This window comes from Lytechinus pictus, chromosome 5, assembly GCF_037042905.1.
Source record: "Lytechinus pictus isolate F3 Inbred chromosome 5, Lp3.0, whole genome shotgun sequence".
In the NCBI taxonomy this organism is placed as follows: Eukaryota; Metazoa; Echinodermata; class Echinoidea; order Temnopleuroida; family Toxopneustidae; genus Lytechinus; species Lytechinus pictus.
The window spans coordinates 15,987,914-16,051,245 of record NC_087249.1 but is presented as its reverse complement, the minus strand read 5'-3'; the positions used below and the strand labels follow the sequence as shown (position 1 = coordinate 16,051,245).

At 36.1% G+C, this 63,332-nt stretch overlaps 1 protein-coding gene and 1 pseudogene across 3 annotated transcripts; one reads left to right on the top strand and one right to left on the bottom strand.

Annotated features, from left to right (window-relative positions):
• Positions 1-20,640: 20,640 nt before the first annotated feature.
• On the top strand, positions 20,641-43,733 carry LOC129262362 (ephrin type-A receptor 4-A-like; annotated as a pseudogene).
• An 878-nt stretch (positions 43,734-44,611) lies between these two features.
• LOC129262363 (uncharacterized) lies at positions 44,612-52,190 on the bottom strand. 3 transcript variants are annotated; one of them, XR_010293659.1, is made up of 5 exons: positions 51,912-52,178; positions 51,042-51,259; positions 48,077-48,272; positions 45,408-47,302; positions 44,612-45,063 (listed from the first exon to the last, which is right to left on the bottom strand). XR_010293659.1 is itself a non-coding variant. In XM_054900473.2 (4 exons), exons 1-4 carry the CDS (start codon positions 52,152-52,154, stop codon positions 47,117-47,119), a joined length of 843 nt encoding a protein of 280 aa, XP_054756448.1. In that variant the 5' UTR covers positions 52,155-52,190; the 3' UTR covers positions 44,612-47,116. The 3 variants fall into 3 exon arrangements, 1 of the variants encoding a protein (XP_054756448.1); XR_010293660.1 differs by having other exon boundaries at positions 44,612-45,047; positions 45,863-47,302; XM_054900473.2 differs by having other exon boundaries at positions 44,612-47,302; positions 51,912-52,190.
• Positions 52,191-63,332: the final 11,142 nt, after the last annotated feature.

Below are 63,332 nucleotides of genomic sequence, written 5' to 3'. Positions count from 1 at the left end.
GCATGGCAATCAACAGGGAAATATTATATATATATATATTACATGGAAATCTCATCAATATTTATGCGGACTATTTTTCATGAAAGAACTGGGAAGCAAAAAACAAGCGATGGCGTCATATGATTAGTTTATGGCATTTATCCAACAGATTAATGTGATAAAAGTGAAAACAGTTTGACAGCCTTACTAATGCTTCAGGAACACCGAACGAAACCGAGTTCAAACCGGCCGATGATATGTTATCGGTAATAATGTAATCATAGCTTTGGTAAAACTGTGCCCAGTTTCATAAATATTTGTCATGAAAATAAATTCACCATTTCTTTAATAACTTTGCTATCAGCCAATCAAATTGAATTATTTCAGTAGCTTTAAACTGTTATTGCAAATTTATTATTATAAGTAGTTTTATGAAACAGGCCACTGAGTCGGTATCGCCGGTGTGACTGTCATTTATGCTGACAAGTCTTAGCGCAGTCGATACACAATGCCATAATTATTTTGCGCCTTCACGGGACTTGAATCCATGCCTGTATGATTACTTGTATTAAGTTACTGTCGAGATGTCTGAGAATATTGAGTAGCTTGCATGGTGTTAACCTGAGATGTTTCCTTTAACCAGGCACCGTGGAACAGTTTTGGAAGGAAAGGGGGGGGGGGGGCTGACCATGCAAAAATCACAGTCAGATGGATATTTTTACGTTTTTGTACATAGTTATGGAAAAAAGTGGCCCCAGTTAACATAATTATGCAGGGTTTTTCGCCGACAATATTATGGATTCTCAACGATTCTAAAATGTTTAAACATGTTTTTTCGTAGACAAGAGAGGGCATCGGAGAGGGCTTAACTCAAAACTGCATCCATGGAGACAAACAGGAGAGATTCGGGCTTAAATTCACCCCGTGTAGTTAAATGTAGCTAATAATAACCATCATAAACAAAATGTAAAAGAAAAATCAAATCCCTCGACGTATTTTTTTTCATCAACGGAGAGAAATTACTATTAACAGTAGGAAAAACTCGCTACTTTATGTTCCTTCGGAAATTTAAAATCAAACCTAAATAAATTCAGTCATATCAGAATGGTAACAGACGAAAGCTACCAATATGGTGAAAATGTGATTTGATCGGTTTGATATTAAGACAAACATGTCCTCTTTATTTAATCAAGAAAAACAAAATAAAGAATACCTCCCCACCTGATCCCCTAAACGTTAGTATGTAATGATGTACAAGTATTTAAACGGCAACTGATGCAATTGGCCGGAGGTGAGGTTGCCGATAGACATGGTCCAAAATGTTTTTTTTTAAACAAACGTACTTTCCCCTTCTTTATGTAAGCAAAACTTTTATCACATGTTTGTATGGCTATGTTTGCCGTCTAAACCTCTTTTATTTCTCATCAGAAAATCATAAAAAAAGAGACACTACAAAAACTGCGGTGTTCATTTAATACCAGTCCGGAATATTTATATGACCACACCAGAGAAGTGTTACAACAACACCGGTGTGAAATTAAATTAATGCTGTTTTACCACTAATTGGTGCTGTATAAACACCTATCTTTAATTAGTCTAAAACCAAACCGGTGTTGTTTTAACACTTCACTGGTGTGGTCACAAATAGATCCCGGACTGGTATTAAAAAAAAATGCTGCCTTCTTCTGATCGACAAAAGCTATGCCAAACAGTCTTCTTATTTGTGAAAGTTACCGGTCATTAATATTCCTTTTTTAAATTAAATGCTTTATCTTCACCGTGTTCAGTTCTCGTACAGTTACCCTTATATGATGTTATCCTCTGATTGTTTTTCGTTGCTAATTATTACAAAAGGAATGGCGAGTATTATCATAAATTAATTTTTTCATTGTCCTACAAAAATATTTGCAGAATTCATTTTAGCTAATTGTTTGTCAAGGGTCAACGGACTTCATCTACGTCATCAAATCAAGTCACGTTGGAAATGATAAAAAAATACTGACTTGACTTATTTGCTGTGGTGCAAACAAAGTATATTAAATTCAGGTTGCAGGGTGGCCATCTCTTTACAAAGGTACTGTATTGAGACCGCATCCTGAAGTGTTGAACCTCTGTTAGATCGTATGGTCATCATCGCTGTTTGTATTTGGCGGTACTTGACTCAAAAGCCATTGATGTTATATACCCATCAAGCCTTTGTCTTGTCATCTCGTGGTAGACTTTTTGTCTCGATTAATAATTGTATTGAAAATAATTTGATAATTTATTATTTCTGCTTTGACTAAGATTTACATTGTCGTCTACATGAACAACAACAGCAAAAAAAAAAGAAAAACGGACGAAATATATTGACGCCATCTAAAGAGTTCTGCTTATATTCTACAATATAGATTCTTGAATTTGAGAATGATAATTGCTGGAACCTTTTAAAATATGTTCAGGCTGCTCGGCCTGGTTTATGATTGATGGAGGTCCAAATGACAATGGTATTGGATGTAAAAATAAATCAAACGACGAGATATATTGGCGAAAACTACTCAAAGTTCATGCAGCTCTTCTGATTGACGGTGTTGTAACTTCAGAAATCATTTAAGATCACGACTCCAAACGAAAATAGTTTTATAACTTCAGATCGGAACACGGACTGTAAGGAAATAAACGATGGTTAGTATTTCTAAATCGCCAGGATGATTTGATCACATTTTTTTAATTACAGAACACCGAGTAAGTTTCATACATGCTTTCATTTGGTGATTTTGGCATTATTACTGTAACAATTGAAACGGCAGGTTGTTTTGAAATATCCTTTATTAATTATGTCAGGGCGTCGCTGGAAAATAGAAAGAGAAAAACAAAGTAGGCTGAAAATAGAAGAGATGAGGAAAAGAGAGAACGAGAAAAAAAAAGGATTTTGAAGCTTAGTATACATGTTTCAATTGAAACATATTCTTCAATCGATCACCATAAAGTCGCTAGAAGTAGCGATGCTCAGATTATGGCAATACCTTTACAAAATTACTCAAAATTTAGTCGTAAAAAATACTGATAAAGTTACTGAAATTGTTCATTCTGGCATTCTTTTCAACATATGGCTAAAGAAGGCTATCCAGTCCTTGCATAAAGAATTACAAAATAAAAATGGCAATAATAATGAAAAGTACATCCACGCGGGTCTAATTGTCCTCTGTGTGCATGGTGTGTAGGCTCATTTGACGGATTGCTCACGTTTCCACGCATTCTTCATCCAATAAGTTTTGGTTGCCCGGCAATTCGACCAACTGACCATTGCGATATACTTATGAGAAGAGGTGTCTTCTTTAGCGAGAAGGGCGTTTACAAGCAAATATATAGCATTGTGATGCCTTGGTGTTTCCATGACTTTCACATGTTTCCCCAACCCGTTAAAGTTTCTTCAGACCATGTTTTTACCTAATTAGGAATGACTCGATAACCCATTCAAAACGAATATGTCGAAGATTACTTTAATGCTTTTATTCCAAACGTTCGTGATCGCTGTTATTAATGGTAAGTAAATCAGTTAATGACATATAATTTTCTGTCAGTAATCGACTTCTTTCGGTAATCGACTTTTTTATAAAAGAAGAAAAATACTTATGTTGTGTCATATTCCGGAGTGATTCATGAGTCACAGTTATAATCAACTGCTAGCACTGATTTATTATATCATAATCCGACTGAATAATTACCATTATATCTAAACATGGTACTTCTGTTATGATGCATTACAGCAGGTTTCATAACCATGGAATTTTTATTAATTGGCTAACATACCACAAAACTGCTGAAGTAAAAAACAATATCAATCATAAATTGCATGTGTTAATGACCAGTCTTTATCCAGACTTTCGCAATATATTCTGTACTAATGGGACTACACTGCAAAATCGCCGGTGTTAATTCAACACCGGCCTGGTATTTATATCGGTTCAGACCAGAGAGGTGTTGAAGAAATACCGTTTGGCGTTAGACTAACACCAATTTGGCATTTAAGCAACACCAATAAGTGTTAAACCAATATCGGTTTGATTCTTAATTAGTGTTGTTTCAACACCTCTCTGGTGTGGAGTGATACCAGGCTGGTGTTAAATTAGCACCTGCGTTCTTACAGTGTATAGAGAAATAAATGAAATAATCTTTATGCTTCCCTTTTAGCATGAACATATATTTTGCCGTGATGGAAGTTTCATGCTATTCTAAACAACGGAATTCAGATGATAAGAGTTAGATTTTCCTCCTTGGAAAATGGAATTATTGTTGGGATTTCTCATACACATCATTGTAACCGTAATCACAACAAATGGTAAGACCGTGTCTATCAATTTCATGATAAGTGCAGAAAATGTGCATGTCTTGGGGAAAGGGATGTTGAACCAATCATGCGGATTTGCTCTATATAAGATCCATTCCGGTTGATTCCTAAAGTATAATCATGAAGCTATAGCTCCATGGTATAATCTAACGAGTTGTAACTTTACTATACACTTTTAAAATCATGTTAGCAATTTCTATTCGTTTTCCTGAATAGAAAATTTACTATTAATTTTCGGATGCATTTAGTTAATATTCACCCTTTGGTGATTTTTGTAACTGCCCAATTACCCAAGTATATGATTTTTCATAAACTATCCACGGCTACGTTGATGAATATTAATTAATGATAATGTACGATGTTTCTGAAATATCAGAGATAACTATAACGAGTATTTGAGATAATAAGTGGTTGCCTGCTTCTTCGCCAATGGAAGGGATCACTCTGTAATCATGGTATTGTCAACGCATACTTGTAATATTTTGTCCAGATCGATAAACTGACATACTAATCGATTATATGATTAAATGATTAAATGATTCTATATACCTTAGGATTGGACAACTTGCCAAGCTTTGCTTGTGATTTCGAAGGGAGCGACTGTGGATTCACTGGATACATGCCGACAGATTTCAACTGGGTCTGGGGTAACGCTTTGACGGGCATTGGCCCCGATGTAGACAACACACTACGAACAAGTAAAGGTACATCGAATATATCACAAAGCAAAATATGAGAGAAAGATGAGGAGAAAGAAAATAATTAAGAGAAAGGGCGTCAAGAAGAGACAGAGAGATATATATATATATATAGAGAGAGAGAGAAACATAAATGATGTGTGTGTGTGTGTGTGTGAGTGAGAGATATATAGATAGAGATAGAGAGGGTAAGCGAAAGCGGAAGGCTGAGAGAAAGAGAAGGAGAGAGGGGGAGAGAGGGGTGGGAGGGTTGGGGTGAAAGGAAGGGGAAAAACAAACAATTGATTATAATGTAGAGAAATGGAAAGGGAAACATATTAAATACTTTAAGATGCTCAAGATCTTGCTGCATAAAATTATACCAAAACAAACACCCCTCAGAACACTCAACGCTAATATATTGGTATCGCTCAATTATTTTATATTGGTTGTTATCAATATTAATGAAGAGGCAAATCGGATATGATGCTTTTTTTGTCTTTTATCTTACAACTGTCAACAAATCATTATACAAATGCATATGGCATGACTTAATTATACATATTTAATAGTATTATTATTATTATTGCTATTATTACTATTATCATTGTTATAAGTAATGTAATTTTCCTTTTTTATTAATATTATCATGATTATTAATATCATCACCAATACTAATATCATCATTATCGTCGTCAGTAATAGTTTTTGTTAGATAAGAGATATATAATATACATGTGTATATAATATAAAGTAAGTCCATCTTCAAAATAATGCATGTCTTGATGAACATAGAATTCTCTCAATTATACTTCTAAAGGTCATTATCTATCCGTGAATACCAAAGCATCATCGACATCCTCACTTGCACGGATCGGTTCTCCGTTTTTTGCCCCGATCACGGATGTCATGTGCCTTGAGGTGTTCGTCTACTCATCGTCGTGGTCGACATTCGCACTGACGGGGTTCGCCATCGCCCCGGAATTCAAATCCTTCATGGAACTGGGTAGACTGTCGGCTGGACGAGATGGCATGTGGAAGAAATGCACGCTTGAGATACCGCCTCAGGAATTGATGTTTCAGGTATGATTGCAGTTGCGAGATTTTGGAGACAGGAAATCTTTCAATTTCAGCTTTTGCTGATGGCCCCCTTCGTTATTAGCTGTTATGGTTGTCACTTCTAGATATACATATAGAAGCCCTATAATATGAAGAAAATGAACAGAAGGCAAAAATTAATACAGAGGTATGCTTAATTTTGTATATGTGTTAACGTATGCCTATTCTTTACAACTCGTTATTTTTTGATGAATTATGTCAACGTTTATATTAAAATATTGTTTGATAGAGCAAATATAAATGGAGCTGATATGAGCTGAATTGATATATATTCGAATAATGTAATGCCGCGATTGTGAAAGAAAAAAATATATACTCCCATCGCCACATACTTTAAAGGGGAAGTGAAGTGACCAGTGACCTATAGTCTTCCGTTGACTTTATGTTATAAATAACTAGTCTAAAAATACCTTTTGAGATAACTATTAATAAAAATATTCAATAAATCGGCATTAAATTTTATTGTTGGAGAGAAACTAAAATGATTAAAGTTTTAGAGGAAAAGCACGTGTCTTGCTACTTGGTAACATAAGTATTGCGATATAAATGGAGGTTGAGAAGTGAATAAATGGTCCAATATCGATAACAAGCAGACAAGACTGCATTGCTAAAGAAGTTGCATATTGGGTATTAATGGACCTGGCAAGATATGGGTAGAGGAGGTTATGAGGTGGGGCTATTAAGGCTGTAGGTTTGTATGCCCTTTAAAAATGATACATACTCTTAGAATTTGATACATAAGACGATTCAATTTGAATATCTTTTAGTCAGATGAAAAATAATGAATGTAAAAGGAAAACAGATGATAGTCATATATATTTTTTTTTTGATACAGCTTGTTTTCGTAACCCGGAAATCAGGCACTTCAGACGGTCTCATTCTAGCAATAGATGACATACTGATCACGACAGGGCCCTGTCCCGCTCTCGGTATGCTCCATTTCATAATAATAAATAATATAGGATTTGTATAGCGCACGTATCCACCTTGCTAGGTGCTCAAGGCGCTTCTATTTTACCCCGGCTAAGCTCGTCTACCGATTCTGGTGCGCACAGCTTTTTGAGGAATTACTTCCTGCCGGTACCCATTTACCTCACCTGGGTCGAGTGCAGCACATTGTGGATAAATTCTTGCTGAAGGGAAACACGCCATGGCAAGGATTCGAACTCACGATCCTCTGTTTGAAAGGCGAGAGTCAGAACGACTAGACCACGACGCCCCCACAATTTATTTTTATTTTTCTAACTTTTGTTTTGATATCATAAATAATGATCCCTTTAGGCTATTGTCGGTATATGTCTGACGGTGACCATCAGATTTACAATTATAATTAAATCAGAAGCTGGAAAGAGAATTTTGATTATGAATTCCAAATCACTAACTACATTTAAAGATGGGATTGGAAAGAAAATATATTGATTATTGTTGTCAATTGGGTATGAACGAATATGTGCATAATCTAAACGATTAATTGTAGATTATTTTCAAAAATTTGTGCGGTTCCACCTTTCGGTTGCCATGCAGAATTTCTATGAAAACATTTTGTTATCTTCTTTCAACAATAGACGACCTGGATTGCACTTTTGAGGATGAAAACATATGTGGTTTCACTCGTGACCTAACGGCTGACTTTGATTTCATCAGACAGAACTCTGGTACTCCTACTCGGTATACAGGCCCAACGATGGACCATACCCTTAACAATGAAAACGGTATGTCGATTAGAATGACATCTTTTTGTAATAAATAATGATGAAAATTATGATGAGATATTGCAATGCTGATGAAGATGATGACAATGATTGAAATGATAACACTCCATGCTACCTTTGCTTGCAATGTCTCTGTCTTTATCCAATGGGCTGATTCTCCGGCTGGTAATAATGTTAATAATGTTTTAAAAATCAATTTGTGATATGTACTCCATGCCGAATAGTATATTGATCGTTTGCCCGTGTCTCTCTCGCTTTAGGTTATTACATGCGAATCGAAGCCAACAAAATACTTCTGGGGAACACGGCACGGCTCATCTCTCCTGCCTTCAAGAGTTCCCGCTCTTTCCAAAATCCATCCTGCCTCATATTTTGGAACCATATGTACGGCAAACACATGGGAAAAATGAATGTGTATGCAATGACCACGGATACTATCCCGTCAATGAACACGATGTCCTCGGCGACTTTGATTTGGATTTCGAATGGGGATCAGGGTGATGGATGGAAATTGTCAGAAGTAGCCATTGATATAAGTGAAGATTTTGTGGTGAGTATTGGTGATTATTATTATTTATTTGATCAAATAATGATACAACCATAAATTGTAAAAAGGTAAATGGTAGAAAAATTATTAGGGCCTGTTAATTGTCAGTTAATTCGAAAAAAAAAATGCATACAATATAGAAACAAAGAAATAACAATAAAAATGAAGAGTAATTGGTCAGGACCTACTTGATAAACCCTGAATAAGTTTCGTTAAGGTTTGTTTTTGTTAGAACAGTATTTTATTCGTACAAAGGTGTGATGATGGTTATTATTTTCAATTTGGGAATATCAAGTGCCCTCTCTCGGCATTCGATCATCCACACTAAGAGTGTCTGAAGTTATACTGATTCATAAATGCCTACTGATTTAAAAAGAAATTGGGGACTGTCGAACATTTTTGTTTTCAGTTGAGGAGGGAGCAGGGTGGGGGAGGGTTGTACCAAAAGCAAATCTAGAGAGATTTTAACAAAAATGCACGATTATTTCATACACAATATGTACTAACTTGTTCGCATTATATAATCAAGTGATAAAACCCATAACACGTCGTAAGTTCGAATTGTCTCTCAAAACTCATATATTTTAGCAAATGTGTACTAATTAGTTTAATTGTATGAGCCTGCACCCATCAATATGTGTTAAGAGAATACATAGCGCAATATAAATGTTGTGTATCCTCATCAAGTTAACAAACAAATTAGTAACCCTAAAATTATTTAGAAAGCTGAAGTTTTTCGGCTTCATTTAGACCTAAAACAAATAAATTTCCAATTATAATAGATCTCGCTAATTCAATCCCGAGTCTGGTCCTATCAAAAGGAAGATGAACAGACGCGATTGTTTTAATTCATATTCTCTAAAATAGATAATTTTCGAGGCTATTCGAGGTGACGGGAACAAAGGAGACATGGCTATTGATGATGTACAGTTGATACACTCTGCTGATTGTCCAGAACCTGGTGAGAAATATGTAATCTTTTATTATTTAGTACAGAAAATATGAATCATTTATCGCATTCCTTGTTCATAACATGTTACATTACGTAAACATAGTGGAATCATTGACATTTCATTTTTCTTTAATTATTTAATTTCTGGTAGCTGGACAAACGGGTCGCTTAACATGACGTGTATTGCGATCAAATTACCCAATCTAATGTTTATCCCCCCCAAAAAAAAATAAGAAGAAGAAAAACTGAATTTTGAAATTAACTTGCATACCCCATCCTAAAAAAATGTAACACCAAATAAAACAAAAACGAAGTTGAATTTAATCGTCAAGCATTGTCATTAAGATGTTATCTTGTTTGAACATTTGCATATACCCAGAACTCACGACCCAATCTGATAAAGAATGGATTACACTTTATTCGACCCCAGTCACTCAAGAAATCAATACTGCGAAGACAAATCCTGCCATTTCAATAGTGATCATGGATAGAACGTCAGAAGCGCTCCAATCAACGACACAACCGGACAGCACTTATGCAAACCTTTCTCCTCAATCTCCGACGACAGAATCGGAGGTCCTCAGATCAGTTAGTCCGTCGGCAATACAGGACGGTACAACTTTTCAAGAAACAACTACATCATATTTTCCCAGCACCACAGGTTCAGACTATTTTCGGTCGGAATCTGTTACTGACGTGACGCATGAAGGATCTACGTCTAGAGAACTATCGACGGTACCAACTGTTCTCAATACAAATCTTGCAACAACCAATCCAATGCAGAAAACAACAAAAATCCTGCCTGAACAAACATCTCCAATGGAACATACGTCTTCCTCTTCCAAATCGAAGATCAGTTCGTCAGCCTCGAATCAGATGACAACATCCTCTAGCAGTTCCAAGCACACCACTGGTACCGAATTTGCTTCTACAGTATACCCGACCAAGCTTCAGACTTTCTTCAGTCGAGTCCGCAGCCCTGAAACGGTGAATCCTACAACTTTTCATGGCGATACAACTCCTTCTAAAGTGTCGAAAATAAAAACTGTACACTCACCAGCGTCACATACCTCAACTGCGTCTGCAATAAGTTCCACTTCTGTTTCTAGAATATCAATAAACACTGATCGTCAATCGATGGGCCCAACAAATGTGCAGGAACCTACTACTCTTAGAGAGGCGAAATCCTCTTTTTCAATGATCACCACTGCAGAGACAATGGTATCAACAGATTTCACTTCGATTGTTTATTATTCTACTCCTGAAGCTCACACAAATTCGTCAACAGCAACTATAAATAATAGTCTTAGTATATCTCTACAAGATGACATATCTCCAAAAAGGACACCGGTTTTGTCCACGCTAATGGAAGCGACCACCACGCAAAATTCAGAACACCCATTAAGTGTTTCTCAAGAGACTCATTTTCCTCCGATTGAAAGTTCTACTTTAATGCAAATCAAGTCAGTTATACCTACAACCAATATACCCTTATCTAGGAAACAAACGAATGTATACGATTTAATGACTTCGATAGCATCAAGAACTGGGGCAACTGAGCCAACAGGGCCATCGGGTTCCTCAAATCTGACAGGTACATATTCTTCTTCTGTGCATAGTTCTGACGCAGAAACTGCAATATCGAATAGCAGCATTCTTGGATCAGCAAGTCCGACTATTCCTAATGAAACGGAGATTCACATTGATCACACGACGTCAACTGCCATGACTACAGTAACTGAAGATCACTCGTCTGAGAAAATGCAGCCAACATTTTCGAATGAGAGTAAGTCTGCATACTCTACCAGACCAACTAATATCACAATCAGCGACAAAATGTCGACTTCCAATCATCCATTTGATTCATACACATCAGCTACTAAAACAACAGATAACCAATCAATCACGGATCATTATGTTGTATCCCATAATATATCAGTATCTACCGTTCAGACCACAACGCTTCTTGCATATCTTTCTAAAACTGAAGAAAACACTATATCATCAACAAATCCTGTAGTTTCAAGGCGTCAGTCATCTGCCTCACCAAAAGAAGAATCATCACACGAACCAGCGAATGTAAGTGGTTCTTTCTTCGAGAAAAATCCAGAGGCAGTTATATCAATTGGGGTTATTCTCGGTTTGCTTTGCATTGGAGCCACAGTAGCAGTAATTTTTCGATTTTGGAAAGCAGACGTCACCGGTCTATCTTTAAAGTACAGAGGCCACAACCGTGTAGGTGCTGTTGAAGCAAGTGGACAGACATTAATTGAACCTTCAAAAATAGATAAGATGTCAGATTTACCATCTATTGAGTCTGTTGAAATGGAAAACATTTACTTTACCTGAATTCTATCTGGAATTGTAAAGATTCGATTACCTTTACTTCGGTTGTTTTTCTTCATTACACGTACTATGATGACGATGCAAATGCTTATCTAACAGCGGTAACAATAATGTCCGGCTTACCTCGAGCTCATGGTTATCAACCACTTTGTATTGGTGCTATGAATATAATGGACATGTCTTTTATTTAAACTACCGACAATGGACAAACTGTTAAGGGATTAAAAATTGCGAAGTTAAAGTAACTCAAACCTACCATAGGAAGTCACCACGGTCACGCAACGAATTCCGATAATGACATCGCGAAGGCCCATATACCCATCCGGACAACTGCGAAATGTTGTCTGCAGACGCCACTCACTGTGCTTGAATATCAAGATCAAGGTACATTAAAATCCAGTGAGCCATATTTCATTGCTTTATGCAGGCCAGAAGGCTTGAGTGGCTCCATCACAGGTGTCACTTCGCAAATTGACAGGAACTGTAGAGCCGTTAATGAGAAGCAATGCCATAGAACATAACAAACTTCGAGCCATAAGCAGATGACGCTCAGCCAGTTAGATGAGGAAGCCACCATCTCCCATAATAGAGGTATCACAGGCCTAATTCATTTCCAATAGACTAGTGTGTTAAAGTGACACTTTAAAAAAATTAATAACAAAATAAGGAGGAAATTCGAGGGTTGAATGTTTACTACCAGTGGATATAGGATATATGTCTGACATTCCATATCTGACCAGAAAAGGGTACCTCGACCGGCTCATTTTAAAAATAAATCGGCATTTATGAAGACCACACCTGACAGGATCAAATTCATCATTTGAGAGAGTAAAATGACCCTAGTTCTTCAGTAAAAAATATTTCCAAAGCAGTGATATATCTTTCCAATTTGGAAAAAGGAAGTTCAGTAGGTACCCTCTCGAGAATCAGTGTAGATTGTCAATCATATTCATTAATTTTTGTCAATCAGCAATGTCAAATTTAAAAGTTTAGAATGCGTTGGCTCGAATGAATACATTTTGCCTGCCAGTTGTAGTAAGGCCCGTGTAACCTAGAGGAATCCTGGATGAGAAAAGCCGCCTCTTACGTTAACCTTTGCGAAGGCAAGTGGGACCGTTGGGTCCCCTCGGACAAATACCAACTGGTTTACAGTTGGCAGATAGTACATTGGGCAGTATGGTCACCATCGAATTCGCAGCAGTAAGCTTTATGGATAGAGTCGAGGAAACCTCTAAAGCTCTCTTTAACTCTTCCACCAAATCTGCAACCATCCTGGTCATTATGTGAGGGCATAGTGTTCGTGTTCAACAGTTTAACTAGTAATTTCGCGAAGCGAAGAAGCTGCAAATATTTATCACATTATGCGATGAAATATTTTTGCTTATATTTTGTAGAGTTGTGATTTACGAAATCCTAATTGATAACATAATATAACGATAACACGATTATTAATCCTTTGGTATGGTATTTTAAGGACAAAATGAATAAAACGATAGTCTCCATAGACAATTATTAACAGAATATATATTTCAATTACTATAATTTTTTATGCGTCCCAAGGTCCTATTATTTAAGGTTATATTTGCTTATGCAACAATTACCGCATACTTTGGGAAAGTAACAGACTATACAGTGCGTCCCAGAAAAAACGAAACCGAGATTTAGCGATGATTTATCATAACTTAATCATAAATAAAATAGACAAATGACCTACCAATGTAAAGCTTAGAATTTCCTCTTTCATCTGGTATTACTTAGATTATTCCTCTTTCACGCATGATTGAGCAAAAACAATTCGAAGAAAGGATGCCAAAAACTTATTTGGCGGGGGTATCTGGATTTCAAAAAGAAAATCACATGACTAAAAAGTTCAATATCTTCTCTTTTCTTTGATACCTAAATCACAGAAAATGGTCAAGTAGTAAAAAAGTTATGATCCCTCGAAACAATGCTTGTATTTCCATAATTTCATTAAATAAACGTGTTTTCACCGGTTTCCCACTGAAGCTATCGCACGGTAACAAAAGACTAAAAGGAGAAATATATTGATGATGAATATGGCCTTATTTTATATCAGTGGAGAGGTAATGATGTGAGGATTACCATTAGGTCATTCAAAAATAACGAAAATAATACATAAGGTGGAAATCGCCAATTAAAAAGCGCTAAAATGCCTCTCCGAAATATGCCTCGCATCGGTCTCTGAATTGACTCGAATTTGATGACGTCACTGTCTGTACGAGAGGCGTGATTGGCTCTCCCACGTCAAGCTCCACTTGCATGCAAAACCTGTTGCGACTTGCGAGGGTACGTTTTCTCCACACTGACACTGAATACTTCGATCATGAAATGAAAGAAAACCCAGAAGTTTATCTAGATTTGGATTTTCAAATTGATGATTATGCAGATGAAGAGAATGATGATAAAGTTTCTAACTCTAGAAAAACAAAGTGACGTGGATGGTGGTAAATTAAGGGAATTACGGCGGTGATGATGAGTAGGACAATTCAACTTGCAAGCCGATTCGCTACCAACGCATGCAGCTGCTAGCTGCACCGCGGGTCAAATCCATGAAAATGAATTCCATGCAGCATGACCACATCCAGACAGAGTCTCTTTCCTCTATCAACAACATAATGAGAAGGAAAATAATAAAATAACTGTACTTACAAATAAGTGAATATATCCAAACCTAGGCTGAAGGTAAATCAACTCAAGGAATAGCAGCAGACGATATGCACCGACGATGAATTTCACGTGGCTGGAATAGATTGTCACTCGTTCTGTTAGATAAAATTTCTATCTCATTATTTTGACTAAATTACGAAACTCGGAGAATTAGTATTCTACATAAAAATTAAGTAACACCTGGTACTATTTTTTGAATTACGATAAAATATTTTTGAAGCAAAGAAATTGAGGTAAATTAAAATTAGATATAAAGGATCATCCACTTAGCCGCATGCGATTGTAAACAAACAATCAAAAGCACATGGCCAGCTTGCTCCACTGAACTGAAAATACGTATTTTCAGTTCAGTGGCTTGCTCGCCCATAGAGTTGGATAAAGCGTAGCTTTATCCAACTCTATGTGCTCGCCTTGCTGATTGTTTACAATCGAATGCGAGCTAGGCGGATGATCTTTTATATCTAATTTTAATTCACCTCATTTTCTTTGCTTCAAAAAGGTTTTATCGTAATTCAAAAAATATAGTACCAGGTGTTATTTAATTTTTATGTAGAATACTAATTATCCGAGTTACGTAATTTAGTCAAAATAATGAGATAGAAATTTTATCTAACAGAACGAGTGACAATCTCCCAGCCACGTGAAATTCATCGTCGGTGCATATCGTCTGCTGTTATTCCTTGAGTTGATTTACATTCAGCCTAGGTTCGGATATATTTACTTGTTTGTAAGTACAGTTATATCATTATTTTCATTCTCATTATGTTGTTGATAGGAGAAAGAGACTCTGTCTGGATGTGGTCGTGATGGAATTCATTTTCATGGATTTGACCCGCGGAGCAGCTATCAGCTGCATGTGTTGATAGTGAATCGGCATGCAAGTTGAATTATCCGACTCATAATCACCGGCGTAATTCCCCTAATGTATACCTCTATCCACGTCACTTTGTTTTTCTAGAGCTAGAAACTTCATCATCATTCTCTTCATCTTCATAATCATCAATTTGAAAATCCAAATCTAGATAAACTTCTGGGTTTTCTTTCATTTCGGGATCGAAGTATTCAGTGACAATGTAGAGAAAACGTACCCTCGCAACAGGTTTTGCATGCAAGTGGAGCTTCACGTTGGAGAGCCAATCACGCCTCTCGTACAGAAAGTGACGTCATAAAAAATCCCCAATTTCGCGGACGTAATTCTGCGTGTTTGAAGCATTCAGAGAGAGAACTTTAAACTATCAATTAACTGAGTTCCATCGGTCTCCATGATAAATGATTTACACCATCGTGTTCTCCTTATTTTCTCCTTTAATTTGATATATGATTTTCCATTTTTACGATTTTCAATATAGTTCTACTTTAATGCATGGCTGATCGTCAACAAAACGGAGTGTCGAGTGAGTTTGAACGCTAGCCTGTAAAACCTCTTCATTTTATGAAATTATTGAAATTCAAGCCTTATTTCAAATAACCAGAACTTTGTTATTTCTTGACCATTTTCTGTAATTGAGGTATGAAATTAAAGAGCAGATATTGAACTTTTTTTAAAAAAATGTGGTTTTCTTTTTAAAACCCAGATACGGCCCGCCAAGTGACTTTTTGGTATCCCCTTTTCAAATTGTTTTTGCTCACTAATGCGTGAATGAGAATTAATCTGATTAATTTCAGATGAAAGAAGAGATTCTAAGCTTTACAATGGTAGGTCATTTGTCTATTGTATTTGCGATTAAGTTATGATAAATCATCGATAAATCTCGGTTTCGTTTTTTGTGGGACGCACTGTATATCTTGAACATCACAGTCGACTATCCAAATTTATATACGGAGAACGATAGGATGAGAGGGAGAAAAGTTGACATAGTAAAATCTGGCATGATCTGGTAGAAGAGAGAGAGAGAGACAGACATATATACATACATGTAGATAAAAAAGAGGGGGTGGGCGGATGAGTTCAAGATAGAACGTATTGTTCATGTAGCATAATGCCTTCATGTTACGCATCATTGACTATAATATATATTCAGCTATATTTACATCAAACATGGGCATCGAAATGAGAAGCTGAGAAATCATGTCCATTTCGTCTTCAACTTCGTTCAAAGATCGCCATGGACAAACCAAGCTTTCCCCTTTTGAATATGGTGAAAATACAATACAAAAAAGCAAATTACATTTTCCGTGTTTGCTTCCAGATAGCTGTAAAAATATGATCCCATATGGACGCACACCACTAATAGGATCCGGCAATTTCGGGAATCCCTTTTAGACCCGTACCTAAAATGACGTAATGGTTGGAAAAAATATTCATACAAAATCAACGGTGCATATCTCAGCATTTTTTTTTTCATATGGGCATAGAGAGGGATTACTACTGGATCTGTTCAGTCCCATGGGTGAGCAGTAATTTGTCAATGCTGGATTTTATGGGAACTTAATTAGTTGCCCAAGAAACCCTGTGAGCACTGTGACTGCAACCAAGTTTGTATGTAGCCTTGGTTCGAGCCCCTGTAGCGGGAAAACATATTGAAAAACACCTTTTCATATCTTTAGCGTTTGAAGGATATTGGATGAACTACCAAATGATAAAGGTGTGGATGATGTCATTATTAAGACTTATTTTTGGCGATTTCTTAAAATCTCATTTTGGACACATGAGTCTATGGGGAAATAGTTAGTGGTGTGTGCCCATATCGCCATGCTTCGGTGAAGAATCACAGAAAAAAACGTGGCCATGTGTATACTCTTTTGTTGACGTCAATCAAGAGGTCTCGCTTGATGAAAACTATTTTCGAAATATTTATCGGGTCCATGTAAGGGATGGTAGAATGCATGTTTATACACACATTTCAACGTGCTTGATGGAATTTGATCCAACATGTACTGGACGTGAAACAAGCTTGGAAGAATAGGCTCTCATGATGCAATATAGGCCCATTTACCACACCTTCGTAACATCGGGTAAGTCAGTTTTAAGTATGTTGCAAATATTGGGTGATTACAAGTCCGGTGTTGGCATTGGTGTTGGTGTTGAAATTTGGATTGCTTCCCCTAGCTCCAAATCTTATTCAGAGTTTGTAAAACTGATCCAGATCACGTTATTGCACATCTCAACAACAAGTGAGTGACTTTTCTGAACCATCTTCATTTCATGATTGGTGTTGTAATCGTGTAAAAATTGACCTAACACCAACACCAAAAAGTCAACACTGAACTTGAAGTCGCCCATTCTATATTTTCGAACATTTCTGGAATATACAAATCACAATGTTCGGGATTCGAATCCAATCGCACTGTTTTTTTTAGATAAAGTTCTGATATACATTTGTCACATTCATCCTAGGTGGAAAAGATTATTAATCGACGAGGATTTATTCTTTGAAAGGCTGATCACCAGCTAATCAGTATACGGCTGATTATTCTGGAGCGCCAGGGGTTTTCGTATCTTACAGACATAAGCACTATACAATAATTAAATGTTATCATCATTATCAGTAATCATCGTTGTAGTTGTTATTTAGTCTTATGTTTATTATTTTACCTGTAATGTCAATGATTTTTATTATCAATTCTGTAATTATATGTTAGGCTTTTGTGCATCAATTCAAAATATTGTTCTTTCGTCAGCTCAATCATCCTTTCTTGTCTTAGAAAGTCTACATATCGGGAATAGCACAAACCTGCATAGAGTCAATACGAAATGAAATGAATTATTCCGCTCTCTTTATACTCGGAACCATTGAAAGAATAACATTGCACTTCATCGCGAAATTATGACTATGTACTGCTCGCCTGAATACTTCTGTAAACTTCCTGTTTAATTGTTTATTGGGAAATTTGTCAAGGCCAAAGACAATGAATAAAAATAAAAATATGATCCCATATGGACGCACACCACTAATAGGATCCGGCAATTTCGGGAATCCCTTTTAGACCCGTACCTAAAATGACGTAATGGTTGGAAAAAATATTCATACAAAATCAACGGTGCATATCTCAGCATTTTTTTTTCATATGGGCATAGAGAGGGATTACTACTGGATCTGTTCAGTCCCATGGGTGAGCAGTAATTTGTCAATGCTGGATTTTATGGGAACTTAATTAGTTGCCCAAGAAACCCTGTGAGCACTGTGACTGCAACCAAGTTTGTATGTAGCCTTGGTTCGAGCCCCTGTAGCGGGAAAACATATTGAAAAACACCTTTTCATATCTTTAGCGTTTGAAGGATATTGGATGAACTACCAAATGATAAAGGTGTGGATGATGTCATTATTAAGACTTATTTTTGGCGATTTCTTAAAATCTCATTTTGGACACATGAGTCTATGGGGAAATAGTTAGTGGTGTGTGCCCATATCGCCATGCTTCGGTGAAGAATCACAGAAAAAAACGTGGCCATGTGTATACTCTTTTGTTGACGTCAATCAAGAGGTCTCGCTTGATGAAAACTATTTTCGAAATATTTATCGGGTCCATGTAAGGGATGGTAGAATGCATGTTTATACACACATTTCAACGTGCTTGATGGAATTTGATCCAACATGTACTGGACGTGAAACAAGCTTGGAAGAATAGGCTCTCATGATGCAATATAGGCCCATTTACCACACCTTCGTAACATCGGGTAAGTCAGTTTTAAGTATGTTGCAAATATTGGGTGATTACAAGTCCGGTGTTGGCATTGGTGTTGGTGTTGAAATTTGGATTGCTTCCCCTAGCTCCAAATCTTATTCAGAGTTTGTAAAACTGATCCAGATCACGTTATTGCACATCTCAACAACAAGTGAGTGACTTTTCTGAACCATCTTCATTTCATGATTGGTGTTGTAATCGTGTAAAAATTGACCTAACACCAACACCAAAAAGTCAACACTGAACTTGAAGTCGCCCATTCTATATTTTCGAACATTTCTAGAATATACAAATCACAATGTTCGGGATTCGAATCCAATCGCACTGTTTTTTTTTAGATAAAGTTCTGATATACATTTGTCACATTCATCCTAGGTGGAAAAGATTATTAATCGACGAGGATTTATTCTTTGAAAGGCTGATCACCAGCTAATCAGTATACGGCTGATTATTCTGGAGCGCCAGGGGTTTTCGTATCTTACAGACATAAGCACTATACAATAATTAAATGTTATCATCATTATCAGTAATCATCGTTGTAGTTGTTATTTAGTCTTATGTTTATTATTTTACCTGTAATGTCAATGATTTTTATTATCAATTCTGTAATTATATGTTAGGCTTTTGTGCATCAATTCAAAATATTGTTCTTTCGTCAGCTCAATCATCCTTTCTTGTCTTAGAAAGTCTACATATCGGGAATAGCACAAACCTGCATAGAGTCAATACGAAATGAAATGAATTATTCCGCTCTCTTTATACTCGGAACCATTGAAAGAATAACATTGCACTTCATCGCGAAATTATGACTATGTACTGCTCGCCTGAATACTTCTGTAAACTTCCTGTTTAATTGTTTATTGGGAAATTTGTCAAGGCCAAAGACAATGAATAAAAATAAAAATATGATCCCATATGGACGCACACCACTAATAGGATCCGGCAATTTCGGGAATCCCTTTTAGACCCGTACCTAAAATGACGTAATGGTTGGAAAAAATATTCATACAAAATCAACGGTGCATATCTCAGCATTTTTTTTTCATATGGGCATAGAGAGGGATTACTACTGGATCTGTTCAGTCCCATGGGTGAGCAGTAATTTGTCAATGCTGGATTTTATGGGAACTTAATTAGTTGCCCAAGAAACACTGTGAGCACTGTGACTGCAACCAAGTTTGTATGTAGCCTTGGTTCGAGCCCCTGTAGCGGGAAAACATATTGAAAAACACCTTTTCATATCTTTAGCGTTTGAAGGATATTGGATGAACTACCAAATGATAAAGGTGTGGATGATGTCATTATTAAGACTTATTTTTGGCGATTTCTTAAAATCTCATTTTGGACACATGAGTCTATGGGGAAATAGTTAGTGGTGTGTGCCCATATCGCCATGCTTCGTTGAAGAATCACAGAAAAAAACGTGGCCATGTGTATACTCTTTTGTTGACGTCAATCAAGAGGTCTCGCTTGATGAAAACTATTTTCGAAATATTTATCGGGTCCATGTAAGGGATGGTAGAATGCATGTTTATACACACATTTCAACGTGCTTGATGGAATTTGATCCAACATGTACTGGACGTGAAACAAGCTTGGAAGAATAGGCTCTCATGATGCAATATAGGCCCATTTACCACACCTTCGTAACATCGGGTAAGTCAGTTTTAAGTATGTTGCAAATATTGGGTGATTACAAGTCCGGTGTTGGCATTGGTGTTGGTGTTGAAATTTGGATTGCTTCCCCTAGCTCCAAATCTTATTCAGAGTTTGTAAAACTGATCCAGATCACGTTATTGCACATCTCAACAACAAGTGAGTGACTTTTCTGAACCATCTTCATTTCATGATTGGTGTTGTAATCGTGTAAAAATTGACCTAACACCAACACCAAAAAGTCAACACTGAACTTGAAGTCGCCCATTCTATATTTTCGAACATTTCTGGAATATACAAATCACAATGTTCGGGATTCGAATCCAATCGCACTGTTTTTTTTAGATAAAGTTCTGATATACATTTGTCACATTCATCCTAGGTGGAAAAGATTATTAATCGACGAGGATTTATTCTTTGAAAGGCTGATCACCAGCTAATCAGTATACGGCTGATTATTCTGGAGCGCCAGGGGTTTTCGTATCTTACAGACATAAGCACTATACAATAATTAAATGTTATCATCATTATCAGTAATCATCGTTGTAGTTGTTATTTAGTCTTATGTTTATTATTTTACCTGTAATGTCAATGATTTTTATTATCAATTCTGTAATTATATGTTAGGCTTTTGTGCATCAATTCAAAATATTGTTCTTTCGTCAGCTCAATCATCCTTTCTTGTCTTAGAAAGTCTACATATCGGGAATAGCACAAACTTGCATAGAGTCAATACGAAATGAAATGAATTATTCCGCTCTCTTTATACTCGGAACCATTGAAAGAATAACATTGCACTTCATCGCGAAATTATGACTATGTACTGCTCGCCTGAATACTTCTGTAAACTTCCTGTTTAATTGTTTATTGGGAAATTTGTCAAGGCCAAAGACAATGAATAATGAATCATATTGCCAATACAAATATCCCCTTGAAAATCAACGTGCTGTAAATTGTATATTTTAATCAAGTTTAAGGGGAGCTATCACTCTCAGTATTTATATACAATCCTTATAATTAATACAATATCAAATTTAAGGTTTTACAGTTAATTTGCTAAAATCAGACAAAATTTCCTAGCATGTACGAAGCCATCGGAAAAAAAATTATAAAAGCATAATGTTATCCTGATATCCACTTTTCTTTTTCATATTTGTCTAATCATCAAAATGTATCTTGAACAAAAAATTGTATACATTTCATCTATTTCCTACGAATTTGTTAATTGATTATTGAAGTATTCTTATGACACTTATTCTGTTTTGTACATTTATACATATGTGTATATATGTTTGTTATGTTTATTATCAGAAAATGGAAGTGAAATAAACTAAACTGAAACTGAAACTGAAACTGAATATTAACATACATATTTTTTAATATAAAGTAAACGATATTGGTGAACCCAAACAGATATAAACTTATAAATGGGGGTAATAGTCCAGTAGACAGCCCCGTAGGCCATGTAAATGACCTGCAAAGACACTGTACTCAAGAACTTTTCCAGGTATATAAGACTTATACTGGACTATGTATGTGTCTGTCCGTGGTAAGAAAGTAAATACAGATAGGCTGGGATAAGGGTTGCATTTATACCTTTTATTTTTGTGTCATTTTTCACAACCATAAATTACATATTTTCTTTGAGGTAGTTCAGCATCAAGCATATAGACGTTTGCGGCCTAGGTCCGGGGTTCAAGCCCTACCGCAGCATTCTAGTATATTTGACAAGGATTTTTATTTGCATTTGAGACTTCCCACGCATGTGTAGAAAATTAGTAGCCTGTCGGAACAAATTCCCTTCGTGCTTAGGCACCAGACCAGTATAGCCGTGCTAAAAACGGTGCCATGGAATGCAGCCATTAGAAACATAGCATTCGGCGCTATATAAATGTTGCTTATAATTACCACAATCATTAAGGACAAGTGAGCAGAATAATGAACAAATAGCCGATAGGGGTAGTCAAGGCATTTCGCGAAAATGCGATGTTTTAATAGTCCATCGTATTCACACTTAAAATGTTGGGCAACATACTGTCCACTGTGTTGGGTAGTGTATGTTGGTAAAAACGATCTATATTCTGAGCAATAATTATCCATTTGAGCAAATCTATTACCCAATTCTTAGTTTTTATTACCCATTTGGGCATATTTTCAACAATAGTTGTGTGGATAGTATGTTGCCCAGGGTTGGTTGAAAGTTTGGCATTTTTTGCCCAACTATTTTAAGAATGTTTATATTTATTTCACAGATTATTATACAGCTACACTTAACAACATGGAAACTAATTGTGGGCTTAGTGCACTGTTTCTCCTGGTTCTCTTTGTATGTGTCTGCTTAGTAAGATCACAACCATGTCTGCAATGGTTGCCTCTGTGATCAACAAGGTAAGTAGCATGCACTTGGTCAAACTTAAACAAATTCATACAATGTAAAATACAAACAAAATAGGCTCGTTATCTTGTAATTATTTGTTTTATGAGCACATACGAAAAATAATACAGTTAGTCATCCATGTTGGTTCATTAAAAATGATTCGTTTTTTAATAAAGACGAATGCACTAGGAAAGGAAAAGGAGAAGTGACTACCACAAAAAGGGTTAAGAAAGAGAAATTAAGTTATAACATAACTTGTTTTCTCATATTTTAGTGTGTGTTCATCAATGATTGACGTAACGGATCACCATAAGTTTGTAATTCTTTGTAGAGTCACCTCTGCCAAAGAGCTTTCAATTAATCAATAAGCCAGTTTCACTCTGCGCATGATCAGAGGAAGGTCATTGGTACAATCAATGAGATAAGCACCAACTTTCATGTCTTGATTATTCATATATTCTTTTGAATTGTGTCTTTCATTTACATCCACAAAAAACAACAATGCGTCCACGAACGACTGGTACTTCACAGTTTGCCAAGTAAATTGTACAATATATTATAAATATGCATTCAAAGTAGAAATGCAACAAATACCTTCATGGAGCGTTCATTCATGTGCTATTCTAGTCACCTGGTCTATTCAATTTCTTCATCCTGCTATGTTAGACATGCTTACGTAATATCTTGCTTTGAAATCTGCCTATCACAATGAAATAAATGAAAGGTCATTCGACCAAAATTGTCCATGAAGTAACTACGAATTGGTCTGAACCATCATTTTGGTGGTGCCGTTTTGGAAAAGGTAATGGTTCTGACGGGATATTAGTTGGCGGTTCAGTCATAGAACCAAATTCTCACGTAAGAAATCGTGGACTATTATTTGACTCGCAAATGAATATGGAAACACATATTACCAATATATGTAAATCGTTATTTCGTATGATATACAACCTCAGACGAATACGAAAATGCTTTGATGATGAAAGCATGAAGACAAAGTAATGTACATCCTGTACATGCATATATTATCAGTAAGCTAGATTATTGTAACAGTGTGCTGTATCCTTGGGCTTCCTTCTCAAATTGGGCGTCTTCAGCGAGTACAGAACGCGTGTGCGCGGCTGATTTGTAGTCAACCTAGATTTTCAAGGATCACCCCTAAGGGAGATCGGGTTTAGTCGGAACGCGGGGTAAGTTGAAACATTGTTAATTTCTTTAACGCCTGTAATGTTGTATTATTAATAGCAATAAATTGAGGGCAGTATTGCATACATTTATTTTACAGGCGTTAAGGAAAATTACAATGTTTCAACTTACCCCTGGTTCCAACTAACCCCGATCTCCCCTATCTTAAAAGATCTGCACTGGCTTCCAGTTCGCCATTGAGTATCTTCAAGATTTGGTTATGTTGGTTAGTTGTATACAAAGCACTAAGTGGCCAAGCCCCCAGCTATATTTCTGAATTTTTACAAAGAAAAGTTCGCAGACAAAATCACAACCTGCGCAGTTCAAACGATGATTTGCTCCTTCACTTCCCCATCCGTAATACAAAGATAACTTTTGGGAGATCATGCTTTCGCCTGCGCAGCCCCAAAAATTATATAATGGTTTGCCATATGTAATTAGATTCTCTCCATCAGTAGAAACATTCAAACTTAGACTTAAAACCGATCTTTTCAAAAAATTCCCATACATTTTTCCCTTTTCTAAATTTTGTTCTCAAGCATGTCATTAGCTCTTTATTACAGCGCAGTAGAATATGTGCTCATAGTTTCTGCGCTATACAAATCAGTATATTATTATTATATCTAAATAGTCTGGTTACTATTTTATTGCCTTCAATAAAATGTAAGATCATTTGCTGTCAATTATTACTCTTTAAATGTGCGTTGGTTTATTTGTAGATATTGATAGGAGCACTGTAAAACCAAGTTTCGTTGTCAGAAGGATAACAGAAGCGGATTCAATTGTGTGGGAACTGGACATGGATATAATATGGCAAGCACCATCAGAAACAGGTAATTGATTAATTTATTTCTGCTATATTTAAGCCATTGTAATAAATAAAAAAAATTGTAAACTTGAACAAGAAAATCAACTGAAGCTAGTGAGCTTACGTCAAGTAGTTCATTGATAAATTAGTTGAAATATCTCTATTGTGTGTGTGAGTGCGTGTGTGTTTGTAGAAGAAGGTAAATAATTTATTGTATTAAGCAATATGTTTAAAACCACTCGGTCCATGTGGTCGAATGCAGATGGGGTAGGTGTTATTCTCTAGTTAAACGACGTGTTTTCAATCTCAGGCTTAACTTGTACTTCTAAAAGTATCTTATTTACGGAGCTTTTTCATTTTGTGGATACAATGACTGTCACTTTAATCATGATAATGATCATTTTTTCTCTATTCCTTATGTTTACTTTTTTAATTGAAATATTTACTTTCTGTAGATCACAACTACGCTTTGGAATTAACGAGATATAATGGAGGTAGTTACAGGTGCTTGGAAAATAGATCAAACCAGAATCTTGGATCGTCATTTACTTTTGTCTGCCGAACTAAATCGTCACAACAACATGTGGTATGTTTGTTTTTTTATAATTCTGTGAAAAATCGTTGACATTTAAATGTGATATAAAAAAAGGAAGCACATGTATCTCCATTATTGTGTTCACCATTTTGTTCAAGAGAATATGACACTGCTCAAACTAGTAATACGTTTAATGAATTATCGTCGGATTGTCATACAAATTGATACAATTTGGATTAAATTTCACAAGATTTATGGAAAAGGAGGATAGCTTTTGGGAACTTTATCAGGTTACTGTTTCATAACTTAAAAATGAAATTCACAAATCATTCTTTACAGTGTTAATATTTATATCAATAAAATTTGTAAGTTCGACCATGTCGACTGTGTTTTATAGCAGTTATACCAATTACTACTTCAAGGAATATAGGCCCTATAGATAATTTACCAATGACTATGACTATGATTTTTCGTTGTCTTCTGTTTTAAGACAACTTTATTATTGAATGCCAGCATGAATAATCTTTGAATGTTTTCAGATAGGCGAGCTGTACTCCGAGACTGACATATCATTTGGATATACGTATATATTTGATGTAAGTTAAAGATAGTACTACTAAAAATAGTTTCGGTTGGCTGCCTGAATATTTCTCTTTTTTTATTTCTCTGCAAATATTTATCGTATGCGAATGAATGGAATCCATCGTGATTTTCTTGTCTTGCGAAAATATGAAATTGTTATGCTATGTATGGGTTGTGGCCTAGTGGATTAGTCTCCGGACTTTGAAACAGCGTCGTGGGTTCGAATCCCAGCCATGGCGTAATTTAATTCGGCAAAAATTATTTATCCAAATTGTGCTGCATTCGACCCAGGTGAGGTAAATGGGTATCCGGTATTATTTATTCCTTGAACGCTTTAGCGCCTATTAATATAGCGGCTCAGCTAGAGCCGGGGTAATAATATGATTCTCAGTAGGAAAGCGCAGTTGAGTATATGCACATTATATATGCGCTAGATAAATGGACATATTATTATTATTATAAAATATGTATGCTATTTTTTATTAATATCATTGTTTTAATTACTATTTATGTGTTATTATAATTATTATCATTATTATTTCATTTATCATAATCACTGCCATTTTTAGGATGGTTATCATTTTCAATGTTTACATTAAAATTGTTTTCATTGGCAGTTTTTAGTTCTCATTGGTTCACACCAATATTATGGCAATTGTGGCAACTGAGATTTAATGTATTTTTATTTCAGGTTTGCCTGTATAACGTGACAGAAGATGCACTCGCTCTTTCATCAATTTGTGTCACCAACATTGTGTCACCAGGTAAGAACCAGTGGGTGGACGTGTTTCCGCATTGGCTTTACTGCCGAGGCTGTCAAGCCTCGTACAAGCTTAATACTAGCCTACAGTCACATCAACGACACTGGCGCCAAACACGCCAAACCGATCAATGGTGTTCCATTGAAAGTGACTGTTCAATGTTACATTGAACAGTCACTTTCCGAAAAGAAATGTATTACAGTAATACATTTCTTTTCGGTCGGGAGTCAGTAGCGCAGGTGAGACTGTGCATAACATTGTTGGCAGGCCTGCAAATGTTGCAGAAGGGGTTACCAATTAGGAGCCCCCTCCATCACAAGAACTCTGCTGTGAATCACATGTACTACACACAGAAATGCATACGGGACTACAACATATTTTGTTGATAATGTGTTATAACTCTGATGAAAAAGTAAATAATGCTATCGTTCAACGTTGTTCTACGACACAACATCAAAGGTATCATGAAGCATGCTTTTTACCCAAACACAAACAAAATTATTCTTTACCATGTTTACACGCGGCAATCACAATCTCGAAACCGAGACCGACTCGGACTATTGGTGTGTCGTAGCTAATAACGTAATAAAAATTTATCGTTTGAAAGTAAGTTTCGTCGTTGTGACTGTGGCTCTGAATTATCTGTGTACGAATCAATATTCGGAAGGTAAAATTGAGCTCCTGCACTGAATATAGAATTTAGGTTCAAGAAATTAGTGATATCAGCTTAGCTGAAACTATTTCCTCAAATTAATGTCGCAACAGATATGTACTTATTATGTCCCCGACTATTCGCAGGTTATTTTGCTTTGGGGGGCACATCGTTAAACTATATAATAAGTCATAGAGTCGCAACATTTTCATTGTTATTACCGCTTCTAACCTTTCTTTGGATAATGCCTCGGGTTACCTATTTTACAGATTGCTATGAGGCCACCAAGGACGAAGAGTTCTGTAGAAATCAACGTACGTATATCTTGTAATCCACTTTGATATAATTATCATTAATCATCAATATCGACTTGTCAAGAGATTCATAAAGATATTAGTGGTTAAATGCTGAATGTACAATTGCGCACTTCAGACATTCACGCAAAATTTACCCGAAACTTTAATTACATAACATTTTATAGTCATAGCAACCTTTTATATCAAGCCAGGTAAACGGTTAACATTTTCCCTTTTGCACATAACAGGCACGCAGAGGTGGTTGAAAGAATTGCAATTTACTGGTTCTATATTCTGCGTTTAACGAGTACTTTGTTTAATGCATTTGAGCAAGTTCTAAAATGTGGTCCATGGCTCGAATCAAGAACAGAGAAATAATTTAATGGATGAATTGAAAAAAGGGTCAAAATTTGCCATTCTCAAGTACCACATTTACAAATCCATCATTAGTATTTAAACGTCGAAACCATAGACGCTGCTATGGTAAACAGCAGACTTAAAGAACTGTTTTATTCGATGTTGCAATACTTCTGACATGGGTTTGCCTAGATGGAACTATTTCATTTAAGTTTCCAAACTTCTCCTTTCTATACTGTTAGCCACAGCCGTTAGTGGAAAACCTGTAAATGCATCCTTGTCACGTATTAACCCTGGAGAAATTGTAGATGCAAACAGAACTGTCGACGTAGACGTAGTTTGGGATGATCCTCTTCAGGTTAATGGTGTCATCAATAGATACACCATTGAAACTTATAACTTTTTCGTAATGCCTGCAGTGAGAGAGGACCAACAGACCATCTTTTTTGAACAAGTAAGATTAAATAAATGGGTTTCCTGTGGTATACAGGGACGCAGTATCCATCGTTGTCTATTAATTAACATTATGACGTAATTTGTTTTGCTGCGCGGTTCAATAGGACGCGTAGAATATGCGGATGTTAGCTTTGCCTTATTGTGCGTGAAATTTCCTCGCATGTTCTCATTGACTTTCTTGAGCGGGCAATAATTTGGATCCGTTGATAAACAATTGGAAACGTATTGACCCACCATTTGATATCAGTCACAAGCAGGCAATAATGTATTAGATTTGCCCTGCTCAAATATCTGGTGGGTGTTTCATAAAGCTGTTCGTAAAGTTACGAGCGACTTTACGCAAGACTGGAACATGTTCTTAGGTCATAACTCAATTGCATAGGGATATCACATACCACAGGAAAGGATCACCAGTCGTGCGTAAAGTCATTCGTATCTTACGAACAGCTTTATGAAACACCCACCAGATATGGTTAATGATAATGATTGTATACATTTACGCTAATACATTCCACACCCACCCACCTACACACATATATATATTTACACCAATGCAGTGTTAAGCAAGGATATTATGCCAAAACGGTTTATATGCTCTCCACATAGATAACGAACTACTTACTTTATTGCTATTTGCCTTTTTTCGTATTTATATATATATTTTTCATTTCTCAATGGTCCTTGCAATTCTCCTTTTCTTTCTTTTTCCTTGGCGATTCATCAGGCTCTAGAGGGCGTTCTTTAATTGAATCGGTCGGCTGAAAATAGAAAGTTAAAATATGCGTGCGCTCTGCGCTTATAACTGTGATTAGACGAAATACGTCGAAATGTATTAGCACATACAGAATTGCAGGGTTTTAAGGGGCGGAGAGCGGTGTGGGGTGAATATAACGCGTTCTCTATTCAGATAAAATAAAACCAAACAAAATCATAATTTATTAATTCTTTTCAATTGCTCCCTGTTTAATTGAAACATTAATTGCAGGGAGAGGGGAACACAAGCAGGTCCCATGAAGTTCAAATCTCCGGATTGTCCCTCAGTACAGAATACCGAACAAAGGTGAGTAGCTCATTGAGGTAATTCGTAAAATATATAGACCTACATTCAATGTGTGGTGGCGTTTTCATATCGCAAAATGGGTGCGGTAGGACATATGAGACCGTGTTAATTCCTTCTGTAAGCGTAGGAATCATTGATGTATTACATTACTGCGGATATATCCTTGTTTAATACTTGCACGAGGTAGACGTCATTAATGGATGTCTATCTTGAATAAAGTACATCCATAACGCTTACTTTTGGGACAGATGGCCAATATTCAAATTTTTAATGATTTTTTTTTAAATAGAAAAAAAAACAATTGTTTAGCTCTCAAATCATGGGGCGGGTGACCCTTCACCCTGAAAAAAATAATAGGGGACATGTCCCCCGTTTCCATGTAATCGCCGCATATGAATACAACGTAAAAAGCCTCTTTCATTTTGGTACCCCCTCTCATTACTTGCAACTGTTTGTTACGTTTATTGCTAACTTCTGTCTGTTTGGGAATATGTCTCGGAAATAAACTGGATTTTTTAAAATAATAAACTCCTGAATTCATTTTAAAATTTTGTATGGCTTTAATCTAGTCGTGAGTCGGATCCTACTAATTCCAGTTTTCTATCCCCTCCCGCTCCTCCCTGGCCGTCTCTCTGTTTATCTTTTTTTTTTTTTTTTTTTCCTTTCAAGTATAACGCATATCCTGTAAGGGCATTTCAATTTTATATGCAATCAGTCATGATACGATAATTGTATATACTATACAGACATGAAAATGAATTGTAAGAACACTGACTGTTAATTCAGTTTGTAACTTGGCTCTTCAGCATGTGTTGCTGGTCAATAATACTGTATACTATTATTAATAATCATGGTTGATTATACCCCACCCTTCTGTGATATAAAAATACTTTTTAAAGCGTGGAATAGGATGACGAAATCATGATGAAATTTTATAGCTTAAATTTCTGCAGTAAGCGGTTGAAATAATATGCATTCACAATCTTTGAAAATCATTTTTTTTACATGATAAATGTGGCTATGCGAAGATCACTCCATGGATTGTCCTTCCATCGAACGAATTAACAGGCGGTCTGATAGCTGAAGTCATTTTCAAAACACCTTCTCTATCGGACTTGCCTACAGAATCACCATTAATGCCGACGACGAATGAGAACGCGAATCCGACAACGATGGACCAACCTGCTGGAACACAACCATTAGGTAAGCCCCTAAATTCACGAGTGCCATAAAGTGGCACTTTTTAAATGCATTACGTCCGGGCAATGCATACTTCAAGTATGAGTATCAAGATAGACCCAAACCCACCGAGTTTCGGATCATTTTTATACAAAGCTGTCTCGTGTCACCCCCTTCCGATCAACTCTATCAAGAATTCCTGGGCTATACTTGATATCATTGCACTAGACTCCATGGAAGAACATACATGTAACTGTTATACTAAACAACATTTAAATTGGCTACTCAACCGTATCATATTGTATCAATGGATCGGCCCCAGAATATGATAATTATTTGATGTCATACAATCTTTCTCGACGTTGAAGGTCTTCTGATTGAAAATTGTTTGCAGTTCCTAAATCCAAGAAATCATGGGGGATCGGTCTGTTGCACATGCTGAACCATCCTTGTGGAATCAGTTGCCATATTCCATTCGTAGTATTTAAAAAATCGAATATTTCAAAATTGCTCTAAAACCCATTTGTTTAAAATCGCTTTCCAATAGTTTCATCTGATTGTAACGACTGTGTTGCATTTATCCTTGTTTCTTCCCGCTCTATACATTTTTTTCTTATTTCCTTTTCACAGCGCCTTGAGCACATACTCAATGTGGATATGGCACTTTAGAAATACTCTACATTATCAATATAACAAGTCAAGCTGCCCATTTATACCCTCATGCATCTATACGTCAAGCACACTGTTATCTCTGTATCATATTTTCCTATAGCGATCGTTGATATCTACCCTATATTCAAGAAAAGGGAGGTTAACCATAAATATGTGGAGTTGGGAAACCAACGTAGTTCTGGTTGTTATTATATTATTATTGTTGTTTTGTAAGTTATTGTGTATGTTATATTGTGTTTTTTTTTATTTCGGAAATAAAACAAACCACCAAGCGCCGATGGAGAGGAGGGTGTTGGACAATGAAATGAAACAACTTACCTTCCATTTTTGTGGAAATACACTCAGCGGCGACATTCGCATCGTTGATTCTTATCGGGCACAAGACGTTTTCTTTATACTTGTTATGTAATATATTAATAAAAATTGTTAGGAATATGCCTATATATTATTCGGTTAAGAGTCTTACACATTTTGTTATTAATGGTTTTCTTAATTTAAAAAAAAAAAACGTTTCAAGGTTAAAAAAGTCATTTTGCAATAATGTTCCACAATATTGCATTCAATTCAATCAGTTCATTATTTCATTTCAAATCAAAATATGATACAAAGTAATGTAAGTCAGATGCAAATTATCGACATCTCAATGGAAAGCAGTATGAATAGAGTATATGGAAATGAGAGGGTTGTCGATCACCCATCAAAATATTTAGAGCTAAATATTATTCAATAATAAAGTATAAGAGGAACAAATGAAGAAAGAGAAGGTTAAGATCAGACTGAGATTAAACAATATTTTAAATCACAGACCCGTATTGAATTTACTATTACACATTGAAATGTAAAATCAATATTTTCAGTGAATTAAATTATCTTTCTTTAGATGCTTCTCTAGACGTCTTGACCATCAGTATTGTCTCGACCGCAGTTGTCACAGTTTTCATCGTTGTTCTCGTTTTTGGCATCGTTCGCATTCGTGCAGCATATTGTCGGAAAGTCATTGTTTTGGATCCATCGGAAATGCTGAAGGCCCCGAATGCACCGTCAAGAAGTACGTAAAAGAGATTAAAAATCAAAATATCTTACATCTCCTCTGCCCGTCTTTTCAAAGAATAAATTTAAATACAAATATAACAAAAGAATAAATTTAAAATCAAGCATCTAGTAACATTGATTTCTATGAGCAGATGGGATATAGCAATTGGAATATATTAGTAAACATTGGATTTATTCCGAAAATATTAGATTTATTTATTCATTCTGTTACGTATCATTTTTTCTTCAAATTTCATTATTTCTATTTGTTACTCTTTTGCTTGTAAAGGCAAGAACAATTGCAACTTAAGTTTGATTTTATTATGAGCTTATCTTGTCCACTTCATGTTATCCAAAAATGATGCTGCATTTCACAGTCCACTCGCAGTCGATTTTAAACTATCCTGATATATCAATGCATGTGCGCTTTTTTAATATAAATGTCTATCTTTCTATCAAAACCAACCAACGACCAGGGCCCCGTCTTACAAAGAGTTGCAATTGATAAAATCAACTACAACTGTGGAAACCCAGGAATGTCAACATTTATCATCCATATTTGTTCAAAATATGTTCTAACTATGATATATATTCATACATTCACTGTTTTCTTAAAAGTTCAGTGTGCATCTTGTTTTGTTTACAAAGGATATTGCGTAAGCTTTCTGCAGAAAAAAAATGACGTTGATGGATTTTCACAGAGTTGAGGATAATTTGATCAATCGTAACTCTTTGTAAGACGGGACCCTGGAGTACCAACCGCGTAGCCAGGATTTCATTTTGGAGGGGGCGGTAAATGCACGCGAAGCGTGCCAACGCTTACAGAGCGCGCGAAGCGCGCTACCTAGGGGGTGGGTGCAGGGAGGGGGAGTTTCTCCCTCCCGCGCGAAGCACGAAGCTTTTGGTGTTTCAAAAATTAAAATGAAAAGGAGTCGTCTCTCTTGTCTCTAGTATCTATATCAGCTCCAATTCAGTTGACTATATTGTGATTTTGAACCTGGTTTTCATGAACCTTGTTTTCAAAAAAGATTGTGAACGCACAAAAAAAGGAATACAATGGAGGAAATTAAAATGATAATAACCCCGCGCGAAGTGCGGAAGCTAAAGCGTTTTATCAATTTTTTGCCATGAGAAGGGTCCCGAGAAAAGAATATTCTCAAACATATATTGAATACTTCCCTTGGAAAGATCAGATTTGATTACAAACAATTTAGCGACAGTGCATATCTTTAATTCGCAAAACAGAGGAGAAGAAGTGTATATGCCAGGAGGAAGATATTCCTCCCCGCGCAGAGCAACGAAACTCTGAAATTTCAAAATGCGGATGTTTCATCAAAATAATGCAGATATCTCCAATACCCCATCGGCTCTAATTCAATTAATTTTCTAAGATTATTGAATTTCATTAAAAGGAAAATAGTGCGCAAAAAGTTGAAACTTCTGTGATTTATTGAAATTATATAAAAAGGATGCCTAATTTCTTTGACTTATCCTAAAACGCTTCATTTTGAATTATAAAGAAACTTAAGAGTCATTCAAAATTTCAAACTGAGGGCGAAAAACAGGACAGGAGATGAATGTACAGGGAAATGACATGAAGTTGAATAGAATTTGATAAAAATTATTGTACTTTTTTATTTAATACCCTTATACGATACGAATTGTATACCTTCCTCTTTTTGGATTAGGAACCTGTATGCCCCAAAAATTATGGTTGTTTAGTAATGAGCTGAAAAGCGGGAGAAGTTGACTTTATGGAGGTGACGGCAGAAATTGATATAAAGATTTTACCCGCCCGGAGCCGACCCGACCAGCGCGATCAATTAAAAAAAAAGATAACTTCATATACTTCGGCCTAACCTTATTCTAATTCCATGCCCTAATGTATACATTTGAACTTTAACTGGCAATAAACACATATAGCTGAGGTAGAAAAACAGGGTTAGAGAAAGGGTGGGGGGAAACAATGGAGATCTTCAATATTTTCATTTAACCGCGCGCAGCGCGGAAGCAAAATTCATAATCATAAATTTAGAGCAAGAGTGAAGGAGTTTCTCTTTTGAGAAAAAAAAAGAATAAAAAGAAAAAAAAACACAAAGCTACCTTTCTTCCCTTTCCTCCCTTCCCTTTTCCTTTTCTCCTCTCTTTTTTCCCTTCTTTTTTTTTCTTTTTGGGGACGTTTTTTTTTTTTTTGGGGGGGGGGGGGCGACCGCCCCCACCGCCCCCCTGGCTACGCGCCTGTGGAGTACCTGATACTTTCGTCCTTAACCAGTTAAGGCCCCAATTTATACTCTCATGCATCAATAGTCCAAGCACACTGTTATCTCTGTATCATATTTTCCTATAGTAATCGTTGATATCGACCCTATATTCAAGAAAAAGGAGGTTAACCATAAAGATGTGGAGAGAGGAGAACAACTTGGTTCTGGCCAGTTTGGAGTAGTTTATCGTGGTACACTTCTCAGGCGAACAGAACCGCGAAGACATGTCACCGTCGCTGTGAAAACCGTGAAAGGTATGCCAATTCCGAATTTTATCAAAGGAAGTGAAGAAAAGAAAATCGGAGACATTGCTATTTTGAGATCTACATGTATCATCCCACAACCACACACACACAAAAACAAATCAGTGCAAATAAAAATACTTCCAACGCAATTAATTTACTTCCACAAATTAGTAGCTATGCTTAATTTTACTGAAGTCATACATTCACGGAACCTTCCGAACACATTTCTCAGGTTTTAAATGCAACATTTCATAAACAGAAAAAAAGAGTTCAAATTAGGAAACGGTTTAAATCTAGTTTACACGCGCCATAATATTACAATCGTTTATTTGATACAATAAACAAAATATAGGCAATGGAAAATACAAATCCTGACTATTTTTTTAACTTTCTCCTTTACCTTCTAGACGATGTATCAGACCTCATGAAAAGTGATTTCCTAAACGAGATTCACCTGATGATCGAGATTGGTCAACATCAGAATGTAATAGAGATTATTGCGTGCTGCACGGTCAAGTACCCCTACTATATAATCACCGAGTTACTAGAATACGGAGATTTACTTCATTTTTTGAGAAAATGCAACAAGGTAAACAACATCCTTAGAAATAAACACCCATTCTTGGATTATTATTAAGTAATAGATAAAATGCTTAGAAAAAATAAAAGGGATGGGTAAAGGATTCCGAAATTTATCCCTTCCTTGGCAATCGTGTAATTCATACACAAATAATGCAAATGTGTGTGGTTACGTACTTTGTTAAAATAATTTGATGAATACGTTTGTTTTCACGATATGAAATAGGATGTGAACTCCATTAATGGTGTCATTATGTGTACTTCAAAGGTGAACTTCGATATACAAAATTTAGTCAATTTGTATGTTTTGCGTGAATCTTTTATCCCATTATATTCGAGCCCGTTGTTCCATAGCTTTATTCGCTATTACATAATCATGACAATGTTTTTTTTTTTCAAAAAAAAATTTGTTTTCAATCTTTGTTTTTAGTGATTCTTATTACATAATCATGTAAATTGATTATAAATTATACACATTCGAATGACTATTAATGAAGTATTTCATGTGAAGATAAAAACGTTCTCAAAATTATCAATGAGAATGGTTGATTTCACAAATAGCTTTAGTTATTTTTGTGTAATTGATATTCTCAAATAGCCTGAGCACATCGGAAGGGACGCTGTATACGATATTTCAAATCTGCAACGATACCAGATTGCAAGGCAGATAGCAAATGGAATGGTAAGCTCTCAAATCTGTTTGACTCCTTTCTGCTTTATAAGTCTGGCATAATATCCATTGTATTATAGAAAAATGGGTTGGCATAGGGGATTTAATATTTAGCAATCGACAGTGGTTCTCATGAGCAAGGAGATTTGGACATGTAGCCCCATTATCCAATTGTTATGCATTTTCTAATTCTCGCATCATTTGGTGAGGTTATAATCTAGCCATCTTTGGCCCAACATTTCACGAATCAAGCAAAGCAACATTTCGGTATTAGATTAGATGGTATACAAATAGCGAATAGGCATGAGTGCGATGGCGCGATATTTCGCATGAGGTGAAAGACAACGAACGTAGAGGGCAGCAACACACAAGCGTGTTGCTATAAGGAAGGTCAACTCGATACGCGCATGCAGCTGAGCTGCGCGCGTATTTTATTGTTCATGCCAACGAAATCAAATGCCGATCCAATACAACAACAAATAAGTAGCGATCAAAAAACGAATATGAAAGAATATGACTACAACAATATCAAAGATAACTTAAAAAATATGTTGAGGAATATACATACATATAAAAACATACTTTGATATTTAAAACTTTACAAATATAAGTTTCAGGAAACTAAAATCATTACCAAATCGGTGATTGTTGTTATCAGCGATTTCACCAGACGGCTGTATTAGGTGATTTGCGTCGAGACGATTTTGTGACCACTCGCAAAGCATTTCGGGATTGAATATAACCACCTTATTTTCTCTGAGCTCTTCGCTGAACCCATCATCACAGTGCAGCTGCAGCGCAGCGCGCAGCCAATGCAATGCATCCGATGCATGGGTTGTTTTTTCGCCGTCCATGCCATGGTCTCGGACTCAGAGTTGAAATTTAGACCCGGATTTCGGGGATACAGCGCCTTTATTTCAGATTTATAGACTTAAAAGTCAAATGACATTTAAAATTTGAAATCTAACCTTGAACAATCATCGTTGATAAACATCAGCCCTGAAGCCATTACACTTCAAATCAGGCCAGGCAAATTAGACGTCATTGTCTAAGTTGCTAGATCTATGACGAGTCGCCTGAAGCCCCAGCGCATCATCAACGTCACTAGCTAGCTGCGCGACCGGGCAAGACTCGGCGCACCCAGGCCAGAAAAATGACCTCGATTATTACGGTGGTTGTCTATGCATTTATTAGTGGTGCAGCGAAATTCAGCAGAAGAAAATAAGAGATATGAGGTATCCTCGTTACAGGCTTAATATTCCAAAATGAGGAAAAATGTCAAAATCATGATTATTTAAGCTAAATATTTTCTTTAAAAATGAAAATAATATTTTTAATATTTATACCCAGAATAACCGATCTAATAATTGTTCATTAAAAAATATTTGAAATTAACAAATGAAAAAAAATCAACTCGACAAATTTCCCAAAACCCCACCTTATTTTTTAAAGTGGTCACAAAATTCGAGCGGAGTTGACCTTCCTTAGAGCAACACGCTTGTGTGTTGCTGCCCTCTACGTTCGTTGGTGAAAGACATATGCTCTATTCAACTCGGCGTTAGCCGAGTTGAATAGAGCGTTTCTTTCTTTCACCTCATGCGAAATCTCGCGCCATCGCACTCATGCCTATTCGCTATTTGTGTTGTACAACGCCTCGGAATTTACAAAACATATGAAAAAACGAAGAGTTATCCCTATAGTAATCTATGATAAGGGAGCAAAAATACCGAAAGCAGAAAGCAAAATCCCACAAGCCCACATGACCTTGGGCAGCCTTGCGCATTTAGCCAGCAGGCTTATACGCGTATTGTTCATTTTTACTGAGCGCAATGAATTAAATCGTATTGTGACGTCACCTCCTAAGGCCGTGCAACGGTGCATTTTGGACGGTACATTTTGGATGGTACGTCTTTTGTGCAACGGTACGAATGTTTGACATGCAGCCTCCCATTTGCTCGCGTACAACAAGCTAAGTAGGCGTTGTACAATACATAATAATAGCTGAATTGATTTGAAAGAAATAATCGAAAATATTGATGGTACGCATATTAAGATAATTCCCATTCATGAATAATCCATTATCCAGGTATACATTTCTTCTCGGCGGTTCTACCACGGCGACCTAGCCGCGAGAAACATATTGGTCGGTTCAAACCTTGTGGTAAAGATATCAGACTTTGGTCTTAGCAGCGACGTCTACGAAGTTGGTTACCAACGGTTGTCGCTAGACAGAAAGCGTCCCGTCAAGTGGGCCAGCCTGGAAACAAACCTTGAGGGAAAATGTACCATTCAGAGTGACATGTCAGTTTTTTAAAGGAAAATGAAACCCTTGAAACAAGAAAGCTTGTCCAAAAACAGAAAAATCAAAGAAAGAGATAAACGAAAGTTTGAGATAATTGAATGAATAATAAGAAAATTATGAGCATTTGAAGTTTAGATCATTGTTGTAATGCAGATCCTCCTATTAGCAATGCGACAAAAGTGTGATGTCACATGTGAACAACTTTCCCATTACTTTTCTATATATTTCACTAAAACTGCCTCTTTTCTCACATCTATCAGTAGATCATGTATTCTTTTTATAGGAGGGCATGTAATACAGATTTAAAAAAAAATACATTATGGATAAAGAATTGGTATCACCCTATGAAAAGGTAAGGACACAATTTTCGTGGTATTTTATAGTCTATAAAAGGAAAAGTTGTTCACATGCATGTGACAACGCAAATAGTTGTCGCTTTACCGATTTGAGGATTTCCATAGCATTACTGATCGCAATATTCAAATGCTCCTAACTTTCTCATTATTTGTCCGATTTTTCTCAAACTTTCTTTGATCTTTCTCTTTTTACAAAAGCCAACTCGTTCCAAAGGTTTCATTCCCCTTTTATGAAACTTAGTTTCAGTGCAATATGAGAGCGGTTTTAATATATGGGAGTGGTCGCTGCAGTTCTTGAGCGATTTGTTGGCTTGTTCTTTGATCTGTTGAGTCTTGGGCTTGTGATATACCAAAGAGGAGTTTTACAAACTATAATATTTAACCAAAAGCAATAATTCCATTATACATTGCCAGTGGGATTTGTTTTGAAATGGATACCTCTATACCCCTAATAATGCTAATAGTGACCCTAGGGAATTGTCCCACGAATCATGATTTGCGAATTAATAAAGATCTTTCTGGATATGATAATCTTATTTTAAGGGATTATTTCATCAATTTAGCATAGACGATTACCATGTTTACATGAATATGCTGTCACATGTCCCTTATCTGTTTAATGCATTTTAAAAGTGGAAATAACTTATTTCACGCAAATGGATAATACATAATGATTCTTAAATATTATCCGATATTCCATTTAACTTCGACTTCAACAATGGCGTAAGCAAAATATGTTACGTGGCGCCCGAGAATCACCTACCAAGAACTAAATAAACAAACACACATACACACCATCCCATCACACTCACACACAAATAGACAATTGGCGTGTATATGTATGTACATATTATATACAGTGCTCACACAAAAAAACGAAACCGAGATTTATCGATGATTTATCATAACAGGCTAGCGTTCAAACTCACTCGACACTCCGTTTTGTTGACGATCAGCCATGCATTAAGTATTTCGTTAACCGTGCGATAGCTTCTGTGGGAAACCAGTGAAGACACGTTTATTTAATGAAATTATGGAAAAACGAGCACTTTTTCGAGGGAACATAACTTTTTTACTTCTTGACCATTTGCTGTGATTAAGGTATAAAATAAAAGAGCAGATATTGAACTTTTAGGCATGTGATTTTTTTTTGAAATTCAGATACGACCCGCCAAATGGAATTTTGGTATCCTTTCTTCAAATTGTTTTTGCTCACTCATGCGTGAATGAGGAATAATCTAAGTAATATCAGATGAAAGAGGAGATTCTAAGCTTTACAATGGTAGGTCATTTGTACATTGTATTTATGATTAAGTTATGATAAATCATCGCTAAATCTCGGTTTCGTTTTTTCTGGGACGCACTGTATATATACCTAATTCCTGTCCGTCATTATCATTTTTAGATGGTCGTATGGAGTCGTGTTGTATGAGATCTTCACAAACGGTGAAGTGCCTTACAAAGACATAGATAGACGTGAGGTTATTCGGCGAGTACGGGACGGCTACCGGATGGGGAAACCAGATAACTGTCCAGATAACGTGTAAGGATTAAAGACTATTCTCAGATGTAAATAGTTGGAAATAAATAGGAAACATAATCGATGTCTAATAAGAAATAGATCTAACCCTTATTTTGGTACTGAATAATTAATTACTACGACCGGATACTACGGACAACGAGCTTATTGTAAGACGTAGGTTCCATGGCCCTTTTACATGAGACATGCGATCGAGGCTTGAGCAGGAGATAATAATAATAATGATAAATTTGTATAGCGCAGCTTTTATGTAAAATATTTCAGCTGCGCTAGTTCTGAGCTCGTTTTATTTCATTATATGTGTACACAGAATGATGAAAGAGATATGATTTCGATTTCGATTTGAAGATAGTAAGTGATGGAGAACTTCTTATGTCAATTGGCAGGCTATTCTAAAGTGTGGGGCAGCAAGTGCAAATGCGCGATCGCCAAGTGTGATTTTTGTTTTGTGAAAGGGAATCTGGAACAACAATATATCTGTGGAACTTCCAGATGGTCCATGTGTATGTCAATGCGGGCTATTTGCATATCCCGATCATTCTTATTCCTGCAATAATAATAATAATGATAAATTTGTATAGCGCAGCTTTTATGTAAAATATTGTTGCCATTTATAACTACTAAGGGGGGAGGAAACATTAATTTCTTTTTACTGATAAACGATGCTCTAATGACAAAGTTACAATTAATCAGTAATATCTATCTGCTGAAATGCAGACGTATATCGTACACCACCAAAGGAAATCATAAACAAGAATCATTTTCAATGCAATTTAGGGGCCAATCATGCCAAAGCTATCATAAGACTTTGGATCATGTCCTTGAGTGTGTAAAATTATCTTCGCTCTAAATATCAATTGAGCCTTGCCAATATCTAGTTCACATAACCGCGCATTTCTTGCTTCAGAAAATGCACATGACAAAATATTGACACGTCGACGAAGGTTATGAAGATTTAGCCAAATTATCATCAGACAAATAATGTTCACAATACCCAAATGCAGTCCTACCTTATTAACTCTTGTTACTGAAGGTACGAGAAGATGTTACTATGCTGGGATGAGATGCCTGCCGGTCGTCCATCGTTTGGGGATCTCCTCAATTTCTTTGATGATAATATTTCCTTAGCAAACCCGGCGGATTATCTTCAAGTTGATAATCCCGAGGTAAGTTAGACTATGTACAAAAAGGATATTTTATATAAATTTACTAATACTTCTTTTTTGTTGTCATAGAAACATAATAGACACACATTTTCTTTTTGTTTCGCCACGTCTGCCAGTAATAATCACTGTTGGGGTTGTCCATATCCATTAAATAATTAACACCAACCTTAAAAACCACCATGTTACCCAATAATTGTTCTTATTATGGCTTTACAGAAAAAAAGAAAAACAAATGTATATTCATTTGAGTATGAATGTGCCTACTTAAACAAATTGCATTGCTATTTGACAAGCTTATTTAGCATGCATTTATATTAATGACAGTAAAAATACTAATGCTTACATTTATGATGTGATAAAAATAAAAAGATTACGATAATGTTAATAATGATAATAGTAATAATACACTGTAAAAATGAAGTGCTAATTTAGCACTTACAGTGCTTGTATAGTGACTGCACTTCGAGTGCTGTTTTTCTAGTTCAAATTTAAACTAGAAAATCAGCTCTCGAAGTGCAGTCACTATACAAGCACTGTAAGTGCTAAAGTAGCACTTCATTTTTCACAGTGTAATAATAATAAGAAGAATAAAAACAATAGTAATAATAATGGTAATAATAGTGATGATAATTATAATGAAAATGATATAATACTATTACTAATAATAATGATAATAATATAAATAATAAAAACACTGATTGTATTTTACCTTATTTCCAGGATACCAAACCAGGGCAAACATCACATTCCTTTGATACAAGACCAGATGGGGACGTGGGGGCCTCTGGCGAGTCGGTGAACATGCAGGATTGGGAATTCGAACGACAGCCGAGTTCGCGGACAATGACATATTCAAATGACGTCGCTTTAAATTATTCTCGGTTCGATTCACAAGGACTACAATATGAACGATATCACGACACTGACATTACGGAATGAATCGAATAGCAACAGTCAAGAGAATACAAGAAAATTATTATACGTGTGCATTATAGGAAACCTGAATATACATATTTTTGAGAAAATAAAACCCATCAAGGCTGCTCATAGTGCTAATAGAGGTTCAAATGTGTTTGTCACTGTGGCTCAGTCCGGAGTTTACAAATCACTAGTCACACGTTTGAGTCATGATCCCATTTCATAATTATGAACAGGGGAGGGGGGTTATATACACTCATTAAAATGAAAAAAAGTATATATTACGCGTCTAGATCGCTTTATTTAATGTGGCCACTGTCAAACTTGAGCGCCCTCTATTAACACGGGTTATTAGGCGGGGGGGGGGGGGGGGGTGAAACAGAGATGATATCGGCATAACTCTTGTTTGCTACTTCTTTTTCTTCCTTATATAGAGTAATGTGGATTGGGAGGAATCAAATGATGACTGAAGTGCTACCTCGAAAGATTCGATTAGATTTAGCAATAAATGTAAATTCACAATTAATTCGTTCTTCCAAGTTTCATGGAGCCAATGAGTTTCTGATGATTATGATTTCTTGTTTGTTGCATATAGATCATAAAAAGAATGTTCTTTATTTCTTATTTATGGCGAAGGATCATACTCATAATTCGCTTATTTTTAGTATGTTGTTACTCGTGTATCCGCAACGAATGAGGAATATTAACCTCATATCATTAACATTAACATTTATCATTATGATTATAAACATTAACCATTGTGATAATTACATTGAACAGTTCTTATGAAGCGCTCGTAAATATTGAAGATTAATACTCATGTAGATGAGTTCTGTCCACCCATGTACCTTTATTTTCTGTCTTTATCTCGTCCTTCCTTTCTTTACTTTTTTGCGGATCTTGTTTTCTGTTAATATAGTATGTTCCACACGCAATAATATTTTATGTATTTAGAAGTATTTTTTATTATATTTACTAAATAGTTTATGTTTTGACTAAAACCGGGCATAAAAATGTGCATGTTCTATATACAGTCATAATGTTTAATTTCTGTCACAATTTAGAAAGTAGATCCTTGTCACCGCGAATAAATACTCGAATTGTCAAAACCACCTACATGATGATGCTGGTCTTTATCAATAATGCCAATAACTTTTTGTAATCATATTTATCACATGTATTGTCATCAAAGCGATAATCTACTTTGCTAGTACCTGATAAATTTCATCATGATCATGGTGATCATCATCATCATCATCATCATCGCAATCATCATCATCATTAATAGTGAACATCATGCCCTCAAAACAATGGATATCTTAGTTATCACTCTAACGCAAGCATAACTATTGTCGTGATAGTGACGGCAATCTCCAACATACCCCAGCAACCGTATAATCATCTTTACCACCAACGCCCCACTACAGTACAAGCAAAATTAAAATTATCGTTGTTATCACCAACGGTGTTATCACCAACGGTGTTATCAATACCACCAAGAGTTTTCCCACAAGAAGCAGAATATATTTATCTTGACATCATTACCATCCTCATCATAATCATCATCATCATCATCATCACCTCCATCATCATCATCATCATCATAATAATTATCATCATCATTATCACCATCATTTAACATCATCATCACCATCATAATCATCATTATCATCATCATCATCACCACCACCAGTGACCTCATCACAGCATCATCCTACTAAATTTATTTAAGAACAACTTCTGGTGTCTATGTGATCATAATTATGGTACAAAACCAGGAGAATGAGGGAAGCGACGCTTCGATTGATGTCTTTTGAGGGAGTGTTCGTTTGTGGGTGGGTGTGTGCCTGTACGCGCTTGCAAATTAATGCGAGAGTGTGTAGGTCCATGGTTTGTACACTGAGGGATACTTAAAAGCCTTGTGAACACACTCAGCAGATCAGTATTTTTGTACATACTAACATAAAATTGATGACATGGAGACAAATGCTGGAATGTGCAAGAAATCGCATGTTTAATTATAATAATGTATACTTTCGATAAAACCATCCACGTACATGTACCTCAATCGCAATGATTCTCAACCTCTTAAAGCCAGCTAATTTGGGCAGAGAATCATTTCAATTCAATACGACAATATCATAATTTTTTTTTCAAAATCGGTTAGATTGAAGCCTTTGATTGGCATAAAATTCTAATTTCATATTTATTTGTTCTTCAAAAAACAGGGCACATAGACATGTTAAATGAGGGAATTGGAAAGCCCGATTGTCAGACATGAATAAATAAACAATGATAAGAACATAATAAGATGCTTAAAATCGCACACAGTGCTGACAAAATGTTACAAGACATATATGGACACATAATCACTTAAATAGGACACAGAGACTCGTCTGGGTTTGAAAAATATGAATAAGTTATACCTCGGTCACATTTGCTCTACGGCGGCCATACGGCGAGTCGAAAACAGGCGTTTTAATTTTTTTCTACCATAGCTACATATAGGTGGTATGAATAATAATGAATAAAACGGCTGTTTTGACTCACCGTACGGCCGCCGTAGAGCAAATGTGACCGAGGTATTAGTGATCCAAATCTTCAGGCAGGCCCTGAAAACATATGCACTGTTATTTGCACAAAAGGGCTCTCGACTAAGTCCCCTATTAAATTCAGTTTTTATAATGAACGATTGTGGTTCAAAATATGACATGAACCTGAATCATGCATTAAATTGCATTCTTTACGATATTATCATCCTTTAGTATAATACCGACCTTTCTCGCCCACGAAGACGTAATGAAATATATTACAATGAGATTATGGAGATTGTAAACACCAATGCACATTTGTCATATTTCAATTTAAAAACTAGCACACAATTGTTGATTGAAATTTGAAATACTGTTTAAGAAACGCAGGTAAACCCTTACATGCAATAAAGCTACATTGCATATATTGACCATGTTGATCATTGTAATTACTATCATCATTGAAATTCATAATCTGCAGAACTGCATGGAACGGGTTTCAACCCACGCAGAATGAATTTAATCAAAACAAAGAGATTCGGGATATTGTAGATGCATGTATACCTTCTCGTGTTATGTAGAGCCGTGCAAATTTATTCATTTGATGGTGTCTCTTATTTCTATTAACAAAGTCTAATGCCATGATCGCAACCAAGATGAAACAGACTTGGGCGCGACCAAAAGGTATTAGCTTATTTCTAATGGCATGCCCTCGGTTAGGAAGTCGTTGGTATCGTTGGTGTGACTGTAGCACCAAGGTCCCGTTTCACAAAGCCGTGTTAGAATAACAAATGCCCAATATCTATAGCAAAATTCATTATTAGCCAATCAAATCGAAGAATTTCAGTAGCTTTAAAGTGTTATTGCAAATGTGTTATTATAACATGTTTTATGAAACGGGCCCCAGGTCTGATCACTATATGCAACAAATTCGTGCTGATCAGGGTGATTTCACACATTACAAATAATAATCCGTTAATGTTTTAGAAATCTTCAGCGATTAGTTTTATCCACCGAGGTACAAATAACCTTACAGCTACAGTGAAACTTCATTTCCACATATAAAATCAATCAATCAATTCTGAATGCTCATTTTTTTGTTATTGAATGCGGACATCGTTTCATCAGCATCTGCCTAGGTGCTGGGTTTGGTTACCAGTGAAACAAAACTGGACTTCTTATGTTGTTGTAATTCCTGATTCTAAACACCGAAATAAAGTGGCGTAACAGGTGTTTACTATAAAATGAAGTGGCGAAGCAAAAAAGCAAAAGTTGTATAAGCTTCCGGCCCGTTCTTGCAGAATGTTGCCAATGTTTTTACTACTTAAGTATTGGAAATTTATCTCCAATCTCAGCAAAATCGTTGGCATCAACGTCCATGAAATTGATTTTGTCATCTGGAAAAAATGGATTTGATTTGATCAACTCCACAAAAAGAGACTCCCGCTTGAGCGCGCAAGCTTGGTGTGCGTTTGGGTGTAAGGGTGTTTGTAAGCGTAGAGGGGATTGAAAGGTCCATCAATAAGCTAATAGGAAAATATAATGGCTAAGAACATATATCATTTTGGATGGGCACCTTCGGCCTACAGTGGTTAACTATTCAACATTGCTCAAAAACTAGAAAATATCAGAATTATTGCTTTACCAGACTTGCAGTGAGGTTGATAATCGTTCACATTAGAAGTAATGACAGCGTAGTATTATGCAGTGACATTTAGTGATGCACTTGGAAAATGTCAAAAATCCAGAGGGAATCAATGATAAAACTCGTTCGTACTTGATATTAGAGGAGCTTATCGGATGAACTTATCCCACCCGAGGGGACGACAAAATAAATAACCTGCTATAAGATTACCGCCCAAGATCGAACTAGATAAAAAAAAAAACAGACATCGCCTTTGAAATTTGCACCAGGACTGTTTGATGTATCGATATAAGTAGGCCTATTCATGGTTAGCCCCACCTTAGTCGACCTTTATCCCTACGCAGCAATGGACTTTAATGAACTGGTGTTGGACCTCAGACGTGACGCTGTCGACGACTACGGCTGGAACCAATCTGGTCACCTCTTGACAGATGACATTACTGACGGTTGGAGATTGGGTGTATTGGCAACTCTCGGTCAGCAACCATTGTCTCGAATCACTTAGCTGTTGATGAACATGAAGAGGGAAAGTGGGAAAATGAAAAAAAACACGGTAGAATCGTATCAGTGGGTTTCAATTGCAATGATGGATCAAAAGATTTTTTTTTCAAAATGGGCTCACGACAAACAACATTTTAATTTATGCATCTCTCCCACTTTAAAAGAAGTGTTAACATGATAATAATTTGCTCAGTGGCCTTTGATGGTTATAAAAGTATGTGATGCCGCTACTTTAATTTGAAATTTGAAAAGTGCTGTGTTTTGAAAAATATTGAGAATAGTTCCTGTTGTATCTGAGTATAAAACTGGCAAATAATGGCTATCACGAAAAATATTTCAAAGCTGCATTTCTTTCCTATTACAGTTTGACAATTTATTAAATCAACGTTCAGTGAAACTGACACATTTTAAAGAAGATACTGTTTCATTACATTTGGTCGTGATTTAGTTGTTATTAGTTGCGGTTCACGTGCGATCAATCGACGAATTTCAAAATATTATATTTCAAATATATTTTATTACATTTTTGCTTGTCCCAGTAAAAATACGCATTATGTTCTAAAAGGCAACATACATTGCAAAGGTGTCTCTCTTTCTGTCACTGGCTATAGCTCTGATTCCAATTTTTCACATATTTGATCATTGCGGTATCGAACATGACTTCAAAACGAATGGGTTATATTTCAATTTACATCCCTTTCATGTGGATAACCTATGGGATGTCGAGTTATTTATCTCAATATGCCAGTGAATTCCAACTACCCAAACACAATCATACCTGCACCATTTGAACGAGTTGATCATCGGCATTGATCGCAAGCATGACATCTTCCCATTGCTCGTTTCTCGGGCATACGTAGCTTAGCGATCGTTTTGATCTGGCGCCATCACTCGTCCTCTTGGAAAGAATCGACGGGCTGTCTGGATTGCTGTCGTTGGGAATTGGGGGTAACTGATCTCTCCTACGAAAGAATCTAGGCAGAACAAAAATATCGAAATGCGATCATCTGGAGTTTTAGGTATGAATTATATTTCTCTCAAAGTTTATTGAAAAGCGGTAATACCTATCTGTCTCACTCGCCTTGAAAACACGTTTTGGGGTCAATTTGTGTGTGTGATTTTTTATTTTTTTATTAGAGGCATGAGGTAAGTAGCAGTTTTGAAAGGGTTCAAATCATGCTATCCTGTGTTATGCTTATTTTGTCCAGAAACGACAATGTCGGAAAATATTGATTTGACAGAATTGGAGAGTGAATAAATATCCAGACCCGAAACAGACAAATTAATGGATATGTATAAAAATAAACATTTTGTTTTCTGGAAGTTTCTTTCTCATCGGTAACATATTATCAATAAAGAATTTGGAGACGTTGGCGGCGGAAGCATAAAAATTGAGGGGGGGGGACGAAAAAAAAAATTCTCCTACATTTTCCCAGTCGGCTGCTAAAAGCTGATTTCGTTTATATTTTTGTTTACGGGGTAGTCCACACTAAGGTCTGAAGTTTTAACAGCATCTTAATTTTCCTTACAAACGAGATGAGATATCTTATAAGGCAGGCGCATTACAGGATTTTGCACCCCGTGGGCCCTATCTGATTTTGGCGCCCGTATGTACTTTTCGAAAAATGGCGCCCCCATGAACATGAATGATGAACAGGATCTAAACAAACATTCTATACAAGCGCGAAGGGCGAGCTGAAAAAAAATGATATTCTGACCTAAAATTTGGGCATTTTAAGCACTTTTGGTCAACAAGCAGGATGGGTATTTAACTAAAAATTTTATGCGAACGCGAAGCACAAGCTGACCTTGTTTTGATATTCTGACCTAAAATATAGACATTGTAAGCACTTATGGTAATCATGAACAGAAAGGGTATCGAACTAAACATTAAGAGCACGAAGAGCGAGCTGAATTTTTTTGTTATTCCAACCAAAGACTGAACCTTCTAAGCACTCGAGCAGGATGGTTATCTATCTAAACAATTCATGCGAGCGCAAAGCTCGAGCTGATTTTTTTTTGTATTCTGAACTAACATTTGGACATTCTAAGCACTTTCGGTAATCATGAACAAAATGAGTATTTAAACATTTTAAGCGAGCGCGTAGCTCGAACTGAAAATTTTTGATATTCCGACCCAAAATTTTGACATTTTCAGCACTTTTGGTAATCATGGATAAAATGGCTATCTAATTACACATTTGATATTCCAAACCCAGACCTAAAGCACTTTTTGTGACCATGAACGCGACGGGTATTATCTAAACAATTGATGCGAGCGCGAAGTGCGAGCTAAAAAAATGATATTCTGACCCAAAAGCTTGGATTCTAAGCACTTTTTGATGAACAGGATGGCCATTTAAAGGCATTGTTTAACTTTGTGAGCAGCCGATTAAAAAAATTATCAAACCAAGATGAAACATGTGTACAAGTGCATGTATTAGAACTAATAAACCCTGAAAACAACCATTATTGAGAATGAAAAGCTAAAACTACAAGGCAAACCCCGATTTCGTAAATAGGCGTCTTATAGACGCCTAAATAGTACACATAAGTGTATGGGATGAAATTAAGATGGTGTTCTCGGTCACTTTATATTTCAATTTTTGAAGCACTAAATAATTATTTTCGAACGCAATTTTTTCTGGGCTTCATTTTTGTAACATATCACAGACACAGGTGACAAGTGTGACCTTCTAGCTCAGATTTTTTAAAAGTCAAACCAATGTTAACCAATCACTTTAACTAAAAAATCGATGAAAATAAGTTATACACTACTTGAAACGGTTACACTTGAATTACTGCATTATTGCATTATGAGGGTAATAAATAAATCCCGTTCGCCCTTGGAAGCATGGGTGTAGTGTCGCCGCCAAAATATTTATTGACATTAGGTTCTAATTATAATGGAAATATTTCACCTAAATCTTCTTCATTTTGGTGCGAAAAAAACCTTTTTGGTTGTCAATTTTTTTATGGAACAAAGTCGCATTGCAAGTGAGTTTAAAATTTTTGTATTTTCCAGAGTAAAAAAACTGTCATTTTTTACTGTTGTAAGTAGGTTTTGATATATCTTGTTTCAGCTGTTTAGTTTACTTGTTATCCTTTTTCTTATCGTTCTTTCTTCCTTCCCTTTTTCCTTTCTTTTTTTCTTTCTTTCTTCCTTCATTTCTTCTTCCTTTCTTTCGTCCTTTTTTTTTTTTTTTGGGGGGGGGGGAACTCTCCCCTCCCCCTAAAATGTAGGGGGAGGGGGACGTGTCCCCCCCCCCCTGCTTCCGCCGCATATGTTTGGAGATATTTATTTCTGACAGAAGTGGCACTCGGTTTTTTTATAATAGTTACAAAGAGTTCAAATATCGGTAGCTTCTTATAGCTCCTGGCGTTTTCAGGTTTAAAGCAATTGCATTTTTGTGATAAATTTCGATTCGGAATACACTTTGGGTGATTGCTAAACATAAATATACGCGAAATAGAAAATAATAAAATGAATGAGAACACATTTATTGCCCTTAAATACCAGATACAGATTTTTTTTTTATTATACGTATAACTTAATATTTATTTGTCATTGCCCAATAGCTTACCAAAGTTATTGTGAGAATACAGTACGCATATTTTTTTCATGATGCACCGAAATACTCTTGTGTTTAGATGCACCCTATAGTTGTAAATTAACCCTCAAACGAATAACCAAATTAGATGGAGTGTAAATAATAAATGATAATGGCGCCTTATGTTATTACCTGCTGTAGTACGTTCGTGCTATAAACTCCTGTTCTTCTGTGAGTTGTATAATTGGGAAATCATCATGATGATATCTTGATGATGATAATTTGGACGAGGAGATTGGTGACGATGAGGCGGGTAACCAAAAGGGTGGGAAGCGAAGACCACTTGCAGAGTTCTGGTTAATAAAAGGCCACGTGGAATCCGGCAAAATTGAATCACGTTGGAATTTATTCTGTAAATGAGAAGATAAAATGGGAGATATAGAGTGAGGTATGACAATGATAATATGACACAAGGCTTTTTTTGTATGGAATTTCAGAAACAGGGAGAACAATAGAAGAAAAGATTTACGGCCATGATTTTAAGAAAAAAACACACAGATATTTCGGCCTTCTTCCTCTTTAATTCCTTAGTTCTGTTATTCCATGTAGTAAATGTCAATTAATATGTATTTTATCCTAGACTTATCGCTATTATAGATATATTTTTATTTATTTCGTGATATGTGTATGCTATAATTGTAACGTGCATTGAAATATGAGTGAAATGCGCTTTATAAATGTAACTTGTATTGCATAAAAGGACTTGTAGGTATCTAAGATCGGTCCTGATAAGGATCCTACAAAAATCGTTTTGGCGACGATTCATTTAAAATTAATTATTATGAGATTCTAACCCAATAACAGTATATAGTAAAAAGTGATAAAATATTGAATATGTAATGAGGCGAAGGAGAAGACTGTGGAGCCCCCCCCCCATGAAAACAAACAAACAAAACAAACAAACAAATAAACAAGAAAAGGGAATTATGATCGTCTCTATATCATGTACATGTCAGATTAATGTAACGACGGTGTGACATTCTTTTCTGATCACGAACTTACTTGTTCTTGTTTTCCTTGACATAATTTCTCAGGTTGAATCACATATTTAAGACAGGTGTTAATGCTACAACATGTGGTGGGATCGCATTGGGGCATACTTGTTGAAGCCGACTCAGATGTTGTATGTCGGAAGGTGGTTCGTGCGCCGGTTCGACGTCGCCGTGCTATCCTATACGCGTGGACGTGTCGTGAAGCAAACAAGGTCAGGAGAGAGAGAAGGAGGATATTTGTGGCGACATTCATCGTCTCCTATGAGACGTTATTGCTGGAAATTAAGTCAAAAGAAAGAACAGAAACCAAAAAAACATTATTAACAATAACAAAGGAGAGAAATATCCAAGATGAATAAGTGTCAAATCAATAATAAAACATAGGACGGGCGTTTAAAGTCTTGCAAACGTAAAGAAAAGGAATGATATGGTCATCATTCATCAAGTTACGCCAACAATTTAATGAAGGATAGCCATGTGAAGGAAAACAGTTCTCTCTCCAAGATCACCCAAAAACTTTCGTATTAAATTTGTTGATTTATCATGTGATTTCAGCGAAGTAAATTTGGAATTAGATTATTTTTTTCTGATTGATTGATTGCAAATAAAGCAATTTTGCCTTGATCTGCCATCTATTTATCTACGTGTAATAATTGCCATGGTTATATTCACTTACGCTTTGCTCTCCAGCAGCACCTTCAACGAAGATCCCGCCGTTACTCATTGTTTACGACACATTAATCATCCCTGTATCCTAGATAACAATTTTATAATGCCCTGGGTAATGTTTCAAAGAAATTGCAGGTAGATTGGGGGTGAAACGGGGAAAACTAAGCATGATTTAATGAAAATGACATGAAATTTGCTGCAAGATAAAAACTCTCTATCCATGTTAATGTGAGTACTTTGATGGGTGTCATTGCGTGTTAGGCTTCCTTTGAATTCAATTTAAAGAGTGTCAGGTTAAATTGGGTTCGCCTCGAAACGTTCCAGTGGTTTCAGGAGTCGCCTAGACAAACGTCAAAGGACCAAAGGATTCAATTCAATTTTTAGGGTGGAGTTGCAGGCCTAGGTGGGAGGGGGCCGGTCATACCAAGGAAATTAATATTGAATGACTACTTCTTAAGCTAAAAACCGGGAGCGGTCACTTCGTGGTAAAGCGCCTCCGCCTCATCATCGGGTGGTCGCGGGTTTGACGCCCAACCAATTCACACCAAAATTTGGAAAACTGGACCTCATGCGCTCGACTATTGAGAATTGAGAAGGGTTATACATGTAATAGCATATTAAGTTATGGAGGGCATGCTTCAAATTAAAACAATAATTGAAGTGGCTACCCTTGGTATATAATCATGATCCAAAGCTTGAATCAGATTATGTGGAATGGAGAATATTTCTCTTTAAAAACAAGAATGGCACAGGTTTAAAGAAACTTTGATGAAAATTAAAACTGCGTACAACTGAATCAAATTGCTTCACTGCCGAAAGATCACCATTTTCGATGATCATTAGAGCCAATCACTCGGCTGAGCCGGCTCTAATAGTAGCACCGTAGACATTGTGTGGAAGCACAAATAATTGATAGTACTTTCGAGTTACGGCACCGTCTCACCAGCTCACCTGCAAACCGACTCCAGATTGGTCCTAAATACTACGTACGTTCGATGCCATGCACTCGCTCTTCGATTCGTTGGTATGACTGAAGCATGTGTCGTGTTCGGCCTAATCGATATACATGTGTTTCTATAATACTAAATACACTCATTAACTCTCAGACTATATTATCGATTGGAAAGTAATAGCGCGGTTGATTCATTCGACCTTGAGAGGATACGGGTATGAATGTACTACACCAACTCGGACCTGTAACAAACTTTCAGACCCACATCACACCAATGAAACCGACTCCAAAATGACGTACCAGTTACGAAATGAAGCCGTGGCAGATGCAGCTTTCGCCAATAGAGGGGGGGGGGGGGGCTGAAAAATACTTTCACCAACATCCTCCCGATCGGCTGTTTTTGTTCGTTTATTCTTACAAAAAATGGGTATGTCATAAAGCAAATAAATGATGCGAGCGCAAAATGCGAAGAAGACGTGGGTTTACGTCGAAAATTTGGACTTGGAAATAAATTTTGTTGGAACTTTAACAATGCATTACCTCTTTGCCTCTTATCTCATCTGTGTCCAACATGCAAAATGTAATATCATTATATAGTTATATATATACTTCGAAGCAATCTTTTTAAATCAAAGTGTGTTACCGATTAATTTGAGCGCAAAGCGTGAGCTGAAATTGTCGACATTATGACCTGAAAAGGGATTGGGTTAGGACCGTTTGCAGTTACTCATGAAGAAAATGCATATGCAATTTTTGACACTCTGACCTAAAAGGCAGGACTATTTGTAGTGACTCATAAAGAAATACATATCTCAACAATAAAATAGTCTGATTGCGCAGCGCGAGCTGGAAAACATGGGTATTTCTACCTAGAACCTTGACCTTTTAAGCATTATTTTAACCATGAACAGGATGGGTATGAATCTAAACAAACGATGCGAATAACGAGCTGATTTTTTTTTATATTCCGACCTGAAAACCTGAACAGTTTAAGCACGTTTTTGTTAAAGAATTAATTTATCTCAATGAAAATAGTATAATAAAATATTTGAGATAGGTCTACTGACCTGAAGAGGGGCATTTCAAGGACTAGCTATTTTTGAAAATTCGTGAAGGGGATACGTATCTCGTTAATCCAATAATGCAAGCTCGTAGCGCGAGCTAAAATATATGATATTCAACATTTTATTTAATATCTAGATGCGTATCTCGCTGACACAAAATAATGAAAACTCGAATAGCGAGCTTATTGACTTAAAAACATGATATTTTAGGTCCCATTCTCTTGAGCAAACTGTTATCTCACTCGCGAGCGAAATTTTTAGTTTTATATAATCACCAGAAGTTTTTTTTTAATTTCTAATTATGTCCTTCCTCTTTTTTGTTCACCTTCCTCTTTATCCTTTTTTTCCTTTCCTCCCACCTTCCATTTTTTTTTTTCGTTTTCCTCCTTTTTTGCGCAGTCAATAGGGGGGCCCGCGACCCCATCGGCCCCCTGGAACCGCCTACCTTTATTGAAATGGGGTCGATAACGTTGATGTGACTGTAACATCACTTTGAACTCTATGAATACAAGTTAAGTGAGTTAAACGTTGGTTTCCGACTCACCCTAGAGCTACGCAACCAATAACAGAAAATCGCATTCTGAGTGATATCAAACTATTCTTCATTTTGTTTGGTCGTTCCAGATCTGTTTGTGATTCAGGTTGAGATTAGTTTATTTGTGTCCAAATACCGTTAATAATTTTTCATTGCAATATTTTTTATAGAGGGAGAGAAAAACGGAATCTTCTAACACATGATAAAAATACATTTCTTGTTTTCTCTCTCCAAATGACTTATACTTCCCCTTGCTAATGACCTAGTGCTCCTTGTATGCAGGTGAGTGGGTGACCTGGAGAAAGAAGCTTGGGGCTTATTCTTATGTCTAATGAATTATATGGATGGTTAATCACGTGCCAGATATCGATATAAGATCCCTCTGAGGCTCACTTCTTTCGTATATCATAGAAATCATCACTTTCGTCATCAGCCCAATAGAAACACGAATGCGAATGTAACAGGCTTATTACCTATGACACAGCGTAGTTGGCTTAAGACAACAGTTTACATTTTTTTCATCAGATGGTGAGGGGAATTTGTGTTTCATCTATGTATACACACAAACACACCAACACGTACATACCCTCAAATACAAATGTATTACATATTATGCACTCTTAAAATTTTGGGCAACATGCTGTCCAATCAACGATTGGTTAAAAAATTATCTAACTCTGGGTAGTTTTCAACCAATACTTTGTAGGTTTCACCCAAAACACAAATTGTTGGTTTAAAACTACCCAGAATTGGATAAAGTGTTAACCAATTGTTGTGTGGACAGTATTTTGCACAAATTTTTTAAGAGTGTACCCTTAATCGCCATATTGTCCCATGTACGTAATGAATTACACATTACATAAACTGTACGTGTCTGACACGTAAAGAAATGCGTTTTTGTATTAACTTTATGGTGCATGTGAGATCCGTTCATCATGTACGTTTTCATTAACATGTCAAGAATATGTATATATATATATATATATATATGAGGCAAAGTGGTAATGCATTGTACTTAGTTCCAACAGTTTATTTTGAATTCCAAATTTTCGACGTTAAACATACGTCTTCCTCAGGGATACAACACGCGGAACGTAATATCGTCATATATATATATATATATATATATATATACCAAAGGGTAGATAGCTCTGGGGAACCTTGATTTAAGCTACGCCTACCATTGTTCTCTTCATCCATTTCTTTACAATATATATATATATATATATATATATATATATATATACATATATAGTAAAAAGTGGTAGTAAATTACGAGCTGTGATTGGCTAGATTGGCACCACGTGACCTCCATTCAAAAAGTCACATTGTACATATATACCATATAACTTTCAATTTTTGGAGGGTAAAATCCGTGTAAAATGAATTGGGAGAATATCGATTAATGGCAATGCGCATTAGCAAGTCAGATCTACGCGTCTGAATTTACTAAGCGCATGCAATGCGTTAAATATTAAGGTTTATAGTGACGTCACCTTTCCTGACTTGTGCAACTTTACATTATGGACGGTACAATTTGGATGGTACGTGTGAAAATGGGCAAATGGATGGTACGTGTGACATTCAACCTCCCATTTGCTCGCGTACAACACGCTAAGTAGGCGTTGTACAATTTTCTGTGATAAATAGTGACCATTCATTACATCATACAATATTACTGGACTACATGCATATGAACTCCAAATACAAAATTATCCCTCATGCAGGTGTTTTTCACTTCGACCTTCGGCCTCGGTAAAGTGCACTCGGAATAATTTGATATTTGTCGTACATATGATCCAGTATATTGTACAATAGATTTATTTGTACATTATTTATATAATATTATGTATATATACATATACTTCAGTAAAAATTCATATCGAAATCACAGCCACATCAAAATGATTAAGAACAAAACGCAGCATCAACCAAGGAAGGTCATTGACCCAAAAATCAACGATTCGTATTCATGGGACAATATATGGCAAGTCAGGTTACGAATTATCAATTGCCAGAAAATAACAATTTTAGTGATGAGAAAAGTATGAAATGTGTTTTTTTTAAGGGGAAGGTCACCCTGTCGAATAGTTTGTTATTATAATAGCAGATAAATAGGTTTAAGGAGTATATAGCAGAGATAAAAAAAAAGTTATTAGATTTTTCTTTCTTTATTTTTTCTAAATATTTGTTTTTGATTTATGACGTCATGAACGAGCACCTGCCGTATGTGCTATGTAATACGAAATGCATGTATTTCCACTTTTCAATGGTTCGTTATGACATTTTTTTTCCCTTTTAGGAGGGGTGTTAGAATATTTGTCTATTGAGAGACTAAAGACACAAAATAAACCATTGTCAATTTTCTGAGAAAATTACATTTCATGTAATTTTAAAAGGAAAAGTATGTGTAATGAAAAGTATGTTTCATGTAAAGGAAAATGAAACCTTTGAACCAAGATAGCCTGTGTTAGGCGTGTTGTCAAAAGTGTGCGTGCGTCTTTACCTTTATAATCTACGGCGAACCCGCTGAGCGTGCCATTGTCCATTTTTCTTTCCTACGGGTCAGTGCTCTTGCCATTCAAGACGCCAGCGTGCCCTTTTGCAGCGAAAACGGACGCGGCTCTTTTATCTTTTACAGTGACACCTCGATGAATCCTCTCAAGCAACTATCCGATTTGTTGTTTTTGCATGAGCGCCCTCTATGTTGACAATGCGAGGATCCATGCAAAGGCCGATAATAGTTCAGTGGCGTGTACGTTTAATTGTTATATTTTCCAAAAGCTACGCTTCTACAAATGTTTATACTTCCTGCTTTCAGGCTTCAGTAGTAACAAGTTCAACTAGATTTAGATTGTTTTGATAGATTAATTGAGCTTAATAGCATGAACATGTTGTTTTAGTTTCAAGAATAGACCGTGTTGACCGTCTAAAACTTAACCCTAAAAGGACTGGGGGAGCATGATGCCCCCCTTCGACACTTCGCACGATATTTCTGAAACGCAAACAGATAGCCCCGCAAAATTTTATGACCTTTTTTTGAAGTCTCGCGCAACTTTTGAGACCGAATTTGTGACATACGGGTATAAGCATCGCGACGTCACTTGACTTTTTACGAGACAATGTCATGCCGAAAATGGCTCATTTTCATAATTTGTGTACAAAGTCTATGGGAGATGAAATATAATTATAAAAGGGTGAATATTTGTCGTTCTAATTGGTCTGCTTGATTAATTTAGGGTTTAATATAAATAAGGTTACAAATATGAGATCAGAAAAAAAGAAGAAACTTTGAAGTGAAATTGGGTGTAAAATATGCAAATAATGCTTTTCATGAATAAATTTGCATATCTTATTCATAATAAATAAAAAATAATTATTTTCAGAATTTTTTAATACTATCTTGTAGTTTATATGGCAAGGAATGTGCGTACCAAATTTCGGCGCGATCGTGTGAACAGCGGCCGATATGAGAAGGGGGGGGGCATCATCCCCCCAGTCCTAAATACATCTCAAATAGCCCAGTCCTTTAAGGGTTAATGTTCAGGCGCGGGTAAGATTTTTTTTTTAAATCACACTGAGCCCGATCTTTTTTTCATCTTTTTTCATACAAAAACCCTGATAGACATGTGGTTAAATAAGCATTAACTGGATTCATGCTTTCGGCAAAATAACCTTTGTTCATGTTCATCGCGAGTAAGAACATTTAACTGTTCAGTGTTGGCATCACAGCGATGAAGGGGGGGGGGGGGGCGGGCGGAATTTTTTATCCACAAAAGGCATGACCCGCGATCAGCCGCTCAAATCTGATTTTTTGTTTTGTTTGAAGGGGTAGTCCTATTGTCAATTCTAAGCTTTATTCTTATAAATCAAAATAAATCTAACATAGTCTCATAAGCCTTTTTTAAATAGTGCGAGCGCGAGGCGCGAGATATTTCTTAAATTATTATTTCATGTATTTTGTCCTAAAGTGGCATTCTGGCAATGTTTGTCATCCTAAACGAGATGAATAAAATGAGTTTTGATCATTCTGATAAAAAGGGAACTGTTAACGGCTGCTTGTAATATCCGTAAGTGAAAACGTTACATATTTCAACAAGTTAATAATGTGAGCGCGAAGCGTGAGCTGAAAATCTTGACATTTCTACCTGAAGAATGAAAATTCTAAGCAATTTTTGTAATCATGAAAAATATAGTTATACAAATAAGCAACTGATGCGAAGCGGAAGCGGAAAATTCGAGATTTGTATGAAAATTGTGAGTGGATATGGATCACAGTTAAAAAAAGAGCTGATATGTTTGAATATTATTACCTTAAGTTTTGACATATGACCGAGACATTCCGCTTTAACTGCAGTGCATGGTATCATGCATCCAGAAATTGAATTAGGCGATGAATTCAAAACGTACGTATATAGCCGGGATGGCATGCAGTTCGGATGATACAGCACTCTAAAATTAGAATAATCTCGTATTACAAACATGACAAATTTCAATTTTTGCGAAAATGCACACAAACTCAAATTAAACTTGATAAACTCTGGGGGATGATGACGTTGATATAAAAATCGCATCGACCTCGGTATGCAATCATGATTGATACTGCATCGGACTTGGCAACCAGCAAAAACTTTTCCATAATTAGATAAAGGCCATCCATTCTCCCTCTTCTTTATTTTGTTTGAAAACTGAAATATAATCTATGTATTTCAGGATCATGATATAAAAATCCTTTTATAACAAACATGATAAAGGAAAAATGTGTCTCATGTTATACATGGTTCATTATACCGCAAAATATACCAATCATCTTCATTTGTTATAATTTGATCATCAACATTTTCACTTGTATTATTATTCGTATTATCATGTCCGTTAATATCACTTCATTGTTATTATTATCATTATCATCATCACTGTTATTATCATTATCATCATCATTCATTATCTATTTCCAATCGTTCTCCAATGTCAATTTTATATTTTCTATAATTATAAATATATGAAAGGTAATAGTAATGATTATGGTGATGCTGGTAATCATGAACATTAGACCCGTTTTGTCAGGTATTTTATGCGATTTTACGTGCTAATTGCTACTCGATGGTGGTGAAAGAAATCTTTTAAATAGCACAAAAGAAGTCGGGACGGTAGTTACTGTATATACGCACTTTAATACACTATAGTACAAAAGATTCCCCATCGGACCGGCCAACGGTCTTTTGAAGTAAGTTAATCTATTGAAATTACGACTATAATCACGACAGCGGATATGGGGAACTAAAGTCTGTGCGCGTCTCTCCCATTGTTCTCTGTGGCGAACGCGCTGAGCATGCCATTGTCAATGATTCTCTACTATACGGGTCAGTGATCTTGCTTTTTCATGATCATAGGCCTGGGCAATGACTTAGAACAGTTCGATGAGTATAATGCCCAGCAATTAATCCTGAAAGGAAAATAATGTTCAATTCTCTTGATGGAGAAGACTATATCATGGCCCTATTTGCTTTTGCCGTTAGGCCATTAAGTGTACAAACTAATATAAATAATAAAATATATAATAATTACATTTCATCTATTTTAGAGTAATGATCTAATTTTAATATTATTCTACATAATTATCTCCGTGCAGCTTACGGCCCCATATCTTCACCCGTGAAGTATTGAATTTTTAAGCTTGAATTATTGAACATCATGGCATCCTAAATAGTATTGCAATGATGTTTACCATCACTGCAATATAGATAAAAACAAAGTTAATTCTACTCACATTGATTTTACTTTAGAACAAATTCACACCCCCCTTCCCGCTACAACCTTTCTCTCATTTTTATTATTTCCTTACCAAAATGATCCTAATTTCAATAACTACGATAATGACATAGATGATTTGCTGCTGACTTGACTATAATGATCCTGCTGATGATAGTGATGATAATTAACACTGATGATGGTGGTGGCGGTGGTAGTGAATGTGGCAGCCTTGATGATTATAATAAATGAAAATACTGAAAGTTACGAAAGTCACACATTCAATGAATAATACCAAGAAACATAATTTTTGATGATATAAAATTCACACACAATGTATGCTTCTTGTAGGCCTCCTATTTAATCTATTCTTATTACAAAAAACTGCAGTGTATCCGCTCATATTCCTTCTTTATGGTTTAAAGCTTTTAAGTTTATAATTATATTGGTAAATCCCGGTCAGAAAAGTTCATGTCACCATTCCATTCCCTATTACTGTATTATATGAGCATGGCCCTAAATGATTGTGATGTGATAGGTATGAAATCAAATGTGTTTTATTGGAAAATTTAGCCCTTTTCATTTTTTTCCCCAGCGATTTGGCGACCGACCAAAATGTCTGCGTATTTTTTTCTTGTAAACCATCTATCGGGACAGACTTCACGATCTGGGTCTGAATAACATTACAACATATACTTCGTTTGGTGCTCAAAAGATTATTTCTAAAATAGAACATCATCGAGAAATGGTGCTTGATTCGTGACATCTGAAAACATCCGATGATCACTGCACTTTTGTAAACAATTTAGAATGCTTGTTGATACTCGACAAAATTCTAAAGACAAAATTACGTATCATTTATCAAAGTTAATCGAAGAGTTTTAACATGACAATTAGAACAATGAATTAAACACTATACCCATGCAGAGAACGATCGAGATGAGAAAAAAAACTCGATCAGATGATGTAATATACTGATAAGCAAAGCTTGCTGATAAAACATTATTTTGACAATTAGATTAAAGACGGCACCGCCAGTGTTTTCAAAAGTATTGGGGCTAATGGGGGCAAAGAAAATTTTTGGGGTAGGGTGACAAAAATGGATTTAGGAAGAAATTATGAGCGTCAAAAAATTGGAAAAGATTGAGTAATTTGAAATAATCCCTCTTCAGGAAAGGGAATTCATTGAGTGGTATAAAATGCCAATCTTGGGCGGATCAGATTTTATATCAAAATAATTTAGCCTTATTAATAATCTTTAACTCGCAAAACAGAGTAGAAAACATGTGCATATGCAGAAAAAAACATCATCGTCTGCATGTAGGGTTCTACTTTTTTTTCTTTTTCTGGGGGGGGGGGGTCATGTGTTAACAACTGTCGTCTTGAGTCGACATCATGGCCAGGGCAGCACACAACTCACTTCGCTTTTGTGTATATTTTGGGTATTCAGCATTTAAAAAATAGTAATAACGCGAATAAGCCCACAACGAAGCGTGTCTGCTATAAAGAGAAATAATAATAAAAAACCGGGCTCTGCGCTTCTCTATCAACACCATACCCTAACCTTTAGGAAAGTGTAAACAAGTTGAAAAATATAATGTGACCGTGGCATGATGCGCACAACATTGCATATACATACATGTATATATAAAAAGAAAAAAAAAAGCTTTCTCGTGGCAACATGACAATCAAACGATCCCTTTGATGCTTATTTAAATTCCCCGCAAGCCGGATGTTGAAAATGACCCAGGCCAGCGCGCTGATGTACTCAGCTGACCCCATTGTCAAGATTTTAATAGGGAGAATACCCTATATTGTTCATGGGAGAGATGGCCCTATTCTTGAATATTTAGGAGGTGGTCCGACTGGTGGGGGATTGGTGATTGTCGGAATACTTTGATGTGTCCTCTATTTGTACTCCCCAAATCATCCCAATTTTTCGTATGGGACTACTTGGTATCAAAATAATGAAAGTCTATAACTCCACCTCTTTAATAGATTTCGTTTGAAATTTTAGAGTCATGTGACTTGAAGATGGGATGTATACAACATGATTATATCTAAACAGAAATGCGAGCACCACGCGATAAACATATGGGAAAATACTTAAGCAAATTAGGTTTCATAAAGTTATGATGAAAATATTCCCAATGTTAATATGTAAACACAGGGGCCGCGGAACGGTTTTCAAAGTGGAGGTTATGAAGGTTATTGCTCTCAAATGACATGAAAAGACTCGTAAATTTCTTGATTCAATTATTGATCATCCTTTTCTCCTGCTCTTGCCCATTAGTCTCTTTTCTTCTCCCCCCCCCCCCTCTTCTATTTCTTCTGTTTCTCCGTCGTTATTCTTTTCCACCTTATTCTTCCCATCCTTCGCCCCCTTCATCTAATTCTCTTGCTCCTTCTCCTTTTGTCTTCTTCATATCCTTTGTCGTCTTTCATTATTCTTTTTCTCCA

Coding starts and splice junctions, on each gene's coding strand:
- LOC129262363 (XM_054900473.2), bottom strand. CDS start 52,154: ATGAATGTCGCCACAAATATCCTCCTTCTCTCTCTCCTGACCTTGTTT. Junction 51,260..51,911: donor GTCAAGGAAAACAAGAACAA/GTAAGTTCGTGA, acceptor TCTCATTTACAG/AATAAATTCCAACGTGATTC. Junction 48,273..51,041: donor GCACGAACGTACTACAGCAG/GTAATAACATAA, acceptor TGTTCTGCCTAG/ATTCTTTCGTAGGAGAGATC.